At 41.4% G+C, this 72,089-nt stretch overlaps 1 protein-coding gene across 1 annotated transcript; it reads left to right on the top strand.

Annotated features, from left to right (window-relative positions):
• The first annotated feature begins 37,251 nt into the window (after positions 1-37,251).
• On the top strand, positions 37,252-39,305 carry LOC122425818 (microcephalin-like). The gene has a single exon (XM_043444459.1). It carries the CDS (start codon positions 37,253-37,255, stop codon positions 39,131-39,133), a length of 1,881 nt encoding a protein of 626 aa, XP_043300394.1. The 5' UTR covers position 37,252; the 3' UTR covers positions 39,134-39,305.
• The last annotated feature ends 32,784 nt before the right edge of the window (positions 39,306-72,089 follow it).

The following is a 72,089-nucleotide window of genomic DNA, read 5'->3' as shown; positions in this document are numbered from 1 at the left end:
GCCCATGCGGTCGCAAAGAGTTGGACAAGACTGAGCGACTAAACAACAACAAAGGTCATTCTAGGCAACGTATCCATACAAGCCACATTAGCCATTGAAGACTCGAAGTTCCTGGACCTGCCCAGTTCTCCTAAGTGTTACCTTCATGGCTCTTCAGTCAGCATCTCCCATGACCACACCCATGCTCCTCTCTGAAATAATAAACCTGGTCTCTCTGGCTGGCCAAGATCTCTCTTCTTTTGGCTCTTTCCCTCCTTCATTTCCACCACATCTGTTCTTTGGCATCTTTAGAATTTCCCGTCATTGTTTACTCAGTTCATCATTTCTCACCTGGCTTTGTTCCGTTAAGCAGTAAAAATCCTAGGTACATGACTATCCCCCTCACCCCTTTCTGTCTGATCCCCACAAGTTCCATGCCTCCTTGTCTTTGATCCATATTCAGCAAGTTCACTTTTCAGCCAGTTGCTTACTGGTGGTTATGCAAAGGTTGTATAATGATGGAGAAAATTCTCTGCAAATTAATGGACCTTGAACCTGGTTGAGCCCCAAGTTAGCAATTATTGAACGTATTCCTGTTTATTTCCTGTTGCCCATAGAGTCATTCCTCTCCTTCTTGACTTGTTCTTCTTTTGCTTAGCATAAGACTCTTTCCTCTTCCTAGAAAACTTATTTTTTATGATACAGCAGAAGTAATATTAATGAAACATCTCATTGAGTAATTTTATAATTAGTTTTTTGATTGAAAAATATGTAGTAGAATGTTAAATGGCACAAAGAATCTCATCCATCCCAGGTGAGCTCTGTTCTTTCCCCAGGCAAAACAATGTTAAATTTTGGGGGATCTTCTCAAGTATATTTTATACATATGTAAACATAATTATGCATATAGTCCTTCTTTATCTCATGTCATTTCCTCCAGACATAGGGAACTGTTTGCAGCTCTCTACTTATGCTTTTGAATTGTGATGCTGGAGAAGACTCTTGAGAGTCCCTTGGACTGCAAGGCCATCAAACCAGTCAATCCTAAAGGAAATCAACTGTAAATATTCACTAAAAGGACTGATGCTGAAGCTGAAGGTCCAGTACTTTGGCTCCAATACTTTGCGAAGAGCTGACTCGTTGGAAAAGACCCTGATGCTGGGAAAGATTGAGGGTGGGAGGAGAAGGGGACAACAGAGGATGAGATGGTTGGCTGGCATCATTGACTCAATGGACATGAGTTTGAGCAAACTCTGGGAGATGGTGAAGGACAGGGAAGTCTGGCATGCTGCAGTCCATGGGGTCACAAAGAGTCGGACACAACTCAGCAACTGAACAACAACAAGTGTACATGGGAGCTAAACCCTCCAAGACTTTTCCCTTGATGTTCTCAATGGAAGGTCCTGCCTTGTCATTTTTGCCCACCACATCCTTTCCTTGGGAAATCTGCGTTGAAAATGATAGCTTTACTGCTGTGCCCATTACTTAGCATATAGGAAGATGTAATAAATATTCAGTGTTATTAGTTTGTGATTATTCATAGAAGAGTGGTATTTTCCACCTTCAGTTCATCATCAGTAAAATTTCAGCATTTTTTTTTCTCGATTAAGCAGCTGCTCTTGGGGCTGTAGAAAGTAATAGTTAGGAATTTTCCAAAAGGTTTATATAAGGTATGGAAAAATTCCAAGAGATTATTTTGCACAATTTACATGGAAAAAGAGTATGCAAAAAAACAAATAAAGGAGGAGAATTCTGGGAAACAATGTATCAATATACCTCATCAGCCTGAAAAGAGGTTCTAATTTAGGATATATTTCTGAACTCTGAGTTGATCAGATTGAAGTCCCAGCTGTGTTTGGCTGCTGAGTTTTCTGATGGGATTTCAAAATTCTTTCATCATACCCTCTTCTGTTTCTCTGTGTAATTGGTACTTTATAAGTCCTTGACTATGAACATGGTGCTAGAAAATGAGAAATTATGTTCCTGGCTTAGTGAGTTAGCCATGGTAACACTGGTGTGGCTTTTAAAAGGCTGGGGGCAATTTGGTTGGACGTGAAGGCAACAAGTCATGCTAGACTTACATTTGGATAAGATATTTTTTTTAATTTTGAGGGGGTGGTTTTGGGAGCATAATAACTTCATACTCCTAGTCACCCTTTAGAACTATCCTGTTGACCAAAATTATCTCACAAAATCTACTCCTTAGGTCAGTTCTAATATTTTTGTGTGATCTATCAATATCTTCCTAAGATGTATTTACTAAAATAGCAATTAAGCTCTCTGGGCAGAAAGAAAAGTTCTAGGGGCATTATGACCTGGGAAAAAAGTTGTCCTCACTTGATTGCATTACCTTGTTTAAAAGACAGCTATGGCATAGGATACTTTCTTTCTTTTCTATTTTTTTTTTTTTTGGCTTTAAAAAAAAATTGGAGTATAATTGCTTTACACTGTTGTGTTAGTTTCTGCTATGAATGAATGAAGTGAATCGGAAACAGGCTCAGTTGCTCCACAGAATGTGGGATCCTCCCAGGTCAGGGATCAAATCTGTGTCCCCTGCCTCGGCAGGCAGATTCTTTCCCACTGAGCCAGCAGGGAAGTCCAAATGCTTACACCTTACATGAGATGAGTATGAATGAATGAATGATGGTTGTGTACCTTCTCATGCCAGGTGTGTATCTTGGAAATGAAGAGTCTAAAGACATTCCCTCCTTTTGGAAAGCTCAGACTGGGTATTCCTTTGAGTATTTAAATCTCTGTTTTGTGACAATAACGAAACTCCCAATTCAGTCCTTATTCCATTCACTCAATACGTATTTATCTTGAGCAAAGTTAGGTATTCTGTGTGCCACATTTCTTTAGAAAGCAGTAAATTGTTACAGAATAATTCATTTTCTTGCCTAAGATCTACTGCCTGATTCAGCTTTCAGAGACTCTCTAATGGGACATGGGTTAAAGGGTAGTGGATTATCTCATGATTTCAAGATGAAAACCTAACCTGGGAATTAGACCCAGTTGAGTTGCTTAAGAAAATATTATGAGAAAAACCTAAGCCCACATAGAGCTGAAAGGCAAAGAAATACTATACAACATACTTACATAAAAGAGGCAATTCAACTTAGATAAAATGGTTTAAAAGGAATTGATAATACTGAAGTGCCTTTTCCTCAGAATATTACTCTTGAACATGAATGGACTCCCTTGATCTTTAAAATCACTCAATAATCATCTCTTGCCTCAGGATGGACTTTTTCTTTCTTTTCTGAAAGAACGAGTGTCTAGGAATCTTTGAAAGGTTAATTTGGGGAGCTTTTATTTTTGTTTTATAGTGGGAGGAGGAGAGAAGGAGAGAGGGAGGGAGGGAGATAGGCATTGAAATTGGTTATTTTGTTAACTTAGAATTTGTGGGAAATAAAAGATCAGTTAAATAAGTGTATAATCAGAAGACTCTTGAGAGTCCCTTGGACAGCAAGGAAATCAAACCAGTCAATCCTAAAGAAAATCAACTCTGAATATTCATTGGAAGGACTGATGCTGAAGCTGAAGCTCCAATACTTTGACCATTTGATGCGAAGAACCTATTTATTGGAAGAGACCCTGATGCTGGGAAAGACTGAGGACAGGAGGAGAAGGGGGCAACAGAGGATGAGATGGTTGGATGGCATCACCGACTCGATGGACGTGAGCCTGAGCAAACTGCAGGTGATGGTGGAGGACAGGGAAGCCTGGCGTGCTGCAGTTCATGGGGTCACAGAGTCGGACACGACAGTGTCTGAACAACAACAACTCATATTATTACTTATGTGTAGATTTAAAATTTTTTATTTTATTCAAGTATAGTTGATTTACAACACATTAATTTCTGCCGTATAGCAGTGTGATTCAGTTATATGTATATATACACACACACTATTTTTCATAATCTTTTCCATTATGGTTTATCATAGGATGTTGAATATAGTCCCCTGTGCTATACAGTAGGACCTTGCTGCTTTTCCATCCTATACGGAATAGTTTGCATCTATTAACCCTGAACTCTCGCCCCAGTCCTCCTCTATCATACTCCCCTTCCCTGGGTGACCACAGTCTGTTTTCCATAGTGACATGTAGTTTTGTAAACAGCTATGTGATGGTGTGTGTGTGTGTGTGTGTGTGTATGATTAAAGACAGCTAGGGAGGGAAAGAGCAATGCACGCACAGAGAGAAGAAAGATGAAGCAATGAGTTTTTCATTCTACTCTCCTGTGTGTGGGTGTGCTCAGTTGTGTCCGACTCTTTGCAACCCCACGGACTGTAGCCTGCCAGCTCCTCTGTCCATGGAATTCTCCAAGCAAGAATACTGGAGTGGGTTGCTATGCCCTTCTCTAGGGGATCTTCCCAACCCAGGGATGGAACCCACATCTCCTGCATTGGCAGGTGGATTCTTTGCTGCTTGCATACCACCTGGAAGCCCCCTACTTTCCTAATAACCCTCTTATCTTGGGAGATGAAGGAGCTTGCCTGAAAGCTGGCCCTGCCCTTGACGTGCTCTCTGCCACCTACCCGCTCACGCCCTGCTCCTCTGCCCAAGCTGTCTCACGTGTGAAATGCGTTAGCATCATGGCTGAGCACTTGTAGGCCAGCATCAGTGCAAGTGCGGGTGTTTGAGTCTTTCAGCCACTAATTTCTAATTAGATTCTGGTTGTCACTCTGAAATAGGAGTGTCACTGTTTTGGCTTTTGTGCTGTCCAGGCTAATTAATGAAGAGACTCTTTCATAAGTAGATTAATGAAAGTCGTCTCATTACCCAAAGTTATTTCAGGCATGGCTGTATTGCACCTCATTAGACAAGCTTGAAATGAGGCAGCTTTCAATTAGAGGACAAAGCGCACCTATAGGAAAAAAAAAAATCTCACTATTTTTAGAAGAGTCTGTTTTGCTCACGTTTTCAGGAAGGACTCTTAGCTTTCATGCCTCTGCCTGTGTTCTAATCCAGGATAAAAGAGCATCTAAGTTAAATGAGTGCTGATTTCCTACTAGATTTGTAGTAGAAGGTTTTGTGCAGCCCTGGACACAGTGGAGAAGGCAATGGCACCCCACTCCAGTACTCTTCCTGGAAAATCCCATGGACGGAGGAGCCTGGTGGGCTGCAGTCCATGGGGTCTCTAGGAGTCGGACATGACTGAGAGACTTCACTTTCACTTTTCACTTTCATGCATTGGAAAAGGAAATGGCAACCCACTCCAGTGTTCTTGCCTGGAGAATCCCAGGGACGGGGGAGCCTGGTGGGCTGCCGTCTATGGGGTCGCACAGAGTTGGACACAACTGAAGGGACTTAGTAACAGCAGCAGCAGGGCACAGTGGTAATGAATCCGCCTGCCAGTGCAGGAGACACAGGAGACGGGGTTTCCATCCCTGGGTTGAGAAGATCCCATGGAAGAGGAAAGGGCAACCCACTCCAGTATTCTTGCCTGGGAAATTCCATGGACAGAAAAGCCTGGCAGGCTACAGTTCATGGGGTCACAAATAGTTGGACAGGACAGGGTGCCCACACACACACACACACATACAGATTTGTCACTAAATAAATATGTGATCTTTGTGAATTTGCTTAACATTTCTGAGTATGACTTTTTATTTGCAAAATTATAAATAATACTTTGATACCTTATTTAGCTTACCACATTGGGAAGATGTGAACAAAAGTACTTAATAATCACCATGTCTTCCTCTTCTCCACATGCATATCCCTTCCTCCTCCTTTCCATGATGTCATTCCATTCCATTCCTACTATGTATTCTTTCTCAATTTCAGTATTTTAGTCAAACAACCCATCCTTGACCTTCTCAGCTCCAGCCACCTACCCCTCCAACTTCACTTCATGCTCTTTGGAACATCCTACTCTTTTCATAATGCTATCCAAATCCATTGTTATATTCCTAACTATTAATAGTTAGACTAATGATTCTATGAGATACAGGTTTAATTATTTTAGGCTAAAATATCTCAGAGATGGTGTTGTGTACTTTCTACTGCATTATGTTATAAAGCACATGATGTTGGTTTTCTTGATTTTATTGATATTAATACTGGTCAAGAGATTTAAGTGGTGGCAGCCTGATCTTTCTGAAAGAATAATTTTAGTTTTAAAAAACATTAAAGAAAAGTAATATATAGCTTTTGTGTCTCATACTATAGAAACTACATTTTCATCCATAAAATTTTCTCTTTTACTATCCATTAACTGGCATTTAACACAATAAAGATGCTTTTATCAAATGTTACTGTTACTCTTTAACTACGAGATAATTTCCAAACTCGTTCTCTGGATCATATCAACTCAGTGAATTGAAGATATAGTAACATATTTCATATATTTCAATATTATTCATTGCATATGTTAGGTAACAATTTTCTGACAAGTGTTCAATACTCAAAAATGACACAATCATAATGAAAAACTTTATTGAAGTTGTTTAAACTGCTTTATAGTGCAGTACCTGGCAACAAGGAAGGTGAAAGAATGAGTGAAATTATTAGTAAAAGATTTTGAATAATCTCTAAATGGATGATTTTTAATAAGCAAGGAAATTATTTTTTAACTTATCATTAGAAATTTTAAATATGTTTGAGGTTTCCCCAACTTAATTGTTAAAGATACTTACAGCTAAATTTTGTTACTGTAATATTCCATGGACATTCATCCTGTCAAATCTACTTTAGGCTGCATAAAATTGTCTTTGTTACTACTGTTTCCTACTTAAGAGTGTATATCTTGGTATTTGCACATTTTTTCCCCCTACCACTCATCTCTTTAGTTCTTACTGTAGCTATGATACTGAGCACCAAACTTGGAATCATGCCCTCCGAACAGGAATTGCCCTGTTGCCTAGTTACTGTTGGATTTTGAAAAATCCTTTTAATCTCTGAGCTTCATTTATCTCATGTGTAAAACCATGTTAGTGATCTCAGCCTCACAGGACTGTTGAGAAGATTAAGTGAGACTTTCTATATGAAATTCCCTACGACATTGCCTGGCATATCATTGGTTTTCAAGAAATGATGGTTTAATAGCTTTTAATCAAATATCCCCTCACTATCCACATTAAAGTCCTTTCTTTATATTCTCATTTGTCCTTTCCTTGGTCCAACTTTTAAAAACAATTTTTGGATCATAGCCTCTTTTGAGAATCTATTTAAAGTTATAGGCTCTTTTTAAAGAAATAGATTCTTATATCATATCTGATATAAATTCAGGAATTCATGAATACCCTTAGGGGATTCACTGACCCCAGGTTAATAATCCTTCCCTTGGGCTGATCATGTTCACTCTCATAAATGCCAAGTATGATTTATGAATATATTGTTTAACCCTTTAGCTCATAAACTTCTGTCCTCCATTCACAATTCCCATTGGACATCTTCCTCTAGGTAAATATCCACTTTAAACTTTGAACTTCACATACTTCAAATGACACTAATCTTCCTTATTCTAAATCAGTTGTCTCAATGACTTTCTTCTTTTCCATAAAGTATCATTTTTTCAAGCAACCAAATTTGAATCATGGCAGTGTAAAGAGATCACCAATGCCATTGAAAGTTTTGAAGTGCCAGTAGAGCCTGGATAAGAATCTGGATGAGAGATTAAATAGGCTTCTCTGGTGGTTCAGCTATAAAGAATCCGCCTGCCAATGTAGGACGCAGGTTCAGTCCCTGGGTAGGGAAGATTCCTTGGAGAAGGGCATGGCAACCCACTCCAGTATTCTTGCCTGGAGAATTCCATGGACAGAGGAGCCTGGTGGGTTATAGTCCATGGGGTTGCAAAGGGTCGGACATGACTTAGCAACTAAACAACAACAACAAAGAGGTTAAACACCATCAATTCGTTGAAATATTTCTCATAATCTTATCCTGTCTTCCCTACCACCATAGCAAAAACATTCCATGAGAAGGGGCAAGAAGCTGTAACATGGATTGGCTGCTGCTGCTGCTGCTGCTAAGTCGCTTCAGTCATGTCCGACTCTGTGTGACCCCACAGACGGCAACCCACCAGGCTTCCTTGTCCCTGGGATTCTCCAGGCAAGAATGCTGGAGTGGGTTGCCATTGCCTTCTCCAACACGGATTGGCAAATGCCTCCAATTTAAAAGCATTTTCCTTAGAGGACTCAAGTACACACACACACACAGGCTTTGTTTTTGTTTTTTGTTTTTTAAACATTGTGCAAATAAATATATCACCTACTTTGTGATTTGGAAAAGTATCCAGAATTATCTAAGATATTTCTCAATATTGTAGCCCCCAAAATGTTGCTTTGAAAGTGAAAGTCAAGTAGCTCAGTCATGTCCAACTCTTTGCAACCCCATGGATTGTAGCCTATCAGGCTCTTCCATCCATGGGATTTTCCAGGCAAGAATACTGGAGTGGGTTGCCATTTCCTTCTCCAGGAGATCTTCCTGACCCAGGGATTGAACCCAGGTCTTCCGCATTATAGGCAGATGCTTTACCATCTGAGCTACCAGGGAACTCAATATGTTGCTTTACTTCCATGCATAACCTCTTTTGCATCTAATATACATGGTTAAATAGATATTCACATTACAGTAGTCATTCATAGTAAATAATAGAAATGTGAAGGATTCCAGCTTTATTATTATACAGTTTCAAAGATGAACCAAATGTAAGTGACCACCAAATTGTTTCACCCTAATAAACAAATAAATCTATAAGAATTCTTTATCTGGATCATCAAAGAAGGTACTGAAAATATGCACTGATTTAAAATCTATGCCCTTCACCTGCATATCCCACATAACTTACCTAAATTCTAAATAATCAGTCATCTTCTTAAACATTAAATTGCTCCCAAAATATGTTAATCACTTTATCATGTATAATATTAGCTCTTTTGGGAAATGCTGTTGTTAAATCTTCACTATGATCTTCAAAACCTAGAATAGAATTTTGAGGATCATGATGTCAAAATCCCACATAGCCCATGACAGTTATAGGTTCTGAACTCAACCCCTGTCTTAACTAAAGAAATTCTACATTCAGAATTCTTCAGAATATTTCAAATCACCACTCACGTGATCATGAGTTGAAATAATTGCTAAAGTTAAATAATGTAGACCAGATCAAATGTTCCAGCTCTTAATCTTCTAGCCTCTCATAACTGCTTTCTTCTTAGTATTTATTCATTAAAATATTCTCTAACATCTCAAAAACCAAATGGGCTATATACTCAGATTTTCACATATATAAATGACAGATATGACTAATGACTGCTAAGAAAGTAACCATACTGAAATAGGCAGAGTCTATAATCTACAAATGATCACTAATGTGGCATTTAAAAAAAGCAACTTTGGTTTCATAGCTCAAGACAATTAGCCAATAATCATCAGTTTTATCCCAACAGAAACAGAGAAGACAAGTGACTCAATCTGGATAAATAAGTTGAAAAAAATATTTCACCATTAACACTATTTCTGGAGCAATGACCATCTGTTTTAAAGAGTTATGGATTTATTTGCTATGACTTTGAGATAAAGACAGCACAACAAAAGAGAGTTGAGTGTCATTTTTTAAGCTGTGATAGTAACTATGTAGGATAGTGGTATGATTGGTAAAAATTGTAGATTATTTATTGCCATACTATTAAATGTATTGTCACCTTGAGATTTTTAGAAAAATACCCTGAAGATTTGATTAAAAGATTAGATGAAGACCCTGAGTAGATAGTTGATGATCTAATAGGAAATGGAATTCTAAATTATTTTTTAATAAACAAGAATATATCTGTGGAAATGGTTACATGGTAGATGTGAATAACCGAGCTAACTATTTTACAGATTGCTAAACATAACACAGTTTAGACTTTCAAAAATGTCAGAAAACTTAAAGGAATAAGGAAAATGATACGTGAAGAAATCAAAAGTGCTAAAAATAGAATTTCTTCCAAGAAAAGGGTTAAAAGTCTTAAAAAGAGCTTCTCACGTTGACTTGATGTTCAGAACATCTACTCTGGGGAGCAGTCTCCACATTACACACAGTGGGGTCTCTGCAAGCACCCTTCTCTAGAGTAAGGATGTATCATCACAGAAATCTATTATCACAGGAGTTACATTTTCCCTAGAGACCTTGATGGCAGGCAGCAACCCTTAGCCTAGAAGTGAATCCAGACACATACCCATGCAAAATTTTGTATACAATTAACCCCCTTCACCAGTCTGTCATCTCCCGTTGGGTCTGCAGTCAACAGGGACACCTCTGCTCTTGGGAACCTTGAATGATGCCTGTGAAAACAAGCAATTGGTGATTGCAAAAACATGAACTTAACCCATATTCACAAACCAAATTTCTTTCCAATAAAGACATCAGAAACAACTGCCTGCCTGCACAAAGGTGTCATGGATTAATGAACCAACCTAAGATTGCCGGCTGTGGTACCGCGGCCGTAGGTAGGCCCCATAAATATTCACCGATGATGATTAAATGAAGAACTGCTCTCCTGGGAAGCAGTGTTTAGACTTGAGTTTGTAAGCAGTGGACAAGTCTGGTAGGAGGAGACCAAATTATCTCTAATTGACTCATCACTTTTGACCTCACAGGCTTTTCAAATGTACACCAATCCTCAGCACATTAATCAAATTTGAAACACTCATCTGCAAGAAACATTCATCAAAAGTTGTTTCTTTAATACTGCTAAATATTACATAAATTAAGTTAGGATGTTGAGATGCCTTGGTAATAATAATTTACATTCATTTGCATTCGTTAGTTTCACATGTTATAAAAATGTGTACATCTTGCCTCCTTGTATTCTAACACTGTGTTCTTACAGTAATTCTGTAAATAGTGTAGTGGAGGTCTCTTTATTTCTTGATCATATGATCTGCTTAACGTCTTACAGGTAAGTATGAGGCATGGCTGAGACAATCAGCTAGATTTTTCTTTTTTTGGTCTTAGATCTCAAGTTTATCGTGTCCATCAAGTTAAGGATCCACAATGATTACATTAGACAACCGGAAAGCTCTCTTATTAATAGAAAATATTTATATTAGTGAAAGCAAGTTGACATATTGTTTATGTGGTTTCCCTCTAACGAGTTAAGGAATGCCTTTATTAAAATAAAAACACATAATAGTCATATAAGACAATGTGAACTTATTTTTTTGAGTTGGCTTCTTATGGATGGTATCTAATTATAATGGAAAAAAGAAATAAATGATGATTTCACAAAAATGTATCATGTGTGGTATCAGGCAAGAGTGTTTTACATTTATAAAAAAGTATCCAAGATTCTCAATCCTTGTGGAAGTCTTTATATTTATTTCAAATTGTATTTTAGGTCTCTATGAGACTTTTCCATTGTGACCATAGCTTATCAGATAATGCAACAGAAAATTCCATTGTGTAAATTGTATTTGCTTCCTACAAGCCGACTTCGTCAAGTAGAATATGAGCTAGTTCAGGAAGCATAGAATCAGAATTCAGATATTTATGGAAATTATTTTCCTCTATTTTAACTTTATGGATCTGTTCAAGCAGAACTATGACAATGATACAGGGCAAAAAAAAAAAAAAATCACTGTACCATTGTACAGTGTTTCTGAAAATGCTGTTTAGTTCAAATTTTTTGTTATATAACTTAGCAACAGTTTTTTAAATATAATTTTTTATTTTTGGCTGTGCTCAGTCTTCATTGCTGCATGGGCTTTTCTCTAGTTGTGGCGAGCAAGGGCTACTCTCTAGCTGTGGTGCAAGGGCTTCTCATTGCGGCGGCTTCTCGTTGCAGACCATGGGCTCTAGGGCGTGCGGGCTTCAGTCACTGCAGCGTGCAGGCTCAGGACTTGCGGCTCGAGGGCTCTAGACTGCAGACGCTGCAGTTGTGGCGCGTGGACTCAGTCACTCCATGGCGTGTGGGATCTTCCCAGATCAAGGACCAAACCCATGTCTCCTGCATTGGCAGGCAGATTCTTTACTACTGAGCCACCAGGGAAACCCTGTTTTGTTTTGTTTTTTTCCTTTTAAAAGAAGTACTAAATGAACTTCGTACCCAGTCTATTGAGGCCTCCATGTCTGGCATAATTTAGGTGTGGTGGGAGTTAGGGGACCAAGGCTGCTGAAACGAGTACTGAGTATAAACCATTCCTGAAGAATTATCTGAGTTTGTTTAGAAAAAAAGCAAGTTTACACGCAGTAATTAGAAAATGATAAGTTATGTTACATGTTTGGCCCCTGTTATAAATCATGAGTTAAGAGATGTGCCTTTCAAACGACAGGTCTGGAGGCAGCCCTCTAAGATGGGCGGCTTCTGATGCTGAAGACAAAGGAGGGACCATCCCGTAAAAGACACACAGTGGATCACAATGAGATTAGTGGAGTGGCTGTGAATTAGGTCAGGCTGACCACAAGGAGAGGCCAGGTCATCTCTGATGCGGTGAGAGGGTGGCTCGGTGAGATGAACTGAAAGAATGACTCGGGTCTTAAATTGGATTTAGCTTTGAAATGTGAAAACATTTGCCAAAATTTAGAATCTACATTCTATCATCATTTTAAAATTTTTTTATTGATTTTTATTGGAGTGTTGTTGCTTTACAATGTTATGTAAGCTTCAGATGTACGACAGCAAAGTGAGTCAGTTATATCTATTCTTTTCTTAGATTCTATTTCCATATAGGTCATTACAGAGTATTGACTGGAGTTTTCTGTGCTATACAATAGGTCCTTATTAGTTATATATTTTGTATATGAAATGAAGTGAAGTGAAAGTCACTAAGTCATGTCCGACTCTTTCTGACTCCATTAACTGTAGCCTGCCAGGTTTCTCTGTCCATGGAATTCTCCAGGTCAGAATACTGGAGTGGGTAGCCGTTCCCTTTTCTAGGGGATCTTCCCAACCCAGGGATCAAACCCAGGTCTCTTGTACTGCAGGCAGATTCCTTACCATCTGAGCCACCAGGGAAGCACAAGAATATTGGAGTAGGTAGCCTATCCCTTCTCCAGTGAGTCTTCCCAACCCAGGAATCAAACCAGGGTCTCCTGCATTGCAAATGGAAGACCATTTTATATATAATAGCATGTATATGTCAATCCCAATCTTCCAATTAACTCTCCCCCCGCCCCCATTTCTTCCTTGGTAATTACAAGATTTCTACATCTGTGACTCTATTTCTATTTTATAAATAGATTCATTTGTACCATTTTTTAAAAAATTCCAGACATGACTGGTATATATATGTGTGTGTGTGTGTCTCTGTGACTTACTTCACTCAGTATGACAATCTGTAGGTACATCCATGTTGCTGTGTATTCTCTTTCTAAAAATCCTTTGCCCGAGGCAACCTGTGACTCAGTCCAGCGAAGGTTATGTTTTACTACTTTACGCACAGTAGGTGTTGAGCACCTACTAAGTGGGGGCACTCCCGTAGTCCTTGTGGGTGGGTGGGACACAATGAAGAATGTCTGGTTCCTGTTCATCAGGAGGTCTTGTCCTCATGGCAGAGAGGTGCATACACTTTAGTTATAGTAAGACTTGGTAAGTGCCATAGGTTAAGAGAACCCTGGGCACAAAGTGCTGAGGAGAAATGTGTCAAGGGAAGCGTGGTTTTGTCAGCTGAGAAGATAAGGAAGGGTTCAGTGGGAGGAGGGAGGGACTGGCATATGAGGAGGCGCAGAGGGATGAGGAAGCGCACCATGTTGGGGGAGAAAGCCCGCCATTTTGAGGGAAGGATACATTTCATAGTTATGGATGGTGAAGCTTCTTGGGTGCAACAGCAGAATGTTTACAGAGTTAGCAGGGGAAAGATTATGAAGAGCCTGGTATGTCACACTGAGTTAGGGATTCATCCCATAGGCAAAGGAGACTGAGGAAAGTTGATTCAGAAGCAAATGTTCCCATTCTGAGACTGGGGAAATACAAAGAACTCTGCTAGAGAGTAGAATGTTGGTTGGCAAGGGAAAATCTGGAGGAAAGTACTTTGGACAGGATGTATTTGAACCATTCAGCCAAGATGTGAGAGCTTTGTCAAAGATATCGCAATAGAGCTGTTAAAAAATCAGCAATTAATTAAAATGGCTGATTAAAAAGACATGAGCAGTGGAGGAGAGGAGGCGGAATACAGAGAGATATGATCACTAACTAGGCTTAGAAACTCAAAAACACCTGCAGACGTTATGTTAGAATTTTGTCACTGGCAAAATTTTGTTATGGCAGCTAGCAATAACTTCTCCTTTGAATTATTCAAAGAGCCAAAACTTCTAATTTAAAACTAGCAGTAAAAGAATTATACCCACCACTAACTATCATATAGACCATTATCATGACTAGGATATAAAGTTAATTGAAGTCAGACTCTCTTGGTATTTTAAAATAGATGAAACCTGTTAGAATGATGTAAATGTTGTTGAGGTCACATATGGAAGTTGATATCTTTGGAAGTTTCATTATTCAGAAATGGTTTATAATTTCTAACACCTTTTAAATTATTACCCTAGCATTTACAAATGTAAAAGGTTAATTATTTCTCATTGCCTCTGACAGTATTCAGCACATTTTGGGGAAGAAACTATATGTCTCACCATCAACCCAAGAGCAGTTTTAAATTCTTATGATGACTTTGCAAATGGTTCTTTTTTGTGTGGTTTGGGGATGATTATTTAGAATATTCATCCAACAAACACCCTGAAATATGAATCTCATTTATATGTATACTTCATAAAATTAGAATTTATTTTTTCTTGATAGAGGTCCAATGTTATGGTTTCATAGATTAGCTGTGATTTTATTAAAAGCAGTAGGCAAAATTATAATCATTTGAGGACCATTACTCATCTAAAAGGGGCTAACACTGTCCTACTGCTAGTATAATTATATGCTAATAGAAGATTATTAGCCACAGAAAACCCATGGTACATTACCACCACTGAAATCACAAGCAATGAAAGATATATAAGAGAGATACAAATGTAGTGTTGGAAATGTAGTGGATGGCTTTTCTTTGGTAGTGATTTTTCAAAATGATAAGTATATAAAATAATCAGTATCCTGTGGTGTCAATTTAGGAGAATCGTTATATTATCCATACAATTTTGTGTATAATCACAAAAGAATTGGAATCTGGTTCAAAGTTATTCAGTCAAGTTGACATTTAACTTTCAAGACTTTTTCTTGTTGTAAATCAATAGATGTATTAAAATTCTTTAGCTAAACAGAAGCAATAGAAGCAACTATATACATAGTTATTGTTTCTCAGCAGCTAAGTCATGTCCAACTTTTTGCAACACCATGAACTGCAACATGCCAGGCTTCCCTATCCTTTACTATCTCCTGGAGTTTGCTCAAATTCATGTCTTGAGTTGGTGATGCTATCTAACCATCTCATCCTCTACTGTCCCCTTCTCCTTTTGCCTTCAATCTTTCCCAGCATCAGGGTCTTTTCCAGTGAGTCAGCTCTTCGCATCAGGTGGTCAACATATTGGAGCTTTTTATTTGTAGGTACTTTATATATGCTGAGTCACTGAAATCTTAACTCTTGTTACAACATACCCATCATACAGATGGATAAATGGAGACTTGGAGAGATTAAGCACAATTCATATCATATGTCTACTAAGCTTTGATTCCAAAACTTTGCTTCTGTGACTGCTATACAAGACTGCCTCTCAAACTATGAGTCCTAGGGCTACTTCTTTAAAATATGAAATGAACTTTTCTATTTGCATATTCAGATATCTGAGATTTTGGAATCATTTTCAAGGATAGGCATCTGAGAAAACTGATAAGGATAAGTGAGAAGGGAAAAGGAAGACAGCATCTTGACTGTTTGCTTCTTTCTACTCCTCCAAAGTGAGTGCTACCCTCAGAGGGGGAGGAAGGATGCTCATATGAACCATATTGACATTTGAGTGACTAGATGGGGTCCCACACTGGAGCCGGGTAACTAAAGTGGAACTAAGGGAAGTTGGCATCCAGAATCGATGCAACAAAAGTTAGTTCAACTAAAAAAATATTTTCTGCCCAACAAATGCCCAACCCAATAGTCCCTGTCTATCCAACTTACTTATTTTCAATTCCTTCCTTAATCCTCACCTTCTCCATGAAGTTCTTTTATCAGCCAGACTGATTTCAGTTGTAAATACAGAGATGTTGACTCAAGTTGCTTTTAAACTGTAATATTATCTCATCTACATGGAAATCTAGAGTTAGGGCTACTCCAATGTTGTCTTCAAGGGTATAGGTCCTTCCTCTTCACTGAGGTTTTCTAAACTGTCATTGAGACATCCCTGGTGGCTCAGTGGTAAAGAACCTGACTGTCAATGCAGGAGACATGGGTTTGATCCTTGGGTTGGGAAGGTCCCCTGAAGTAGGAAATGGAAACCCACTCTAGTATTCTTGCCTTGAAAATGCCATGGACAGAGGAGCCTGGTGGGCTACAGTCCAAAAGAGTCGGACACAACTGAGCGACTAGACGACAACAAGCAGTCTTTAACCTACATGTGGTTCCTCTTTGGTCCCTGCTGCTGCTGCTAAGTCACTTCAGTCGTGTCCGACCCTGTGCGACCCCATAGACGGCAGCCCACCAGGCTCCCCTGTCCCTGGGATTCTCAAGGCAAGAACACTGGAGTGGGTTGCCATTTCCTTCTCCATTGTGTGAAAGTGAAGTCGCTCAGTTGTGTCTGACTCGTAGCGACCTGATGGACTGCAGCCCACCAGGCTCCTCCGTCCATGGGATTTTCCAGGCAAGAGTACTGGAGTGGGGTGCCATTGCCTTCTCCATCTTTGGTCACTAGATTTGGCTAATTATGACTATGTGATTCCTTGTTTGTGTGTATTAGGAGAGGGAAGGGAACTTCTCCCCAACAATGGAATATAATTCCTTCCCTTCAGTTTGATTGGATAAAATTAATTGGATCAGTTTGTGCTGCTTATATCCTCCTGTTCAAATAACTATTACTGGAGTTTACTCAGAATCCCTTTCTGCATCTGGACATTAAACACAGGAAAAAAAATCAGGGTTCTATTAAAAATGAGGCAGGAAGGAAGTGATGTTTTATAGATGACATGTAGTATTTATATCAATCATCCATCTTTGACTTATGTACTAGTTTGGCTCTGGAAGAATTGCTTGCATACAATAATAATTGCATATATCCACTTAAGCATTTTTGAGTTTTTCCTATTTTATACAATGATGTGTCAACATTATTATTTTTTTTTTCTAAATGTATTATGAAATCTTTGTGTATACATTAGAAAGTGTTAGTCGCTCAGTCATGTCCAACTCTTGGCAACCCCATGGACTATATAGCCTGCCAGGCTCCTCTGTCCATGGGATTCTCCAGGTAAGAATACTGGGGTGGGTAGCCGGTTCCCTTCTCCAGGGGATCTTCCTGACCCAGGGATTGAACCTGCATCTCCTGCATTGCAAGCAGATTCTTTACCAGTGAGCCACCAGGGAAGCCCATATACTAAAAGGTATATGATAAATATAGAAAATGTGAAGACAAATATAGTTCATATTTCTCAGTGCAAATGCACACACAGAAGTAGTAAAACATTACTTACGCCTTTGAAGGCAGCTGTGTGTCCCTTCGCTATTTGAATATCCCTGCCTCCCTTCAGAGGTAATCACTGTCTTGAATTTTTATCATTCCTTTGATTGTATTTATAATTTTTCTCTATATTTAACTCATTATAAACAATGTAGAGATTAAAAAAAACTTTACATATATATACTGTATGCATCATTTTGCATTGATTTTTCCTTCTTAATATTCTGCTGGTTATATTCGTCAATGTTGATACTTGTAGCCCCTTTCATTCCTATTCACTGATATATAGTATTTCATTGTATGATGATACCATACTTTTTTGTGTGTGTGTGTCATCCTTCTGATAAGGGACATCTGTTTTATTCTGATTTCGTTCTGTTTTACGCAAAGCTTCCGTAACTCTTGTATGCACCTTTTTTCTGGTACACTTGTACAAGACCTATTCTAGAATGTATAGATCCAAAAGTTGAATTGCTGCAAACTGTGGAATATACATCATCATCTTCACTGATCATTACTAAATTATCTTCCAAGTGGATGTACCAGTCAACAATAGTGTATGTGTCCCCTTTGTTATATATTCATGTAACAGTGATACTCTGAAACTTTCTCTGGTTTTACTCATGTGCATTTAAAATGGTATTTCATACTGACTTTTTTGTAATTATACTTAAGAATAAGCACTTTGTTGTTTTGGGGGCATTTATGGATCTATAAAATGCCTATTTATTCCTTTTGTCCATTCTATCATTGTCTTAAAACTAGGCATTATGAATAACTACCCTTTTTCTGGTTAATGTGAGGCAAATACTTCTCCCAGTTTTTTTTCATCTTGTTCTTGAGCCTTTTAAATCCTGAATTTTAATACCTGAAAGTTTTAAAATGATTATTCAGCTGAATTAGATTGTTTCTTCACAGTTTGTGCTTTTCATATTTTGATTAAGAAATCCTTTACTAAACCCAGTGTATATAAAATTCTCTTAGGTTTTTTACTATGTGCTTTACACCCCGCTTTTCACAGAATGCAATCCACCCAAAATTTGTTTCCATGTATAATTTAGTATACAAATTTCCTTTTCTTTTTTCCACTATTGCCCATTAGCATTTAAAATTTTCCTCCTTTTCCCGTGATCCACCATGATAGCACTAATGTGGAATAGGTTTTAATTTATGCCTGGATAATTTTAGACTCTTCTCTGTACAGTGTGGTCCTTTGTCTATTTCTGTGCTTACACCACACTGTTATAAAAAAAAGCCTCAATCTGTTGTAGGGCAAGCATCTCCCTTCATTCTTTCTCAGGAGTGCTTTCATACTTTTTAAAATTTCATGACCCTTTATGTTTTCATGTACTTCTTAGAGATAGCTTGTTAAATTGCATGAAATATACCATTGGGGTTTTGTTTTCACTTGCTTTGAATTTACAGGTTATTTTAGAAAGCCTATGTTATCATAATAGTGAATCTTCTTGTCCATGAAAATAGTGTATCTCACTGTTTCTCTGGGGATTTTGGGGGTGTGCTTCATTAACATTTTAATAATTTTCTCAATAGTTTTCCTCTAGGTGTGGCTTTCTTTATATCTTATCTGGCTTGGGTTCTGTTGGGATTCTTAATGTCATGTGATAGCTTGGTTTCTTCAGTCAGTTTTGAAAGATTCTGGGCAATTACCTCTTCAAGCATTGCTTCTATTCTGTTTATTGTCTGTATTACTTCTGAAACTCCATATGCATGTATATTAGAATGTTTTCCTATGTCTTATCTGTATTTTATACCCTTTTGTGTCCTTCCTAGGACAGGTCCTGGTCCCCAGATTTCTTCTCTTTGAGGCTGTCCCTGGACTGGGGTCCTTTCTATCTTGTTGCTTCACCTGTTTGAGCTGTTGCCCTTGTTGTCCCTGTGGTTGTGACTGATGGCTCAGCCATGTACCCTCAACCCAGTGAGTGGGAGGAGGAGGGAAGCATGAAGAAATAGAACACCTTCTCACATCCCAGTGGCCTGAACATCCTTGCATGGCCAGACCTGGCTGCAACAGAGATGGAGAGATGTGCTTTTCATCCTGGGTGGTCATATGTCTGGCAAAATTAAAACTCTGATAGAAGAAGGGACAATGAATATTGGAGGAAAGTTAGTAATCTCTGCCACAGCTAGTTCCCAGCTTTCCCTCCTTGTGTCTAAATTAACAAGGAGGAAGTAAATGTGTACATGAAAGTAGTTTTTGAAATGTCCTAGATGTGCTCTAGACAAACACTACATTTATTTTAAATCAAAGTCTTATTTTGTATTGAAATATAGTTGATTTATAGTATTTTACTGGTTTCAGGTGTGCAACATAGTGATTCAATATTTTTATAGATTATATTTCATTTAAAATTATAAAATATTGGCTATATCCCCTGGGTCATACAATATATCCTTGTAACTTATTTATTTTATACATGGTAATTTGTACCTCTTAATCTCCTTCCCCTATCATGTCCCTCCCCACCATCGATAACTACTAGTTTGTTTTCTGTATCTATGTCTGTTTTTCTTTTGTTATATTCATTCATTTGTTTCATCTTTTAGATTCCATGTGTAAGTAATAACAAATCTAGAAATATATGGTTAATGCGAATATCTTATACTGCTTGTTAAAATAAAGGCCCTCAAGATTAGATTCCAGATATGAGGGAGGGAGATAGAGTCCTTTTTGTGCAAGTGATGAGAATGCCTTTCTTCCCAGATGGAGTGTTCAGCTACCCTGGTTTTGGCTGATAGGGGAGGCTCGGAGCTGCTCTAGGAAGGACAATGGATTAGTCCCAAGCTTTATTTCTAATCTAGAGACTAAGGTTCTCCGATTCCAGGCTGTGCAGACAGCAGTACTTGAAACTGTAGAGAAGCCACTCTGGTCTTTGCATCAATTAACTGTAACCACAGTGATGATGTTTTATGAGCCACTTAACAACTTGATGGATCAAAACAACAAACACTTATTCACCTCACAGTTCTGTGGTTCACAAGTGTTGGCTGGGATCAGCTGGGCTCTCTCAGGCCTCAGCAGTCCCCTGTGGGTCCAGTAGGTTCTTGGCTAAATTTGCTCCCAGACTTGGGCCTTGGCTGGGAGAACTGGGTGACTGGGTCTGCTCCCAAGGGCCCTCACCCTCCAACAGATTCTCCAGGCCACGTCAAGGGACTGAGCAAGAGGAGAGGTGCATGCAAGGGACTGAAACTGACACTCTGTACTTTCTGGAACATTCTATCAGCAGGAGAGAGTCATTAAGACCAGTCGAGGCTTAACGTGTAGGAATACAGACTCCACTTCTCAGCTGGAGGAGCCATAAGGTCATGTTAGAAAGATCTGGATGCTGAGAGGAGTGGGATATTGTTACCTATCTACCACTCTTATTTAGTTTAATATTTTGTAATTCTGGTTAACGTGTAATACCTTGGAAAGGTTAAAACTCATTTTCCCTTAGAATGAATCATTTTTCTAGTCCTTTCTGGAAAGTATGAGAACTCTTGGTGAGAAGGGATATTTACTGCTTCCTTTGCATTAGTTGAAATGTCAGAATAATTAATGGGGAAACTATTGTTACCTAAGAAATAATTTACAGCCTTCCATTTTTTATTCTAGATCCCCTCTGGTGAGAAATATGCAGTCTAGGTTGCCAGAGAAACCAATTGCTGCTAGCCTTATCGGTGATGTACGCATATTCCTTTAAGCTAAGATAAAAGCATTGCCCTGTTGTGGTTAAAGCTTAGGCTCTGAAATCAAAGTATCTGGATCTCAGTCCTCTCTCTGCTCCTTGTGGAAATTTACGCAGTTAGAAGATTTATAATACTGGATAAATGTTTAACCTCTAATCCCAGTTTCCTTATCAGTAAAATGAGGATAGTAACTGTCCCAATCTCTCAGGGTTGTTTAGAACCTAAATAAAATCACGTCCCTGGCATGTACTGCTGCTGCTGCTGCTACTGCATCGCTTCAGTCGTGTCCGACTCTGTGCGACCCCACAGACGGCAGCCCACCAGGCTCCCCCGTTCCTGGGAGTCTCCAGGCAAGAACACTGGAGTGGGTTGCCATTTCCTTCTCCAATGCATGAAAGTGAGAAGTGAAAGTGAAGTCGCTCAGTCGTGTCTGACTCTTCGTGACCCCATGGACTGCAGCCTACCAGGCTCCTCCGTCCATGGGATTTTCCAGGCATGAGTACTGTATTGGGGTGCCATTGCCTTCTCCGTGGCATATACTAGTAGTGTTCAATGATAATAGCTCTTTATTCTAATCACTGAGTGCCTCCCACGTGGTGCTAGTGGTTAAGAATCCTCTTATGCCAATGCAGGAGACACAAGAGACACTGGTTCTATCCCTGGGTTGGGAAGATCCCCTGAAGAAGGAAATGGTAACCCACTCCAGTATTCTTACCTGGAAAATTCCATGGACAGAGGAACCTGGCAGGCTACAGTCCACGGGGTTGCAAAGAGTCAGACACCACTGAGCGCACACATACACATTCTTATCACTAACCTCATGCAACTCATGTAGACTAGTTTGACTTCTCTGTAAATCCATATACATGTGAAATTTAAAAAACAACTTTCATCAGAGCAAGGCGGATTGGATGCACACATGTATTGCCACTCCCCCTTTACAGTAAAGGGGTAGCAACAGGAAAAGAGAGGCATTATTTTGGAAACTAAGAAGCAGATGGAGAAGTGAAGGAAATAGTTTCATGACATTGGTGTTGGCAATGATTTCTTGGATATGACACCAAAAGCTCAGGCAACAAAAGCAAAAATAAACAAGTGGGACTACATCAAATTAAAAAGCTTCTGCATAGCAACAAACAATGAACTGAGTGAAAAGGCAGCCTACAAAATGGGAGAAAATGCTTGCAAACTACATAGCTGGTAAGGAGTTAATACCTAAGATATCTGAGGACCTCCTACAGCTCAATAGAAAAAATAAATAACCTGATTAAAAAATGTGCAAAGGTGTTGAGCACACATTTTTTCAAAGAGAAAACACAAATGGCCAAGAGATATATAGAAAGATTCTCAACATAACTAATTATGATGGAAATGCAAAGAAATATGAAATATCAACTTATATTTGTGAGTTATTATTAAAGCAAAAGATAAGTGTTGGATAGATTGTGGAGAAACTGAAGCCCTTGCATTCTGTTGGTGGAAAGCAAAATTGTGCAGTTTCTATGAAAAACATGACGGTTCCTCAAAAAAAAAAAAAAAAAAAGAATACAACTTCATATGATCCAACAATTGTGTTACTATTTACCCAAAAGAACTGAAAGCAGGATCTTGAAAATATATCAGCAATCCCATATTTCCTGCAGCATTATTTACAATAACCAAGATGTAGGAATAACCAAAATGCCCATTAATGGATGAATGGCTAAAGAAGATGTTCGTATAAACATTCTGCAGTATGTTATAGCATGAATGAACCTGGAGGACATCATGAGAAGTTATATAAGCCAGTCACAGAAAGACAAATCCGGCATAATTCTACTGACATGATGTTATGATTAATTTATGTTAGCTTGACTGGGCTAAGGGATGCCCACATAGTTGGTAAAATACTATTTGAGTGTGTCAATGAGGGCTGTTTTGGGAAGAGATTGTTGTTCAGTTGCTCAGTTGTGTCTGACTCTTTGCGACCCCATGAACTGCAGCACGCCAGGCTTCCCTGTCCTTTACCATCTCCTGGAGCTTACTCAGAGTCATGCCTATTGAGTCAGTGATGCCATTTAACCATCTCATCCTGTTGTCCCCGTCTCCTCCTGCCTTCAATCTTTCCCAGCATCAGGGTCTTTCCAGTGAGTCAGCTCTTCACATCAGGTGGTCAAAGTATTGGAGCCTCAGCTTCAGCATCAGTCCTTCCAATGAATATTCAGGACTTATTTCCTTTAGGATGGACTGGTTTGATGTCCTTGCAATCCAAGGGACTCTCAAGAGTCTTCTCCAACACCACAGTTCAAAAGCACCAATTCTTTAGTGCTCAGCTCTCTTTATGGTCCAACTCTCACATCCATACATGACTGCTGAAAAAAGCACAGCTTTGACTAGACAGGCCTTTGAGGGCAAAGTAATGTCTCTGCTTTTTAATACGATGTCTAGGTTTGTCATAGCTTTTCTTCCAAGGAGCAAGCATCTTTTAATTTCATGGCTGAAATTAGCATTTGATTTATTAAGCTGAGTAAAGAGATCCACCTTCACCATAGTGGATGGGCATATCATCCAGTCCTTTGAGGGCCTGAATAGAACAAAAAGGCAAAGGAAGTGTGAACTCACTTTCTTCCTGAGCTGGGACATCCATCTTTTCATGCTTTTGGACATCAGCACTCCTGTGCTGAGGCCTTTGATATTGGACTGATTTATACTACTGGCTTTCCTGGTTTTACATATTGCAAATAGTGGTACTTCTCAAACTTCATAACTGTGTGAGTCAATGTCTATAGCAAACCTATTTCTTTCTATCAGTCTATCAATCTATCCCTCCACCTATCCATCCATCTCTCTCTCTCTCTCTCTATCTATATCTCATTTCTTTATATGTTTCCTGTTGGTTCTGTGTCTCTAAAGAATAAGGACCCAGACTAATAGTTATGAGGTATCTAAAATAGCAGAGAGAGAGAACGCTGAGCACCGAAAGAACCGATGCTTTCAAATTGTGATGCTGAAGATGACTCTTGAGAGTCCCTTGGACAGCAAGGTGATCAAACCAGTCAATCCTAAAGGAAATCAATCCTGAATATTCTTTGGAAGGGTTGATGCTGAAGCCAATGCTCCAATACTTTGGCCACCTGATGTGAAGAGCCGACTCATTGGAAAAGACTCTGATGCTGGGAAAGATTGAGGGCAGGAGAAGAAGGGGACAACAGAGGATGAGATGGTTGGATGGCATCACCAACTCAAAGGACATAAGTTTGAGCAAACTCTGGGAGATACTGGCCAGAGAAGCCTGGCCTACTGCAGTCCATGAGGTCACAAAGAGTTGGACACAATTTAGCAATTGAATAACAACCAGTATTCTTGCCTGGGAAATTCTATGGACAGAGGAGCCAGGCTACAGTCCATGGGGTCCCAAAAGAGTTGGATACGACGTAGCAACAGAACAACAAAAACAGACCTTCTCCTCCACATTCTATATTCTAAGCAGCAGCTGAGCCCCTCAACATTTGTTAGAGATGAACTGTCTGGAGTACATGCGAATTTCCATTTCTTTGCCTTGATGAATGATTCTGTGAGGATCATCTATGCACATAGTTCTTCACTGTTTTATTAGTTTTTCCCCTAAGTATCCGATCTTCACAGTGGACTTGCTGGCACGGTGATGGTGGTCATCATCAAATCCCTTGAAACACACGGCCATACTGCATCCCAAGGTGTCTGTGCTTTTGCTGAGACCAGTAGTGTATGAGAAAACATGTGTGCTTGATCTTTGCTAGCATTGCTTATTATTTTTAAAAAATATTGGACAACATGACAGGTGAAAATTCTAAAAGATATAATTGTGTTAAAATTGAGGTTTCCTGTGAGGCTGAATATTTTACCAAACTTTTGTTTATTTCCTTTCTGTGGATTTCTAGGGCTCTGTTTATCATTACTCTCTGCTTCGGTAGGTTTATTAGTAATAAGCAGCAGGCATAGTAGGAAGCTGTCAGGAATTTCACTTTCAGTGAACTATGGTTTAAAGGAATAAACAAGAAGGCCATCACGTATCTAATTCATCTGTAAGACTGTGTATCTTGTACCCTCCATGAACCTATCACATGGTTACTCCCAAGCTAGACAGTGGCCAGGCTTGTGCACTGTGGATGCCCAAACCTTGGCTTTCTGCACCTAAGATTCTTTCCAACGGACCCCAAGCTAGAACTGATTGCCAGATCATGTGTGTCTACTGGAGGGTTTGGTTACACTGTACTTAGTCGCTCAATTGTGTCCAACTCTTTGCGACCCCATGGACTGTAGCCCGCCAGGCCCCTCTGTCCATGGGGATTCTCCAGGCAAGAATACTGGAGTGGGGGGTTGGTTAGCTCCAGTTTATATGAGATACAAGAAGCTACCTACTTATTTCCTCTCTAAAATGGAAATCTGCTGAGTATCCTACCTGACTCTTTATGACTGTAGACTCCACCTAGCAATGTTTTCAGCCTGTCCTGAGTTCCTTTATTCTTAGGACAAGGCTAGGTTATTTTGAAAAACTCTAAATCGTGTTTTTAATGTCTTTTCTTTTAATGCTGATGGATAACCATGTGAACAAGAAGCACAGAAAATTATTGCAAGCAACACTCACATGGTATAAAGTGTTCATTATGATATTCAGAATAGTGCATTTGGATACCTTTTACTACAGTATTTTTCCTCATTCTTCATTTATGCCATGAGTGGTAAAATTGAGCCTAATAAAGGTTAAGAAGTCTGAGGAACAATCATAAGAGCATTTTCATGTAAAAGATTATTGTCATAGTTTAATATTTGTGTCTTCTTTTGAAAAATTACTCTGATCTGAATTCATTTCTTTACTTTTTATATTTGTATTCACATTCTATTCACTTTTTATATATGTCTCATGTGAAACATGTTGTCATTAATAAAATAACACATATTATAATGTTCTACTATAAAATAATAGTCTTTAAAAGTAATTGTTGTTCAGTTGCTAAGTCGTGTCTGACTCTTTGTGACCCCATGGACTGCAACATGCCAGGCTTCCCTGTCCTTCACTAAAGTAATAATAAAGTAAAAAGAACAATAGTTTTATCGTAATTGCAAAATTACAATATATATATTTAGATCCCATCAAGCATAGGAATACAAATTGGTCGAAAATCTGTTCTAGTCTTATTGTCTTTAAAAACAAGTATCTTCAAAAAGTTTTAAAACAAAAGTTAACTTTTTTTGGATGAATACTCCTTTGATAACCTAGATCTTTCCCTTCTAAATTAAGAATCATTTTTTTACAAATATAACAGGAACTCAAGAATATTACATATTCCGTGTGGGTGATTTCATCTTACTTTTGCTTTTTTGCATTGAAATTATTAATGAAATGTTAAGCTAATGCTTTTGCATTCAAGTTCTTGAGAAGTTTATTTTTAAATGAGCAGGTGGGAGGAACAGAGTCTGTGCGTAGCTACCCAGCTCTGCAGCAAGACAACAGCGTGAAACCACAGCTATACAACTATCAAGGGTATTCTTTTTAAAATCTATAGTCAGTGGAATTATTATGTAACTCAAACTGTGCAGAAAAGTCCCAAATTTTATGAAGAGTCCCACATAAAACACTTGCATAATAAAATTTTTTTTCTTATGTCCCTTAAATTCATGTGATTTTCATCACCTATGGCATAATCATGGGAACATAACTGGACTTCAAAGCAGAATCTCATTGCAAACCCAACAGTGTTAGAATTTATCTAAGTGATTTTATTATATCTTGTCAAGAGGTATGAACAGGAGAAGGGAGAAAAACTGCTAACAATGGGATAGTTATTCCTTAAGCATTTCATATCTAGAACATTGGCAACAGTGTAAAGCTAGGTGAAGATTTTTAAAGTTCATTCTTAGATTAAAAATTGTGTGACTGATCCATTGGGACCGTCCATGAAAATGCTGTAAACACCAGGTTTAGCAGGTTTTTTCTCCCTACACAAAACACATTAAGGGATATAACTTATCACAACACTGCCAACTTTTATATTTCCACAAAGGATGAGCCCACATTTTGCTCAAAACAAAAGAAGAAAACCTTTGGGACTGAGATTCATTAAAGCAAAGAATCTTAAGCAGAAAATAGCTGTTTAATAATTTTTCATGGACTAACCTGTTTTCATGGGAGTCAGTATCACTTTGAGTAGGATTTGCTTCAGGACAAAGACGTTGTGTTGTTTTGCTTTGGGAATTCTGAACAGGGCTCTTCCACTTGGAGATTATAGCCAATACATTCGTATTCAATTGGTTTTGTTCAGTTGAAGATGTTGGCACCTTTGAAATGCTGACCATCTCTGTCACTATGGAGACTGCAGCGCCTCATCCACAGTGGGTAGCTATTGGCAAAGAAGAATGCTTTTTGATAGGCAGCAAAATGGACCTCATTAGTGTTGGTCTCAGTCTGCACAAAAGATTTATATGGAGTGTCACCTTCTATTCAAATGCAGTTTATGAATAATTATGCATATAAGGTGAAGGGTCCCTTATCTATTTTTGTTGTGTTCGATTTTTTGGCTATATGTCTGCATACAAAGGGCTCCATTGGTGGCTTAGTGGTAAAGAACCCTCCTGCCAATACAGGACACGTAAGAGACATGGGTTCAATCCCTGGGTCGGGGAGATCCCCTGGAGAAGGAAATAGTAACCGACTCCAGTATTCTTTTTTTTTTTTTTTCGACTCCAGTATTCTTGCCTGGAGAATCTCATGGACAGACAAGACTGGTAAGCTACCGTCCATAGGGTTGTAAAGTGTCGGACACGATTTAGTGACTAAATGACAACAAACTGCATACAAAATTCATCTTAACCAATGATCTTTCACACAAAGAATAATGGCACAGAGAAGGGGTGGTATTGCCTCATAGTCATCTATACCTTAGTCAGTACATTGACAATCACTTTGAGCAGACTGTCCTTGACAAACTTAAATGAGGTAACTGCCTACAGTCTATCTGTCTGGTATATATTTTCAATAAATCTATTTGGTTCCTTAAGAAAGATGTATATTTTCTATTTCTTCCTGGTTTAGTCTTGGAAGGTTGTACTTTTCTAACATCAGAAGGAGAAAAACAAATATTGTATATTAACACATATTTATGGACTCTAGTAAAAGGGTACAGATGAACCTATTTGCAGGGCAGGAATAGAGAAACCAGGGCTTCCCTTGTGGCTCAAATGGTAAAGAATCTTCCTGCAATGCAGGAGACCTGGGTTCAATCCCTGGTAAGATCCCCTGGAGAAGGAAATGGCAACCCACTCCAGTATTCTTGCCTGGAGAATTCTGTGGACCAAGTTGCCTGGTGGACTACAGTCCATGGGGTTGCAAAGAGTTGGACGTGGTTGAGCAACTAACACATACACACACAGGAGAGACACAGACATAGAGAATAGATATGTAGACACAGGTAGAGGAAGGGGAGGTGGGACAAATTGGGAGAGTATATTGACATATATACACTACCATGTGTAAAATAGATAGCTAGTGGGACGCTGTTGTATAGCCCTGGAAGCTCAGCTTGGTGTTCTGTGATCACCTAGAGGGGTGAGATGGGGGTGGGGATGGGAGGTAGGCTCAAGAGGGAGGGGATATATGTACACATATAGCTTATTCACTTTGTTTTTGCAGCAGAAACTAACCCAACATGTAAAGCAATTATATTCCAATGATAAAATAATTTTATACGGGTCCCCTGGTAGCTCAGCTGGTAAAGAATGCACCTGCAATGCAGGAGACCCTGGTTCGATTCCTGAGTTGGGAAGATCCCCTGGAGAAGGGACTGGCTACCCTGTATAGTATTCTGGCCTGGAGAATTCCATGGGCAGAGGAGCCTAGCAGGCTGCAGTCCATGGGGTCGCTGAGAGTCAGACACCACTGAGCAACTTTCACTTCATAGAGATATAGCATAAAAAAGAAAGATGATGCATATCACCTATAAATTCAAAGAACTAGGTATATACACACCTCTTTCTTAAAAAATAAATACATGACTTGTCCCTCAGTTCTTGTTTTTGATATACATATGATGCATAATACAAAAGAATTGGTGGCATTTAGGCTAGAATGGGGAATATGCAAACACACATGTGATTTCTACCCTCCCTCCATCTTTGATGCTGCATCCCAGTTGTTTTCTTGGTCCCTTTTACATCCTGATGGGTTTTTCCCAGGATACTTTCTCTGAGGGATCTCTTTTGTTTTTTTCTTCTGATGGTAAAGCTAATGTCATAATGCTGTCTGAGTTCCATCTATGAGAAAGCAGAAGTTTTATCTTTGTTAACCATTTGGCATGTGGTTTGCTGATGAGTGACCCAACTCAGGAGCATATATAATTAGAACCCTCCATTTGGGGGAGGGAGGCTATAGCCAAGCATGGAAAATGCACACCCCACTCAATGTCGTTGATTCTATGCATTTCATGGTTACTGTTCTTGTACATGGATCCCCATTATTCTATCAGGAACCCAATCACAAGAAACTTCCAAAACCCCTAAGTAGTCAGAGGCAAACCACAGACAAAAATGGAAAACAAGAAGAGCTTTGTGAAGATTGGGTTCATCGTTGTTCCTTCTTCCCTCTGCCTCCGGTAATCATATATGTGCCAGGTTCGTGGAAGACTGCAGTAACGATGCTCAAGCTCCCAGTTCCTCATTTTTCCATGTTTGTTACAACAGAGGTGGGAAAGGGAAAAAGGAGGCAGAAACTCCATGGGGCAAACTCTTACCTCCTTTTCAAGGCATAGCTCATGACAATCATGTACCCACCTGGAAGTCATTATTTTAATTTCTCTAGACCCTTCTTCCCCAAAATGCAGTCTTTCTTATGGTCCTTATCAAGCGGTCTCGCATTATGGCAACCTGTAGTGCCACTTAGAAAGCTGTTGTCTCTCAGCCTCAAATCCATCCTTCAGTTCCTGGCTTTGGGCTGCCGGCTGGGCTGTTGCTCTACAAGCCACATGCTTTCTTTGCCAGCTGCTCCCTGTTAGGCTGTCTAAATAGGGAACAATAGAGGGAGACAGGAAAGCTAGAGGAGGAAGAAGAGCCTGCTCTGTGCTGTTAGCTTCCTGTTTTCCCGAGCTGTGAGCTGGAGGCTGCAGAAAATTCTGTCCAGTGGCAGCATGGATTCCAGTTTGTAGTTATCTCCATATCTCCAGAACCAGATGTATGATGTCCTCATCAGAGACACCAGCCAAGAGGCACTGTCGTCTCCGAGATCCAACTTCTGGTTTCACAGGCCGCCTCCTCCAAGCTCCTAAATTTTAATACTTCTACCCTCTTCACCTTTTGCCGCAATCCTCACCCTACTTCCTGCAACTGCTCACTCTGGGATCCTCTGGTGTCCTCTTTTTGCCTTTTCTGTTCTTACGTACCTACTGACTAGTTCTTCATAGAACATTTATTTCCATTAAAAGGAAACAGAAATCACATCAATTGTTTTAGGACACTGAGTGAATTACCCACGTTCATATTTTCTCCCGGCTTATCTGTGAGCTCATTAGCCATGCCAGATAGTAGTGTAAATATACACTACCATGCATAAAATAGACAGCTAGTGGGAAGCTGCGGTATTGCCTAGGGAGCTCAGCTTGGCACTCTGTGGTGACCTACAGGGGTGGGATGGAGGAGTGGGAGGGAGGCGGAAAAGGAGGGGATGTATGTATACATATGGCTGACTCACTTTGTCATACAGTTGAAGCCAACACAACATTGTAAAGCAATTATAGTCCAATAAAAAATATATGTTTGATTAAAAAGTCAGTAATAATACTGTTATCATTTACTGAGCAATTATCATGTATCTTGCTCTATACTATATCTTTGCATGTGATCTCATTTAGTATCCACAACTTTATAAAACACCTTTTAGTAACTTTATGTCACAGATGAACAAACCAAGGCTCAGAGAGTTCAGGATGAAGGGAGTTCAGTACCTGCGTGGTGCCTCAAGCAGGTTTTGAACCTGACTCCAAAGTCTAACCTCTTAAGCACTCTTTTAATTTGTCTACATCATGTTTGTACCCTAATTCTTTCCTCCCTGTTCCTATTAAATAACTTATTAAAGTAGCTGGGCTTATGTTCATTCAAGAAAATAAAAGCTTTCACCTCCTTTTACTGAATTAAATGTGTGATCTAGAGGATGTTTATGTTAAACCAGTCAGGAGAATGTGATGCAAGATCTGCCACTAACCCATTCATCTCCTTGGCCTTGAGGTGAGGTATAAGCTATAGAGTCTTTAAGGTCTCTGTAGATGTGTTATTTTATTTTTCTGTTAACCTAAGGGTGAAAAGAGGAGGAATTCTGTCATTTTTGTCAACACAGGCAAAAAATTGGAAAGAATGTCATTTCAAATTATGTATTAGACAAGAACCCGTGAAACATTTCCATGGCCAAAATGAAACATCTGCATTCCACAAGTTTTCTGTTTTCAGCACCAGTGCTGCCCAGGTTTTAACGTGCACCCAGATCACCCAAGGATCTTGCGAGACTGAAGATTCTGATTCAGAAGTTCTGGGTCATGGGCTAAAAGTCCGCCTTCCCACAGAGCTCCAGACCAGGATCACTCCAGCAGTAAAAATCACAGCACCATCTGTTGGGCATTTACTAGGTGCTAAGCATATTCTCTCTAATCTTCACAAGAATCTCATGAAGTTATTATTATTATTATTCCAAGTCTTCAGATAAGGAAACTTGAGACTGGGAACAAGTTCAGTAACTTACTGGTAGCCTTAAGGTAGAAAGTGGAAGGACTGAAATTCAAAGCCTTGTCTTCTGACTCCACATCCTTTTGGTGGGTATTCATTAACAGTGTGTTACAACCAGCCATGGAGAAGGGAATGGCAACCCACTCCAGTATTCTTGCCTGGAGAGTGCCACAGACAGAGGAGCCTGTTGAGCTATAGTCCATGGGGTTGCAAAGAATCGGACACAACTGAACAACCAACAAACACAACCAGCAAAGTCGTTAAAAGTAGGACATGAGGTGTGATCAGCAAGATCAGTACCTTAAGGTGTCAGAGTGGTGACTTTTATTAAATGCTTTGATACTTGGAAGTTAATCTGTTTTGGAGCGATTTGTGGAACATATTATTTAAATTTTGAACTCTTGCTTATACCTCGTCTACAAATATCACAGCCATTTCAGAAGAGTTATGTAGTTCAGGTATTATAATTGAGCAGTTCATTAGAACAGAAACTGTGATGGAGATAAGGGGGTTATGTATTTCTCTGTCAAACTTAAGCAAAAAGAAATGCAGTGGGGAATTGAATATGAGCATTAGCTTGCAGTGCTAACTAAAGCGTAAATCCACATTAGCACCAGTGACTTTAAACGGCTTCATCATTCATGGGTGCACAGATTGAAGCCAGATTAAGGGCAAAAAAATTGTTTTACCAGCAGCCCCCAAAGATTTCACCTATAGATGTAGATAATGAGCATTACCATGGATACAGGATAATTATATCACCTGAATAGACTCTAAGGGAATTGGAAAAACAAAAGACAAAGAAATAAGCTGAATGATTCATTTTTTGGAAAAATCTCTGCAGACAATTTAACAGTAAAGTGGGGTGACTAAGGAACACATACTTTTCATGCCCATATGTCACAGTAATATCTAATTAGGCACAAGGTGCCGGTGGTAGTTATAGAATGATCGCTGAAAGAAGGCAGGCTGAATAGAGAGTAGCTGGCAACTTGGTGGTCCTCTTGCTATGTTGAGTGTGCTGAATGTTGCAATGCACTGATTGGTTGTTTTCTTTTTCCTTTTTTTTCCATTTATTTTTATTAGTTGGAGGCTAATTACTTTACAATATTGTAGTGGTTTTTGCCATACATTGACATGAATCAGCCATGGAAAATTAGATTGTAATTGACTTAATTTTTTCCCCCAATAACTTCCTGGTTATAAATGAGGATGCTGAGACCAGTGCAGCAGGTTAAGCCCTTAAAGATGGAAGAAAAGAGGAAAAATAACCTGACTTGGTAACTCTGACTCAGGGTGACTGATCCTCTGTATTCTCTTAGCTCAAGTGTAAGAACCCACATTCCCAGAAGTGTAGAGTGGTGTAAACAGTGGGGTCAATGGATACTCATAGCTTGAACATAAGCTCTACTCATCAACACACCTAACTTCAAATCTCTCCAAAAAATCAGGAAGATCCTCTGGAGATGGAAATGGCAAATCCCTCTACAATGTTGCCTGAAATTCCACCAGGAAATCATGTTAGCTTAATGAAAAAAAACCTTGTCCTTGAAAAACAAGGTTATCAGAAGAAGCTGTAGTATTCTCACTATTGTTCTGGATGGAATTAAATTGTAGTCTCTAACCTGGCTGAAAGAAATGAAACTCTTGTAAGAGTGAAGGGAGTGTGGAGGTAGAATTCTGATATGGTCCCCAAGATTCCCTGATCCCATGGTGTACACACCCCGCTTAGTCCCCAGGACTATGAATACAGTAGATTTTACTCGTGGGATTAGGTTCCACTCCACAACACAGTGGATCTTAAGGAGATCATTCAGGAAGGTATGACCTAATCTCAGAGGTCCCTTAAATCTGGGTTTAGAGGTCAGAGGTAGAAGAAATCACAGATGGAACGCCCAAGAAGGATTTGATGGATCCTCATTGGCCTGAAGGTGGAGGGGCCATCTGTCAAGAATGCAGTTCATCTCCAGGAGCTGAGAATGGCTCCTGAATGATAGGCACCCAGGGAGTGGTGACCTTAGTCCTATAACCACAAGGATCTGAATTCTCCCAATGATAAGAGTACGCTTGGAAGTGGAGTCTTGCCAAGAACCTTCAGACGAGCATTCAGCCAGGCTGACACCTTGATTTTGGCCTCATGATCCCTGAGCAGGGAACCCAGCCATGTTGTGCTGGACTTCTTTATTTTTTAAAATATTTCTAACATGATTTACTGAATCATTTTCCACATTAATACATTCTTGTAATGACTTTAGCTTCCTTTTTTTTTTCCATGACGGTTATACATGTGGCAGCATTTATTTTCAGTTTATTATATATATGTAGTAAGGTATGTTGGATAGAGAAATGCTACAACATTTACAAAGTTTAATATATTCAGTTCTTTGTATTTTTTAGGCGATAGTTACTGTTACAGTTACCATTTTTAAAATTGGTTTATGTCTAATTGGAGGGTAACTGCTTTACAATATTGTGTTGGTTTCTGCCATACATCAACATGAATCAACCTTACGTATACATATGTCCCCTTGTGCTGGACTTCTGACCAACAGAACTGTGAACCAAAAAATCTGGTATTGTTCTAAGGCACTCAGTGTGTGGTAAATTGTTACACAGCATATACAAGAGTATGAAAGAGGGAGGGGCCGTAGGGACCTTTGAGCTACAGACTGGGAGAGGACAGGTGGTTGAGCTGGTGAGCAGGGGAGGCTGGAGAAGAGATGTGCAGGTCTGGTGGTGGAGGCAAGGGTCCCCAGGTAGGCAGTAAGTCCAGGAAGGTAGGTGCATACTTCAGTCGTGTCCAACTCTTTGCAATCCCATGAATTGTAGCCCGCCAGGCTCCTCTGTCCATGGGATTCTCCAGGCAAGAATACTGGAGTGGGTCGCCATGTCCTCCTCCAGGAAATCTGGACCCAGGGATTGAACCTGGGTCCTAATGTCTCCTGCATTGTCAGGCAAGTTCTTTACCATTAGCTCTACCTGGGAAGCTCAGGAAGGTGGGTGGAGGGCTCAAAACTTACAAGTTCCTTTGGATCTCTCCCTTTTTGGAATTAGAGTCATAAATTGGGTTTTAGTTTGGATCTACCATTATTCATTCAATGAGCTTAGAGTATCACTGTATCTGTCTAGTCCTCAGGTTTTTAATTTGTAAAATAAACAGATGAACTAATAAGGAACTCTTAAGTCCTTTTTTAGCAGGAACATGCTTTAGTCAGAGACTACCATCATTGCCCTAAAGCTGACCTTCTTGCCTCTAATCTCTTTCAATTTATCCTACAGAGCTGATGACATCACCCTCTTATTGAAAAGCTTAAAGGTTTAAACTCTTTAGGATACCATCCAAAATCCTTTGTGAAGTGACATCCAGTGGAATCTTTGTATCACAGACCACTACTCAACCTCTAAGCACTCCAGGTTCTACACCATCTAAACATTTCCCTTGTCTCAAATGTGATTCCAGGCTTCCTTCTTTCCTGCTTCACTCATAGTTCTTCTGGGATGAAATATTTCTTTGTCTGAGTGTGGTAATCAAGCTCAGCTAATTCATTAAGATGGGATTAGGTTATATTTTGTGCTACTATTTTAGAGATTCCCCAGTTATCTTAATTCACAGGAATTTTGTTTGGATTAATGTCAACTTTCAATTGTGGGTTTCCCAGGTGGCACAGTGGTAAAGAATTCTCCTGCCAATGCAGGAGACATGGGTTCAGTCCCTGGGTGGGGAAGATCCCCTGGAATAGGAAATGGCAACCTGCTCCAGTATTCTTGCTTGGACAATTCCATGGACAGAGGAGCCTGGCGGGCTACATTCTATGGGGCTTCAAAAGAGTCAGCCATGACTGAGCAACTGAGCAAGCATGCAGTTTCAGCTGTATGCAAAATCTTCTTATACATTTTATCAGATTTTAAAATTAAAGTTTTGCTAATATTAGGGAATTCCCTGGCAGGGTCCAGTGGTTAGGACTCTGTGCTTTCATTGCCAAGGGCATAGGTGCAATTCCTAGTTGGGGAACTAAGATCCCCCCACAGCATGGCCAAAAATAATAAAAGATGCAGTTTAAATGATACCTTTTCCAAGAAGCAGTTTCTCATCTCTCAAACTGGAAATAATTGCCGCCTTCTCTGAACCATAGATGTAATGATGTAATAGATGTATGTAACCATAGATATAATGATGTAATAGATGTATGTAACAATAGATGTAATGATTCTCCAAATCATCTGACTTGGTTCATAACCTTTTTGTGTAGCATTCACCTTCTATATGTATTTAATAGTGAGTACATGTATGTGTTTATATATAATGCATGGTGGTTTAGTCACTAAATCGTGCCTGATTCTTGCGACCCCATGGACTATAGCCTGCCAGGTTCCTTTGTCCATGGGATTCTCCAGGCGAGAATACTGGAGTGGGTTGCCGTTTTCTTCTCCAGGGGATCTTCCCGACCCAGGAATTGAACCTGGATCTCCTGCATTGCAGGCAGATTCTTTAACAACTGAGCTACAAGGCACGCCCACTATATATATTGCATAGGTATATATTTATATCTGATCATCTTTATTGTTTATAAATTACTCAAGGACTGGAAACTTGTTTACCTGATTATCTTTTCAGAAAGTGAGGAGGAACTAAAGAGACTCTTGATGAAAGTGAAAGAGGAGAGTGAAAAAGCTGGCTTAAAACTCAACATTGAAAAATCTAAGATCATGGCATCCAGTCCCATCACTCCATGGCAAATAGATGGAGAAACAATGGAAACAGAGACAGACTTTATTTTCTTGGGCTCCAAAATCACTGCAGATGGTGACTGCAGCCATGAAATTAAAAGACGCTTGCTCCTTGGAAGTAAAGCTATGACCAACCTAGACAGCCTGTGCTATGTTGCCTCTGGTCTGATATTCTGCCTGTTATAGTGAACTTGAAGGGCCTTTTGTGAAAGAACTTTTCCCCAAATGGCTTGGGTTTCTCTTCTCTAAAAAAAAATAAATAAAATCACATATATGTATACATGTATACATATATATTAATATGGACTTCGCGGGTGGCTCAGACCAGGGAAGAATCTGCCGGCAATGCAGGAGACCTAGTTTTGATCCCTGGGTCTGGAAGATCCCCTGGAGAAGGGAATGGCTCCACACTCCAGTATTCTTGCCTGGAGAATTCCATAGACAGAGGAGCCTGGTGGACTACAATCCTTGGGGTCACGAAGAATCACACATGACTGAGCGACTAACACTTTCACATATTAATATATATGTATTATTTGGAATTAACTTTCTAGCTTTTTTAAAAGATATTTTAGATGACAGAAATGTTAGCCTTGGGCCGTCATGGTGGCCCCCGGGAACCTCCAGGGCCTGGTCCTAAAAGATGTTGTGGCCTATGTTGAAGTGTGGTCAGCCAATGGGACAGAAAATTACTCCAAGACCTTTAGGAGTCAACTTGTGGATATGGGGGCAAAGGTTTCAAAAACTTTTAACAAACAAGTAACTCATGTTGTGTTCAAAGACGGGTACCAGAGCACCTGGGAAAAAGCACAGAAGAGAGGCGTGAAGCTCGTCTCGGTGCTCTGGGTTGAAAAATGCAGGGTAGCTGGAGCTCACACTGATGAGTTGCTGTTCCCTGCAGCCAACACCAACCAACACCTACCAAGCCTGCTTAAAAAAAAACGCAAGTGTATGCAGCCCAAAGATTTTATTCCCAAGACACCAGAAAATGATAAAAGACTGCAAAAGAAATTTGAGAAAATGGCTAAAGAGCTGCAGCAGCAGAAAACCACTCTGGGTATCAATGTTCCTGTCCTCTTATTTGAATCTAATGGCTCGTTGGTGTACAGTCCAACAGGTAAAGTCTACAGGGGCCACCACAGTGCAATGAAGAAGAGGCTGCAGGAGATGAAGGAGAAACGGGAAAACCTTTCCCCCACCTCCTCCCAGATGATTGAACAGTCTGATGATAATACTGTGAACTCTCTGCATGAAGCATCTTTGAACCTTTCACATGATACTTTGTGTTCAGACAACTCTTCTGCCGGTGGTCTGCCCATGTCTGCTGACAATTCTTGTGGAGGCTCTGCAAGTGGGACCCGGGAGAGGAAGTGGGGCGAGTTCATTACTGAGAGGGAAAGTGATCTGTGCGCTGCGTCGCCGGTGTTGCAGACAGGCCATGGCGGCCCCTCAGCAGCTCCCCATCCCCTGGGTCTCTGGACTCCTCCCAGATCCACCAGCAGTCCTCCCAAGGCAGAGACCCCCCAGCAGAGCAGGGCTGCGGGCAGGGTTGTCACCCCTGTCTCAAAGCCATCGCGGCCAGCGGCCCAGGGGCTGTCTGACGGGAAGAAGTGTTTGTCTCCTGTGTCCTCTGCTACAAAAGGCCGCCCCGAGGGCCGTGCACAAGCCATGGGCTCCTCCGTCAAGAGAAGGAAGACCCCGGAGAACTGGCCAGCCTCAGAGGAGGGGCGGAAGAGGAGGCGGTCCCTCAGGCAGCGCCCTGCAGCCTGCCTGCGGCTGTGGGAGGCGGAGAGCAGCCTGTGCTCTGTGCGGAGGCCCGCTGTCAAGAGTCTGGCCCTCGAGGGGTCCTCATACGATGATTACTTTTCTCCTGACAATCTCAAGGAGAGGGTCTCGGAGGGGCTTCTTGGGGAGCAGCTGCCCTCCAGCCCCTCTCCGCTCCGAGGCCAGAGGAGCCTTTCCAAGACCGAGAGGACCAGCCGCCTGGACAGGGCTGACCTCTCCCTCATCGGCAGAGGCCCCAGACCCGCCGTCGGTACCTGCTCCACGGCAAAGCCCGGCCCCTGCCTGGAGAGGCCTGCGCTCTCCGGGGCAGACGCGGGGCTGGGCGGCGGGACCTCGGGGGGCATGCCTGCTGCTGACGGGACCCCCGGGCCCTGTGCCCAGGCCGAGGCCCAGGGCGGGGGCGATGCCCGCCCCGCTGGGGGTGACGTTCCGCACGCCCCCAGTGGACTCGTCCCCCGGACAGGACCACGGGGAGACCCCAGCCCTCTGAAAGGAAGCAGGGAGGAGAGGAGAGAATGCACTGACACCCAGAGCGTGCAGAAAGAAGGCACGCCTCCCGAGACGGAGGAGTCTGCTGAGGCGCGCAGTGAGGGTGAACTGAACGCTGTAGGTGACTGTGCTGAGGAAGGATCCACGGAGAGGGAAGCGCCAGCCCAAGGAAGTAGAGAAAGACCCACCGATGTTTTAGGAGGTCCATAGTCGGCCCACCTGGAATTTCCCCTCTTTGGGAAGCCAGCAAAGGTAAATGCACTTTGCCTGCAGCCGTCTTAGACGGTCGAGAGATGCTGAAACTGCGGAGCAGCAAAGCCCAGTCTGTACATCAAGCTGTGCCTCTCCAAATCCTGATGTTGAAATAAAAGTCTTTTTTCAAAAAAAAAAAAAAGAAAGAAATGTTAGCCTTATTACTATTATTCAAAGACAGACTATTTATTCTACATTTATCCATCCTTCTCTCCCACCTTAATTAGCAGGGCCCAGAATCCCAGAACCATTCTATCAAACAGATCATTGTAATGGACATTTTAGTTGTCTCTCTGTCTCCACCACTGCACAGTCTTATTTTTAATTTTTAAAAGATTTTGGCCGTGTCCTCTGGCATGTGGGATCTTAGTTCCCTGATCAGGGACCAAACTTGTACCCCTTGTATTGGGAGTGTGGAGTCTTAGCCACTGGACCAGTGAAAAGTAGAAAGGTAGAAAAGTCCCTCTACCACTGCACACTTGCATGCAGACTTTCTCATTCTGCTCACAGGGTGAGGCTTCTTCCCACTTGACCATTTCTTTTTGCTTTTTCTATTTTTTTTCTAGTTCTGTTTATAGCTTTCCTGACAGTTAACACTGGTGTAATTTTTTTTTTTTTACAGTGTAACTTGTTTAGTGAGAGACTTTATTTTTTGGGGCTCCCAAATCACTGCAGATGGTGACTGCAGCCATGAAATTAAAAGACGCTTGCTACTTGGAAGAAAAGCTATGACAAACCTAGACAGCATATTGAAAAGCGGAGACATTACTTTTCTGACAAAGGTCCGTCTAGTCAAAGCTATGGTTTTTCTGGTAGTCATGTATAATAGAGCTGGATTCTAAAGAAAGCTGAGCACTGAAGAATTGATGCTTTTGAACTGTGGTGTTGGAGAAGACTCTTGCGAGTCTCTTGGACTGCAAGGAGATCCAACCAGTCCATCCTAAAGGAAATGAGTCCTGAATATTCTTTGGAAGGACTGATGCTGAAGCTGAAACTCCAATAATTTGGGCACCTGATGTGAAGAACTGACTCCTTGGAAAAGACCCTGATGCTGGGCAAGACTGAAGGCAGGAGGAGAAGGGGATGACAGAGGATGAAATGGTTGGATGGCATCAACGATTAAATGGACATGAGCTTGAGCAAGCTCTGGGAGTTGGTGATGGACAGGGAAGCCTGGTGTACTGCAGTACATGGGATCGCAAAGAGTTGGACATGACTGAGTGACTGAACTGAACTGAACTGAACTTGTTCACAATTATAAGTCTACCTTGTTGCCAGGGGCAAGCTGGAGTCATTCAGTAAGTGCTTGTTGGACATTCTGTAAGAATGACAAGACATTGAGAAAACATTTCAGAGAGAAATAAAAATGCCCAATTTTCAGGAGATCCAGTCCATGCGTCCATAACTTCTCTGTGTGATACACCAATAAACAGCTTGAAAGCTGGCAACACAGCTGGCTGGAGTGGGTGCCAAGGAAACAGATGGTGATGATGCAGGAAGAATGCTCTCCATCGCTTGGCATTAGACTCTTTTGATATGTACCAAAAATGGAGATAGAATTGACAGGCACCAGGGTGACTAAAGCAGGCTGTATTGCCACCACTTGTCAGCTGGAATATTTTAAACACACATCGGTGATGAACTCTTTGGACTTACTTGACTTTCTCCCACATTCTCAAAGGACTTTTCTAGAAAAGTACTCCCCTAGTGATGGATGGAAAAACTGAGGTCTCAAAGTCAGTATTACTGAGGATGACTTCACTGGTAGCTCAGAGAGTAAAGAATCTGCCTGCAATGTGGGAGACCTGGGTTCAATCCCTCAGTTGGGAAGATCCCCTGGAGAAGGGAACTGGCTACCCACTCCAGCATTCTTGCCTGAAGAATTCCATGGACAGAGGATCCTGGTGGGCTACAGTCCGTGGGGTCACAAAGAGTCAGACATGACTGAGTGACTGACAGATACACATATACATATATATAGCTTAAATATGGAATCATTTCTAAGATCAGGCCTCCAGAAGTTGAGGTTTCGGTGTCCTTCCTTTTTAAAACTTTCTTGAAGACAGTCACATCAGCAGGTTGTTGCAATAATGTGGTATATTCCCTCTGTACTTGGTATCAATTCTGTTTTTTCCTTTTAAGAGAGAAACTATACAGAAGGGTAAAGAGTAGACCTAACAGATGAGAGAGAGGCTTGTTGTTTAGGGTTTAAAAGTCTGCCAAACTATTTCAATGCATCTGAGCCAATCAGCTATCTCCTCAACTGGCTGAGTTGCAGAGGAAGCAGGTGATATACAAGAAGGAGAGTCCATAGTGAAATACCTGCTCGCAGCACCTGAGTTTTCTGCACCTCAGTACACCTCCTATGTGGGATGTCGTGTGTGTATAAAATTGATCTTTGAGCCTTATGACTGGAGAACTGAGGGCAAAACGCACTTTCATTTTGATTGCTTTTGTATCTTACGGTTCATAATCTGTCATCACTCTCTAATGATAATGAAAATAGCAGGGCTAAATTATTCCCAGTCATTCTGGAACAGTTTTAAGGAAGGAAGGAAGATTAGTGGGTGTGCTTATTTTTAATTTTTTATGTAATTTTTAAAAGCTACTTTCCATTTACAGTTATTGCAAAGTATTGGCTATGCTCTCCATATTGTACAGTACATCCTTGAGCCCATCTTACACCTAATAGTTTGTACCTCATACTCCCCACCCCTACATTGCCCCGCCCCTCACTGGTGACCACGAGTTTGTTCTCTAGATCTGTGAGTCTGCTGCTGCTGCTGCTTTTTTTTTTTTTTTTTTAATATTCACTAGTTTGTTGTATTTTTTAGATTTCACATATAAGTGGTATAATAGAGGATTTGTCTTTCTCTGACTTATTTCACTTAGCATAATGCCCTCCAAGTCCATCCATGTTGCTACAGATGGCAAAATTTCATTATTTTTTATGGCCAAATAGTATTCCATTGTGTACATATATACCACAGCTTCTTTATCCATTCACCCATTGATGGACACATAGGTTGTTTTCATGGCTGGCAATTGTAAATAATGCTACTGTGGACTTGGGGTGCATGTATCTTTTCAAGTTATTGTTTTTGACTTTTGTCAGATATATATATATATATACACCCAGGAGTGGAATTGCTGGGTCGCATGAGTTTGAGTAAACTCCGGGAGTTTGTGATGGACAGGGAGGCCTGGCATGCTGCAATTCATGGGGTCACAAAGAGCCGGACATGACTGAGCGACTGAACTGAACTGAACTGAGGGTAGTTCTGTTTTCAGTTTTTTGAGAAACCTCCACTCTGGTTTCCACGGAGGCTGAACCAGTTTACATTCCTATCCATGGTATTCAAGGGTTCCCTCTTCTCTACTCCCTTTCCGACATTTACTGTAGAATGGGTGTGCTTGTTTTCGCTGTTATCTCTTTTCACTGTTGTCATCTTCTCTTCTGTGTGATGCTGAGGTCAGGCCTCTGCAAACTCTGTTTCCCAGACTTGCTTGCTGGTTGACTCAAATCTTGGCCAACAGAGGGGAAACTGGAAGGTGGCAGGAATGGAGAATGGGTTTCCCTCCTGGTTTTCCTGGTGCCTTTTGGCATCACTCCAACAGTACCAGTTGACTCTGGCGGCCATTTGGTTTTGACACCACCAGAAACAGCTTCACTCGTTCCCCTGAGAGGTGCTGGTGCAACTTCTGACAGTCTCGTCTATGGTAAGCACGGAGCCTCTTCTCTGGGCTCCCGGGTTCGTGAAACCTCACTTGCTGCTTGTTATCCCAGCCCTCTTTAACATCATGGAACCAGTTGTTCAGTCGCTGAGTCATGTCTGACTCTCTGATCCCATGGACTGTACCACGCCAGGCTTCCCTGTCCTTCACCATCTCCCGAATTTTTCTCAAACTCATGTCCATTGACTCGATGATGCCATCCAAGCCATCCAATCATTTCATCCTCTGTCACCCCCTTTTCCTCCTGCCTTCAACCTTTCCCAGCATCAGGGTCTTTTCCAATGAGTTGGCTCTTCATATCAGGTGGCCAAAGTATTGGAACTTCAGCATCAGTCTTTCCAATGAGTATTCAGTGTTGATTTCCTTTGGGATAGACTGGTTTCTCCTCTTTGAAGTCCAAGGACCTCTCAGGAGTCTTCTCCAACAGCACAATTCAAAAGCATCAATTCTACAGTGCTCAGCCTTCTTCATAGTCCTTCCCTCACATCCGTACATGACTCCTGGAAAACTATAGCTTTGACTATATGATGATTTGTCGGCAAAATGATGTCTCTGCTTTTTGTCTAGATTTATCACATCTTCCCTTCCAAGGAGCAAACGTTTTTTAATTTCATGGGTGCAGTCACCGTCCACAGTGATTTTGGAGCCCGAGAAGATAAAGTCTGTCACTGCTTCCATTTTTTCCCCTTCTATTTGCCATGGACCCAACACTGTTAGTGAAAGAGCTACATGCCTTCAGGAATCCTGACTGTGAGAGTGGCCAAAGGACAGGTGATTTAGAGTGGGGTTTCACAGGGACGTCTGTCAGGCTGATTTTGGCTCACCATAAGCGGGGCTGGACTTTCCAACTGTTGGACTTGTCCCTTAATGGGTGGAAAGAGCTCTCTGTGGCTGGAAGCATCAGCAGGAACTAGATGACTTCTGTCAGAGGTGCTGTAGCAAAAACAATTAGAGATGCTTTGCCTGTGAGACTGGCAAAGCCTTAAAATGTTGGGAATTGCCACAGTGCAGAGATTCACACACACCCACTGCTGAGGTTTGCATGGTGGAGCCTTCTTGAAGGGGAATCTGGCAAACTATGTTCAGTCCCAATCTTATTTTATAAAAGGGGACAGGAAATAAACATGATATGAATATATTGTATGTCAGGGATATTAGTGACAAGAACTTATAAGAAAGTCAAGTGTGGATGGACCTAGAGACTGTCATACGAAGTGAAGTCAGAAAGAGAAAAATATTGTATGTTAACATATGTATATTGAATCTAGAAAAATGGTTTAGATGATCTTATTTGCAAAGCATCGTCGACTCAATGGACGTGAGTTTGAGCAAACTCCGTGAAACAGGCAAGACTTTGCAGGCAAGTCTATGAGGCTGCAAAGAGTCGGACACAACTGAGTAACTGAACAACATCAAATTTGCAAATTTGAAATAGAGACAGACGTAGAGAACAAAGGTGGGGTTACCAAGGGGGAAAGTGGGGAGTGGGATGAATTAGGAGATTTGGGATTGGTGTATGTACGTTATTGATAGTATGTATAAAGTAGATAACTAATGAGAACCTACTGTTTAACACAGGGATCTTTATTCAGTGCTCTGTCGTGACCTAAAAGAAAGGAAGTGAAAGTGAAGTCACTCAGTCATGTCCAACTCTTTGCAACCCCATGGGCCTACCAGGCTTCTCCATCCATGGGATTTTCCAGGGAAGAGAACTGAAGTGGGTTGCCGTTGCCTTCTCCAGGGGATCTTCCCAACCCAGGGATCGACCCCAGGTCTCCCGCATTGCGGGCAGTCGCTTTACCTTCCGAGCCACCAGGGAATACACAGGAAATCTGAAAAAGGGAGGATATATGTGTGCATATAGCTGGTTCACTTTGCTGTAGAGCAGAAACTAACAAATTGTAAAGCAACTATACTCCCACGAAATTAATTTTTGAAACGTGTGGAGATGGCCCTGCAGCGTGGAGGTTACCGTTTTAGGGGGGGTGGGCGAGCACGGCCGTTCTGGAGCAGCTGCTTTTGAGTGGAGGTGAATAGCCGGCCAGGCGGGATTCTGGGGGAAGAATATTCCAAGGAGAGAAGAGGGCAGGAGTTCTGGGGAGGAAAGGGTGGACCTTCCTCAAGGAAGTTCAGGAAGTGACGGAGAACAGGAGGAGGTGACGTCACAGAGGCGTCAGCGGCCAGGTGGTGTGGGGAATCATTGACAAGGATGAGAAAATTCTACTTTTTCTGAGTGATGTCAGCAGACACTGGACCATTATTATTTTTTTTTTTAGCAAAGAAGAGCCATGATCTCACATAGGTTTCCTATTAAAGTTTTAAAGATATATTCAGTCTTTGACCTAAAAACTTCACTTTCAAGCATTTGCTTTAAAAAAATTATCAGAAAAAAAAAATGCCTAAGGATGTATGTAGCTACATGACTGTTGACTTAAGAGCTGCTCACCTTTTAGAGCCCTTCGTGGATACCAGACATTATTCCAAGCACTTGACATATATGAATTCATTTTGCCAGCATAGCTTTTCCATGAGAGAGATATGGTCTCTCTTTTATAGGTGGGGAAACTGAGGCACAGAGCAATGAAGTGTCTTGCCCAAGACACTGAATAGCAGAGACTGGGTTTTAATCCAGGAAGCCTGGCTCCAGAGTCCACACTTTGAATCATTTGGCTGTAAATGAAAATGGTTCCCTAGTGGCTCAGTGGTAAAGAACCCACCTGCCAATGCAGGTAGACCTAAGAGACGCAGGTTTGATCCCTGGGTTGGGAAGACCCCTGGAGAAGGAAATGGAAACCCACTTCAGTATTCTTGCCTGGGAAACTCCATGGACAGAGGAGCCTGGTGGGATACAGTCCACAGGTTTGCAGAAGAGTTGGATATGACTGAGCATGCACGCTTCTTATAAATGAAAATAGGTTCACATTATAACACCCAGTGAAAAAGGCAGATTCTCCAACTGTGTGTAATACTTTTGTTATATATATATGGACATCTTTAGAATTACGTACACGTGTAACAAAATGAGGATTCTGAGTATTTCTTCTTTTATTCCCCAAGATTCCCTTTTCCACTTGGGAACATACCCTGGGCCTCCCACCCCCGACTTTACCCTGCATCTCTAAGCGGGGCGGTGGGGAGGCGCTGCAAAGAGAACACCCCACTGGCACTCCTGATCCACCAGCCCAGTGGTGGGTCTGTGACTCTGACCCTGCCCTTGTCCTCCAGGACTTTTTATCACTCTGCCTTCCCAGCCTGAGCTGATTTACCCAGGGAGGAGCATCTGGCTGTACCTGGCTGATCAAACTATCTCTCCCCAAAACTGAAAGCCAGCCCGCAGCCCGGCAGTCACTGGAATTGAGTCACATTCACAGGGGCCCCTGGAGATTCCGAATTCTCTGACTGCCAGGTCTTCTGTGTGGATTCCCGCTTCCCTGAAGCCTGGCAACTCGGCATTTCCTTTGATTCTCTGAGTGATGCCAGCACCCATCTACTAGGTCCGGGGTTTTGTTTATATCAGCAAGGATTGTGGCTGCTGCTACAAACAGAAGACCTTTATCTGATATTGTCTAGAGGGAAGCATGGCAAAATGCTAACAGCAGGTGAGGGAATTTTGCATGACTTTGCCTTTACAAATGACAAATACTCAAATGTGAGGTTAAAAATGCTTCAGTTGACTTTACTGCCTATTTATTCAAAGTGTGACATAAAGTTTCCTGAGGTTCACTCATAGCTGATAGCACCTAGAGCACCCATGGCCCAGGCCTAAGTACAGAGACTAGGGTAGATGGCATGAAAAGATATTGACAATGATGACATACAAGTCACAGAGACGTCTGACAGTGAGAGGAAAACTTGGGAAGTTTCAGACCAGAAGGTAGAACAGACAGTGGAGGCTGGAGGTGGGTGTAGGAAGGGGACTCATGACAAACCATATTTCAAAATCCCGGTGTTCTCATTTGCTGCTATGACTGCTGTAATAAGCTCTCAGGGAACTTTGTGATTTTCTCACCTAAACCACGTTATTAAAACCTATTAGCTTTCATGATTTCTGTTGTTGGTAACACAGTATACATTACCCATGTTGGAACAACATTTTTCTCCAGGACGTCCAGATTCTAAAGGGTTTGCATATCAACAAAACAGACAGACCTCTAATGTAAATGGGTTGCGAATAAAAGAAATGCTAGCTTATGGAAATCAATGAGCATAAAAATGTATTTCAGTCATTCCTAAGCAATGGCCTATCACAGTTAACTGCTTATTTAGTTAGGCCTTCAGCAAAATCCTAAAATCTATTCATCGCCTTCATTCCTGCTAAGTTTCCCCAGCCTTCATGAATCAGTTCCTCAGCGTCTGAATGTTCACTCCATGTCAGGTGTGGCCCCAGGCAGAGGGAACGCAGACTGTGAATCACTTGATTTCCACCCCAGAGGCAGCCCAATGGGGCAGGAAGGACATGGCAGGAAAACTTCAATGCATGCCCTAAATTTTTAAAAAATAGTTATTTATCTGTTTTTGACTGTGCAGGGTCTTTGTTGCTGCACAGGCTTTTCTCTAGTTGCAGCGAGCAGGGGTGACTCTCTAGTTGCAATGTGTGGGCTTCTTGCTGTGGTGGCTTCTCTTGTTGCAAAGCACAGGCTCTAGGGTGAGTGGGTTTCAGTAGTTGTGGCTCCTGGGCTCTAGAGCACAGGTTCAATAGTTGTGGTGCTCTGGTTTAGTTGCCCTGTGGTATGTGGGATCTTCCCGGATCAGGGATGGAACCCATGTCTTCTGCATTGGCAGGCAGATTCTTCATCCCTGAGTTACCAGGGAAGCCCATGCCTTAAAATTTGAACACCCAAACATAGGACACTGTAACAGTCATAATTATATCTATTGATTTTAAAAATTTTTATTGAAATATAGTTGATTTACAATGTTGTGTTAGTTTTAGGTGTACTATCTGATTCACTTTGTTGTACACCTGAAACTAACACAACATTGTAAATATATAATTGTATATAGATATATATATACTTTTTTCCATTCTCTTCCATTACAGGTTATTACAAGATACTGAGTATAGTTCCCTGTGCTATACAATAGGTCCTTGTTGGTTATCTATTTTGCATACAGTAGAGTGTATATCTCAATCTCAAACCCCTGATTTATCCCTCTTCCTGTTTTGTATGACACTGGGACTCTGTACCTAACACTCCACACATTCACAATGATCTTTTGTAGTGATGCTGCTATTGCCTTCCTCATTTTACTGATGAGGAACTTGGGCTCAGAGAGTTAAGTAACTTGCCCAAGATTATAACGTTCAGACATGGTGGACTCAGCCTTATACACGTGCACAGTGGAACTCTAGAACTGTGGCTTTAACCACTGCTTGTAATTCTTCCCAATGTACAGCTTGTTAAGAGGACATGAAGTCTGTCTGAAGGTGTGGGTAGTCAGAATCTTCTATGGACTGAGTATTTGTATCCCCCACAAATTCCTGTGTTGAAGTTCTAACCCCTAGTGGGGTGGTGTTTGGAGATGAGACCTTTGGGAGACAGTTAGATTGAGGTGACATCATGAAGGTGTGGCCATCATGATGGAGTCATGTCCTTTTAGGAGAACCATCAGGCAGCTTACTGTGTCTACATGGTGGTTTAGTTGCTAAGTTGTGTCCAACTCTTTGGAGACCCCGTGGACTGCAGCCTGCCAGACTCCTCTGTCCATGGGATTCTCCAGGCAAGAATACTGGGGTGGGCTGCCATTTCCTTCTCCGGGGATCTTTCCCAGCCAGGAAGGACACAATAAGAAGGTGGCCCACTGGCAAGCTTCTCACCAGAACCTGACCATTCTGGCTTCTTGGTTGAGGACTTCTAGCACCTGGAACCTTGTTCAATCGCCCAGTCTCAGTATTTTGTTATGGCAGCCTGAGCAGAGTAAAGTAGAATCACTTCCTGGGCAGAGATGCTAGAGCACAGATGTTCCCTCCTGGGCCTGGAGCCCTGGAGTTCTCCAGAACTGCCCACTCTCAAGGATGCACAGGCTTTTTTTGGGGGGTGTCCTTGCCATCATTATGGATAGGGGAGGCCAGGAAGCAGGACTAGGCAGAGGAAGAAAGCTAGGCTAAGATGTGGTTGCACCAAAGCTGTCAGTTGATCCTCTGCAGAGATGCTGATGAGGGGAGGGAGGGAGGGGTTCTTTACACCCTGGAATAGGCCAGTCCTTGGCGACTGCCCATGGGAAGGGCCATGACCTTGATGGAGGTAGCTCCTGTGGGCCAGTCCAGAAGCTGGAGGAATAAAGCTTGTATCTTAGAGGGGGGTCTGGGTGGGATTTTCCCATGATTTCAGATCCAAATATAACCTCAATTGGTTATCTGTGTGTGCTTTCATGAGTGATAGGAACACTCGAGTTTTAGAGTAAAATCCAAAGTAATCTCACTGAGTGTTTAAACCCTCACAGACACTAGTGCTGATTTTAGTTTCATATTTTTACCATTGCTGCTTCAACTTCAACTTTCAGGAGGAAAAAGAAGATTGGATTCTCTGCACAGTCTTACATTGGCAGCCTACCACTATCATAGTAAGAACAATCTGTTACTTCCAAAATTCTGGTAAGCCTGATCCCTATAAACTCAAGGCAGAATTTTGGGACTTTATCTAATACGTGGTGAATAAGTGGTGCCAATATTCATTCATTTTCCACTACTGTACAAGCTACATCACTGCCTTTTTGCTTTGTGATGCTGTGATATGTCTTCCTGACATTTTGCATGGGAGAAGCCTCCTGTGACCAACTTTTCTGACATCATTGGAATTCATGCTGTTGATACTCGGAGAGAGGTTTTACAATCTCCTCCTCTGTTTTTTTTTTTTTTGGACCAGAGTCATTCAGAAAACATCCATCCCTAGCATTGAGAAATGTGACATGCTTATTTTAGGTGCGGGATTAGAATTTAAATTCTGGAGCCTACTCTCAAAAGAAATGCACTTAAAAAAAAACCACTAAAGAAGAAAATGAAAATCAAAGTTCAATAAGCTGTTTGATCACCCCATAGCAAGGCTGAAGTTTGAAGCAGTGGCAATACAGAGACAGACATCAGAATACCCAGGGAGGTCCTTCCAAAGGGATGCACCCATGTGGGGTCAGCATGGGGTCAGAGGAGGCACAGTCTATGCACATTATTTGACTGAGCAGTCAGGAAGTGGCCTAGAACTCGCCTAAACTGAGTAACAGGGCTTCCCTGGTGCCTCAGTGGTAAAGAATCCGCCTGCAATGCAGGAGATGTAAGAGACGTGGGTTCCATCCTGGGGTTGAGAAGATCCCTTGAAGGAAGAAATGGCAACCCACTCTAGTATGCTTGCCTGGGAAATCCCATGGACAGAGGAGCCTGGCAGGCTACAGTCCATGGGGTTGCACGAGTCGGACAGGACTTAGCGACTAAAGCACTACTACATTGCATATCAATATACGTCTCCTGTTAAGACTTTATTGGGTCTTCTCTTGCTAGGGGCATTAGAGTTCAAGTTCACATGTGAGTGTCTTGGTCATCATGGTTCAGAATCTGAAAATGGGAACATTCAGGCTTGTTTCTGATACAGCTGGCCAGATTCACTCTATCAAAACATACAGAGTCTGGAATAGAAAGAAGCACCTCAATCTAATGAATTTAAAATGAGAAACAGTACTGCCAGGTACATTAGAAAGTATGCTTGACTCTTCCCTGCATGCTTCTCATTACAGGAGAATAGACCACTATAAACTAACATTGTTCTCAGTAGTGGGCTGATGTTAGAATCCAGTGTCATGGCCATCACCTTCTTAGGTTTAAACTTAACAAAGAGACTTGAAATCAAGATCATGTCAGCCATCAGTGTTGCTGGTGTCAAAGCACAAAGACTGGGTCTTGCTATTTGATTCATCTTGTTTAGTCTCCATTCAAAACACCCTTCTTTTTTCTAAATATTTTGCAAAATAGAAAGCACTTAATATAGCTATTGCCTCTTTTTGCTTTCTGAACTGTTGTTCTAAAACTGTGCCAAAAACCAAACAACACAAAAAGAGTCATCAAGAAATGCATTCAATCTATAGCATAATGGGTTATGTTTAACTATTGCTTTTTTGTCAGGAGAGTAATAAGTGATGTGACCTTGGTACATTAGCTGTAGGAAGAAGTTTATTTGTTTGACATCTCTGTATCATTTAAAATGAAATGATGGCAAAAGAGTCCAAAATGGGCATTTGTGAATTTCTAAACCATAAAAGAAATGATAACATAGCATCCTTATACAATAATTCTACAGTGATAATCATGGTAATTAGTAAAAAGTGATCTTAAAACAGGATAAGTAATGCTGTGTGTGTGTGTGTGTGTGTGTGTGTGTGTGTGTGTTAGTTGCTCAGTCGTGTCCAATTCTTTGTGACTCCGTGGACTGTGGCCCACAAGGCTCCCCTGTCCATGGCATTCACCAGGCAAGAAAACTGGAGCAGGTTTGCCATGCCCTCCTCCAGGAGATCTTCCTGATCCAGTGGTCAGACCTAGGTCTCTTGCATGGCAGGCAAATTCTTCACCACCTGAGCTACCAGGGAAGCCCTATAGGTAATGCTAGCATATAGTTATAGGAATGCTCATGGGGTGATTTTACGTGTTGTTTGACACACAATACTTGGCCATGTGCTAGGCTCAGATGCGGTGCTCACTAAATGCCCTAATGGACTAAGGGAATAAATTAGGAGACTATTGCTCAAGGCCACACATCCGTCCTGCTGGGATTTTCAGTCCAGGATGGGAATGCCTTGGCTCACATCGTCCTCTTGGGGTCTGAGGATTTTCTTGGATTTTCATCTTTTCCTGCATCCAGGACTGTGTCAGGGGCTCAGAGTATCTGGGAAGGTAGACACAGTGAACTGCCCTTGGGATGAGGCATCTGACTAACATGCTGATCTGCCACATAGCTTCCGCCCAAGTGATGCTAGAAATATCTCAAGAACAGAAGGGCAAGTTCTGCCTGTTGCCAAGTTTATTTTGTATTTTCTGCATGTTAAAAAGGAAAACCCACGCAACCAAGAGCGCTCATTCTTTTGACAGGAAGTGATTAGGAAGGAAGGAGTTTGTGTCTGGGAATAAAGTTTCTTTAAGTCCTAAGGAGGGCCAAGATGGCTGCACATTTTAGCGTCATCCTCAGGCCTGGCACAAGAGGCACCTGCTTTGAACTCTAGCTTTAGTGGACCCTGCTCTGGCTCATCATCAGGTACAACCGTTCTCATGGGGCAAGGAGTCCACAGGGTCAAGGCTTGCTTCTACCAATAGTCTTCACTCCCTCCCTTCTATACCACACTGTGGGTACCAGAAACCTTGTGTTTCCTGCTTGAATGGTCCCAAGCTCACTTCCCAGGTCTGAATAATATCTCCCTGGGATCCATCCTCTTCAGGAATTTTGCTCTGTTCTAGTGAGGTAGGAGATAGTGGGCCTCTGGGCTGGACACCTGGTATTTGTCAAGTGGAATAAAATTCAAGCTTTGTTCTCACCCAGACACTCCAAGGACAAAGCTAGTGGTAAAAGCAGAGCTCTGCTAGAGCAAAGAGATAAGGTGTCCACTCCTGAGGTCAAGGGAGACTTCTCTGTCTGCATGTGCTCAGGAAGGCTCCTTGGGGGTCAAAAAGGAGCCCCACCCCAGAGTAAGTATGGACATGCACCCATAGTCCTCTGGGGTGGGATCCATCTTAGAAAAATTTACGCACGCATCTTGGGGAGAGTCCGTGGACCAGTCAGGTGTGAAGAAACAAGATAATTGGCAAGCAGAACTGTCCTATACAGGTGATTTAGATCACTTCTCTACTGTGCTCCTCCTCATTCAGGACAGCCACACTCCTCTCCAGGAGTATGTCTCTGCTGAGTTTCTGACTAACTGTTCTCCTCACTCAGGATGCCCATACCCTTTCTCTCTGGGTGTGGGGTGTGTAGTTCTGTCTTACTTCTGTCGTAAATAAACTTTTTCTGTGTACTCTCCCATACATTGTGCTGTGTCTATAGTAATAAACTCTGTACCCGTTTTTGCCTCCTGGACTCCTCTTGCTTTCAAAAAGGGGAGAGAACCAGTGCCACTTTGCTTCTATCTTCTAGCCGTGGTGGTCTAGTGACTAGGATTCTTGGTTTTCATTCAGGTTCAGTCAGTCAGTTCAGTTGCTCAGTCTCATTCAGGTTACCCAGGTTCAATTCCTCGGCAAGGAACTTAAGATCTCTCTTCAGGACTGCTCACTGATCTCCCTCTATGGTCAATAGTAAGGACAGCAATCTCAGACAGGGAATGTGTCCTGTGAGCCTCTGGCAATTCTACCCACCCATCCAGGCCCATTTCAAACACTGCATAAGTCTTCCCCGAGGTACACTTGATTGTTCTCTCTCCCTCTCTAAATATCTGCAAGTATTTGCTTATCATTTCCCTCTTGTTATTGAGTCCAAGCTCATATTGGTCACTGCACAACAGGTCAATAAATCAAGAGTTGAGGTTTGGGGCAAGCGATACCAATGTTTCTGGATGTAAGTCCATATGCTGGACACACAGTGAAGGCAAACATTACCAAAACATCAGAGTTTGGAGCAGAGAAATGTTATTGCAGAGCCATGCAAAGAGACAGGTGGCTTAGGCCCAAGAAAAACTCCCAACTCCCTGAAGGCTTTCAGCAAAGCATTATTCAAGGTAAGATGAGGGAAGAGCTGGTTAGTTGTTGCAAACTTCTTGGTGATGTATTCTTTGTTCTAGCAGCTGTCCATGTAGGTCAGGTCACAATGTTCCTGTAAACCTCCACAGAACAAATGTTATTCTCTGTTCTGCACCTTGTTATCTTCTTATGAATGGAAAAGTATTATACCTTTAAAGGTGAGAGCCTTGAGAATGGGCTATCCTAGATATTTCAGGCCATAGGCAACATTCTTTTACAAAAGGTGCAGACCCCAGGCTAGGTGAGGTCAGGCTGGGGTCACAGGAATGGGCAGAGTCAGCATGACTGAGCACAGACAAAAAAGCACAAAGGTTAAAGGAAAAAGGAAAAGATCTAACATGGAGTCAGATTTGTTCTTTCCTATTATAGCAATGTTATTCAGAAAGCCAGGCTTCCCTGATAGCTCAGTTGGTAAAGAATCCACCTGCAATGCAGGAGACCCCGGTTTGATTCCTGGGTCGGGACGATCCCCTGGAGAAGGGATAGGCTACCCAACTCCAGTATTCTTGGACTTCCCTTGTGGTTCAGGTGGTAAAGAATCCACCCGCAACACGGGAGTCCTGGGTTTGATCATTGGGTTGGGAAGATCCCCTGGAGAAGGGAAAGGCTACCCACTCCAGTATTCTGGCCTGGAGAATTCCAGGGACTGTATAGTCCATGGGGTCACAAAGAGTTGGACATGACTGAGCAACTTTCACTTCATTCATTCACTCATTCAGAAAGCCAGCAGGCCAAGAAGATGAGACTAGTGTCCCAGAGAACCATATTACCAGAGTTAAAATCCAGGCTTCTTTTCTACTCAAAGGGGAGGAGTTGTGGCTGCTTATTACAGACTTCCTGGTGCAGGAATCCTTTGTTCTTGCCAGGTTCCAGTAGGTCCACAGGCCATGATGTTCCTTTAAACCTCAGCAAAGCATTATTCTCTGCTCTGCAGTTCTTATCTCTGTATAAATGAGAAAGTGTTGTACCATTAAAGATCAGAAACTTGAAGAATGGGATACTTTATATATTTCAGGCTATAGGTAACATTCTTGCTGCGGCTGCTGCTGCTGCTAAGTCACTTCAGTCGTGTCTGACTCTGTGCAACCCCACAGACGGCAGCCCACCAGGCTCCCCCGTCCCTGGGATTCTCCAGGCAAGAACACTGGAGTGGGTTGCCATTTCCTTCTCCAATGCATGAAAGTGAAAAGTGAAAGTGAAGTTGCTCAGGTGTGTCCTACTCTTGGCGACCCCATGGACTGCAGCCTACCAGGCTCCTCTGTCCATGGGATTTTCCAGGCAAGAGTACTGGAGTGGGGTGCCATTGCCTTCTCCGAGGTAACATTCATAACTTTTAGAAAAGCAATAGAGTACAAAGGTTAAAGTAAAAGAAACATATCCAATATGGAGTCAGATTTGTTCTTCTCTAATATACTTTCCACATCCTGCCTTGGGTTTTAGCAAACTTTGTTACTTTTATTTGATCACTTCTTAGGTCATAAGGGTTTTGTTGTCACAATTCATGTCTAATTATTTTTAATTTCCTCAAAAGAACCTTGACCAAGAACATCGTTGGCTCAAAACGAAAACAAAAACAAAAACTCCTCTATTTGTTGAAAAAGAGAAGTAACAGATGAAGAAATAATGAGTTTTGCTCTGGGCTCTTTGTCAAAAGGACAGGTATTTGCACTAATCTGGGCTGAAATGAGAAATCATTTCAGTTTCATCACTTTTATATCTATGTTCCAAGGGCTGCTTAGCCTATTTTAGAAGGAATAAAAGAAGAGAAAACCACGAAGAGCATTGTTATTTCAGTGAAAATAGACTTGTGGCTTTCTCACGTCCACAGAACCACCAGGAGTGTTTATAAGGCAGCGACAGTTTCTTAATAAATCTCAGGAAAGGAGAATTGCTGGGAAAGTATATTTTCACTGTTGTAAACTTAAAGCAGAGAACTGGGCTTGCTTTTCCCTAAGCACTCAAAGAGTTTCTGACCTATTTTGAAAACAGTAAGGTGTGAATGCAAAAATTTTATAGATTGGGAAGCTAAATCACCAGGAGACAAAATACATAATTACGGAGCTATTTCCAAATCCAGGAATCAAATTCAGGCTCCCCATCTTCCCATGCAATTCACAGACTACAGTGAATAACATGAAACAAATATTGCCTTAAAATTTTTATTAGTTACAGCTCAAAAGAGCCTAATACCTAATGTAGCCAAAATTTAATGTTTTATATCTATGCTTACACCATAATATAGTCTTTTGTCTAGTGGGAAGCCTTTTAAATCAAAAGATTTTAATTATTACTCCCCATGAAAGAGTGTATCAGTCTCAGAGGTAAGTTTCTGCTGGTACTTGCTAAAACTTTGGTCACATGATGTGAAGAGCCAGCTCACTGGAAAAGACCCTGGTGCTGGGAAAAATGGAGGTAAAGAGGAAGAGGGGACAACAAGAGGAGGAGATGTTTGGATGGCATCACCAACTCAATGGACATGAATTTGAGCAAACTCTGGGAGATAGTGAAGGACAGGGAAGCCTGGTGTGCTGCAGTTCATGGGGTCATAATGAGTTGGACACGACTTAGCAACTGAACAGCAACAACTTCGTGTTAGTCTGAAAGCTGGATGTGTGGGTTTTTGGATGGAGGATCAAGCATGAATATTGAACTGGCAATTAAATGGATTTAAAAAAAAATTCTTACTCACTTAGAGGTTCATTGTTTGGATTCATTTGTCTTTAAAGTGGCATCTATTTCTGAAATATAATTTAAATTAACAGGAAAATATATTTTAAAATATATTCTAAAGTCAAATAGAAATGACTTTTCCCCTTTGAGAGCACAGATTTATTATTTCTGCTGATATTGGGGTTGGGTAGGAGATTTTTCAGGTACTGTATGATCTAGGATGGCCTAAGTCACATGTCCAGGGATTCAGAGATGGCGGGGAGGGAAAGGAGGACCAGAGTCTGGCCATGTGGTCTTTCATGCCAGCACACGAGATCCCACCCATGACAAGGTCATGATGAGAAGACCTGACAAGCAAGGCAGATCAGGACCTCAGGGATTTTGAAAAGCTGCCCCAGCGCTCACCTTAAAGATGATCTCTGTCTTTCTGATGCTTGCTGTATTAGACTACTCCCTAATTTCTGTGACACAGGTAGAAGGCCTTCCCCGTTCTCTTTCCAAACAGAATCAACTTAGAACTTTAATCAATATGTCCCCCGGACAGTGGTACCCTATAAGATTATCCAGGATGAAAGGAGTGTTTCAATTTAAACTCCTTTGCTGGCATTTTAGTTTGTTTGGCAAATGCGTTTATGCCCTCAGTACTAATATGCATGACTGCTCATAATACCCTAATCATAAAACAGCATTTATCACATAAAGGCCCTAATAGGCACAGAGCCCTTCGGGGGGTGAGGAAACCCTATTAGAGAACATAAAAATATTATTCTAAAAGTGGTTATAGTTAAAGATTTAGAAAAATAAGTGTTTAGAATTGTTCATTTTAACCAGGAATGCTAAACAGGGGCTGCCTCACCGGAGCTGCAGAGTCTTTGTGTGGTAAACCTTTTAGATAAATTTAACCGATAACTTTTGCAAAAGGACTGACCTTTGTGTTCATTAAAGAATAGATTATGGAAAACAGCTTTGCATTCACCTAGGTCATAAAATGTCAATAGGCCCCATGGCCAGAAGATAATGTACAAGACTCTCACAAAGAAGTATACAGAAAACACCCTGGTTTCGTGAAGGATAAGCTGATGTAATATTAAACTATCTTCCCCTTAAAAATGTACTAACTTAGAATATAAAAGCTACGGTAAAAAATAAAGATTTACCAGACTCTGCTGCACACCCCCAGTCTGGTCTCTCTCTCTGTCTCTCTTTCTTTCTTTCTCTCTTTCACTCTCCCTCTCTCGCTGACACCATTCATCCTGAGGGTACCCCCTGGGTCCTGCCGAGGCTGGACCCTGGCACTTTCATCCTCCAGGAATCTGTCTTGGGCTTCTTTCCATGTGGAATAAGGGATTCCAGTGACAAGAAAGGGAAAGCTCCAACATGCAGGTAATTTTTAGTTCTCTGCTATTGAGAGATATGGATCCTTAGAGGCAAGTGACATTTGGGGTATTGGGAGAGTTTGGGAGAAAGAATAGGGGGCCTGGACAAGAAGAATAATAAAGAGAAGGTGCAGGAGGAGAGAAATCAGAAGGATACATGGGAGGAGACACACCCAGGTCTTGGAAGGCAACTGGAAGATATTACTCAGCCATTAAAAAGAATTCATTTGAAAAAAAAAAAAAAAGAATTCATTTGAACCAGTCCTAATGAGATGGATGAAGCTGGAGCCCATTATACAGAGTGAAGTAAGCCAGAAAGATAAAGAACATTACAGCATACTAACACATATATATGGAATTTAGAAAGGTGATAACGATAACCCTATATGCAAAACAGAAAAAGAGACACAGAAATACAGAACAGACTTTTGAACTCTGTGGGAGAAGGTGAGGGTGGGATATTTCAAAAGAACAGCATGTATACTATCTATGGTGAAACAGATCACCAGCCCAGGTGGGATGCATGAGACAAGTGCTCGGGCCTGGTGCACTGGGAAGACCCAGAGGAATCGGGTGGAGAGGGAGGTGGGAGGGGGGATCGGGATTGGGAATACATGTAAATCCATGGCTGATTCATATCAATGTATGACAACCCACTGGAAAAAAATAATATATAATTAAAAAAAAAAGAAAAAATAATAATAATAATAAAAAAAAAAAAGAAGGCAGGAGGGATATTCACTCGGAAAATGAGTTTAGCTTATTCTTTGAGTTTGTCAGCAGGCTCATTCACTTTGGCCAAACAAATCTTTTAGTAAAATAGGATTTCAGTGAGAATTACCTTTGGAGTCCCCTGCATGATATCAAGCTCACTCACTCGCTGCATGAGAGGCCAGTGAATCTGAGAGATGAGGTGTTGAGGCAAGGGATACGACTATTCAGAAAGACAGCTGACTGAGAAGATGGCAGACTAACATCTCAAAATAACAATCTTGTCAATCTGGATGCCAGGTTCATTTATGGATCAGAGATGGGGGGAGGTGAGGAAACAAAGTAAAAAGACCATTTAATTTTTGCAAATATCTCCTAGAATGGCAAGCCTCAGGGAGTGTATTAGTTTCATCTTTCTTATAGTCATTCACAGGTGGGCAGGGTCAGATTATCTCTCTGTGAGCTAAACAAAGATAATTTAGTTTAAGGTTTTGGGTTTAGGGGGCAGAATTCTCTGAGACAAGTCATTATGTATGATTATAATAATAAAAGTGGCAAAAAAAACACACCAAGGGTAAAAGTAAAAGAAAGAGATCTAGCATAGAAGAGTCATAACAGACTCTTCCCTGTTACATGCATACCTCTCAAAGTACCATTTGGCTTTCACATACCATTTGGCTTGTGAAATCTTACGGCATTTCTTTTCTGTGACGCCTCTTAAATCAACAATTTTGTTCAAATCAAATCTTCCCAAGCTGATCATTGGAGACCCCCAATCAAAAGGAAAGCCCTGGTGTGCTCTCATCATGTAACAGAGAACAACAAACCTCACTCCATGTTGGATCTATTCCTTTGGCTCTAACCTCTGTGCTCTGTTGCCTGAATTTAATCATGCTAGTTCTGCACCTTTGGTAAAATAATATATTCCTCAAGATATTTTCCCATTCTCAAGTCTCTGACCTTTAAATGTATAACACTTTCCCATTCATATAGAGGTAAAAAGTTGCAGAACAGTGAATAACATTTGTCTTGTTGGAGGTTTATAGGACATTATGACCAGACCTACATGGACAGCTGCAAAAACAAGGGATCCTGGCACCAAGAAGTTTGTGACAACCACCCACACCACCTCCTCTTTTAGAATAAAAGAAGCCTGACTTCTAAATCAGGTTAAGATGGTTCTTTGAGACATTACTCTACCATCTTGTCAATCTACTGTCTTTCTGAATAAAGTTTTGTCCAAATAACTCATCTCTCAATTTAGTGGCCTATTGTCCAGCAGCAGTGTGAACTTGGACTCAGTAACAATTGGAGGTTTTTGGTTGGGAAAGCTGTGTGTGTGCTCATTTGCTCAGTTGTGTCTGACCCTTTGCAATCCCATAGACCGCAGTTTGCCAGACTCCTCTGTCCATGGAATTCTCCAGGCAAGAATACAAGAATGGGTTTCCATTTCCTTCTTCCTTCCTGACCCAGGAATCCAGCCCACAGCTCCCGTGTCTCCTTCATTGGCAGGCAGATTCTTTACCACTAGCACCACCTGGGAAGCCCATGTGAGCTGAGGGTGTGCTAACTAGAAATGGGCCTCTTCTGAGATTGGTTTGAAGTGTGTAGTTGCCTCTTTCTGGTTGGTTCTGAGTTGGAAGCAGGGACATAAAATAGGGAAGCTGTCAGTCTTTGATAAAGTCCTGATTGTCTGGGCTTGTTGCTACAGGTTGTGGGTCTGAGTTCTGTTGTCACGTGTGGTACAGTCACTGTCCATTTGTGTATTCAGTCTCTTACAGTTATGTACAGAACTCTGAATATTGTTTTACTTTTCTCCTTATGCTGTTGAGGTACATTTTCAGGGTCATGATTAAAATGATGAATGCAATGATAAACTTATTTGCTTCACATAGATAACAAAGTATGTAAAACATTTCAGCTAAAAGTTTGCTCATTTAAAAAATTTAATACAACAAAACCTCACCCTGGTCAGAATGCCCATTATTAAAAAGTCTACAAATATTAATGCTGGAGAGGATATGGAGAAAAAAGAACCCCTCTACATTGTTGATGGGACTATTAGATTGGTGAAGCCACTATAGAGAACAGTATGGAGGTTCCTCAAAAAACTAAAAATAGAGTTGTCATATGATCCAATGATCCTACTTCTGGACATATATCCAGAAAAGACAGAATTCTAACTCAAAAAAGATATCAAAAAGATACATGCCCCCCAATGTTCATAGCAGTACTATTTACAATAGCCAAGACATGGAAGCATTCTAAATGTCTGAAGAAAATCAGAGAAAGCCAAATATCATATGATGTCACTTATATGTAGAATCTTTAAAAAATTATATAAATGAGCTTGTTTGCAAAACAGACTCAGACATTGAAAATGAATTTATGGTTACAATGGGAAAAATTACTGCAGATGGTGATTGCAGCCATGAAATTAAAAGATGCTTACTCTTTGGAAGGAAAGTTATGACCAACCTAGATAGCATATTAAAAAGAAGAGCCAAAAAAAAAAGAAAAAAAGCAGAGACATTACTTCAACAAAGGTCCATCTAGTCAAGGCTATGGTTTTTCCAGTGGTTATGTATGGATGTGAGAGTTGGACTGTGAAGAAAGCTGAGTGCCAAAAAATTGATGCTTTTGAACTGTGGTGTTGGAGAAGACTCTTGAGAGCCCCTTAGACTGCAAGGAGATCCAACCAGTCCATCCTAAATGAGATCAGTCCTGGGTGTTCATTGGAAGGACTGATGCTGAAGCTGAAGCTCCAATACTTTGGCCACCTCACACGAAGAGTTGACTCATTGGAAAAGACTCAGATGCTGGGAGGGATTGGGGGCAGGAGGAGAAGGGGACGACAGAGGATGAGGTGGCTGGATGGCATCACCGACTCGATGGACATGAGTTTGAGTAAACTCCGGGAGCTGGTGATAGGGAGGCCTGGCGTGCTGCGATTCATGGGGTCGCAGAGTCGGACACGACTGAGCGACTGAACTGAACTGAACTGAACTGAACCGAAAGGGGAAAAGGGGAGAGATAAATTAGAAGTATGGGGTTAACAGATACACACTATATAAAACAGATAAACAACAAGGTCATATTATATTGCAAAGTAAAGTCACTCAGTCGTGTCCGACTCTTTGCGACCCCATAGCCTGTGGCCTACCAGGCTCCTCTGTCCATGGGATTTTCCAGGCAAGAGTACTGGAGTGGGTTGCCATTTCCTTCTCCAGGGGATCTTACTGGCCCAGGGATTGAACCTGGGTCTCCAGCATTGCAGACGGACGCTTTACCATCTGAGCCACCAGGGAAGCCTTATATTGCAATGGGAACTAATTATTCAATATCTTGTAATAACGTATAATGGAAAGAAATCTGAAAAAGAATGTATATATGCATATACACATAACTGAATTACTTTGCTGTACATTTAAACTAACACAGCATTGTACATCAATTCTACTGTACATCTGAAATTAACACAGCATTGTACATCAATTCTATCTCAATCATTTTTTTTTAATTAAGGGAAAAAAATAATGCAATAAAAGAAACCCAAGGGACTTCACTGGCAGTCCAGTGATTAGGACTCAGTGCTTCTACTGCATGGGGCCGGGGTTCAATCCCTGGTCAGGGAACTAAGATCCTGTGTGCCACATGGCACTTCCAAAAAGAAAAAAAAAAAAAAGGAAAGAAACCAAAACAAATATTTAGCCAGAAAATAATGATCTCAAAGAAGTTCTTAAAGGAAAACCCATTTTTATCTCCCTATTATATCCTAGGACATCTTCTTTTCAATGTCACGGCCATTTCTCCTTGAGGCTCTTTTAAAATGAGTAAGTGGTTTTTACCAGGTGTGAACTACCTCTTCACAGAGAGGAGGGTGACCTATTTTAGACGTCTGCACCCCTGACAAATGTTGTACTATGTGACTAAGAAGCGAGGAAACCTAGAAGGCTCAAGCTGGAAGAAACCTTTGGAACAGTCACTGCTTTCCTGTGGCCAGTAAATGGAATTTTTAAACTGCGTGAGATCTTAGCATCATCAATATTGTGGCTGACAGCGTGTGGCCTCTTCAGCTCATCCCCAGAAAAGCCTGCCTACTGGAGTGAGAACGAAAAGAGAAAGTCGCTGCACCACTTTAGTTGTTACCTTAGCGATCTCTGCCCTCCTTCCCCCACCTAGTGCCAAAGTCTTTCTTACACACCTCCTCTAACACCTCCATTTTCATTTAAATTTCTTGAGGATAATGCAAATCAAGCTTTTTTTTCCTCCCCTGAGTTTGACATAGAAAAAGATCCTGCACCTTATCTGGTTCAGAGCCTACAATGACTTGACTACTAGATTTAGATTTAGGTTTCAAAGCCTTTGAATTATTCAGAACCCTTTGCATCATAAAAAAAAAAAAAAAAGGCTTCTCCCGTGAAAGTGCATTTTGAGCCCTAAGCAAGCACAAGGAATGATTAGTTTTGGAATCACTTGAATTTTATATTTGACTTGGAAAGATGCTTCTTACCAAAGAAATATGGGAGTTTGAAACCCAGGGAGAGCAATGTGGTCTTCATATCATTTTCACAGATGATTATACACCTTCAAAAATCCCTAACCACGTGTAACTGGAAACATACTTGCCTCTTTACCAAAGAGAGGCCCCTCAGTTATTGTGCTCAGCTGCAGGTTTTAGGACCTCTGTGTCTTAGGCTGAAGGCATGTAGCTTCTAATGTGGTTGCATGTGTACAATAAAAAGCTTATCACTGTAGGCAATTCAATATAATGGTAGACAGAGAAAGAAGAGCAGGAAGATCCCCTGGAGGAGACCATGGCAACCCACTCCAATAATCTCGCCTGGAGAATCCCATGGACAGAGGAGCCTGGCAGGCTATAGTCCATGGGTTCACAAAAAGTCTGACATGACTGAGCAGCACACAGATGCAGTAGAAAAAGTTAGAAACTCCCACTTAATTTTTGCATGATGTAGTGTGATAACCAGTATTGGCTTTAAAACGCTGCAGTGAAGAAAATGGGAGATCAGAGATAGGAAAAGATCGTCAAAATGTTGGTTATTGTTGAGTAATTATTCATTATATGATTTCTTCTAGTTTTGTATGTGTTTAAAATTTTCACAATGAAAATTAAAACAAATCCTCTCACACTGGTAAGGGAGAGTGTGGAAACAATACACTAACAACACATCGGACAAAGTTAGAAAGGACTTCTGGCCCTGAAGAAGGATGGAGACGTCATCTTTTGACTAGGGAGTCAAACGCCTGGCTCTTCTCGGTGTTGAAGTTGGGAGAATCTGTCTTGTCTATTACCCTCTATGATCACCTGAGATGAATGAGCTAGAAGATGACCTTTTTGGGAGCAGTATTTTGAAGTGACTCACTTTGTGTTGACATGAGTTCAGAGTCTAGACATTGCTTTAGGGTGACAGGGAGCAAAACATGTGACACCAGAAGTTGTCACTTTGGCTTATGGATTATTCTGAGCAAAGTCAAAGTCCTATAGACTCAAGAAGAGGTTTTCACCTCCTTCTTACCTGCCTTTAAAATAATTTAGATGAAGGGCCTGTACCAGCAGAGAGCATACACCAAAGTAACTTTTTATAACAGAGAAATTTCTCTGCACTGCCTGGCAAACATGTATCTACCAAACACTGGTTCTTATCTTTCTGGGTTTTATCTTCCTTCCATTTGAGACACCAGACCTGTAGCCCTTTCTCCTTTGCTCAGTTGAAGCTCATGGTGTATAAGCTTCAATTACCTAGCCACCAGGAGACTTTTGTGTGTTTCTGGGAATTCAGTGTGTATGAAATTAAATTTGTTTTTCTCCTATTAATCTTTTTTAAAATTAATTTTTATTGGACTGTAGTTGCTTTACAAAGTTGTATTACTTTTGCTGTACATCAAAGTGAATCAGTCACAAGTGTACACATCTTCCCTCTTTGTCACCACAGAGCACTGACTAGGGTTCCCTGAACTGTACAGTTGTTGTTGTTGTTAAGTCGCTAAGTTGTGTCTGACTCTTTGCAACCCCATGGACTGCAGCACACCAGGCTTGCCTGTCCTTCACCGTCTCCAAGAGTTTTCCCAAACTCATGTCCATTGAATCATTGATGCCATCCAACCATCTCATCTTCTATCCAACCATCAACCTTCTTCTCCTACCCTCAATCTTTCCCAGCATCAGGGTCTTTTCCAATGAGTCAGATCTCATCAGGTGGCCAGTTTTGTTGGAGCTTCGGCACTAGTCCTTCCAATGCATATTTAGAGGTGATTTCCTTTATGATTGACTGGTTTGATCTCCTTGCAGTCCAAGGGACTCCCAAGAGTCTTCTCCAGCACCACAGTTCAAAAGCATTAATTCTTTGGCACTCAGCCTTCTTTATGGTCCAACTTTCACATCCCTACATGACTTCTGGAAAAAATCATAGGTTCTCATTAGGTATCTACTTTATACGTAGTATCAATAATGTATATGTGTCAATCCCGATATACCATTTCATCTCACCCTACCCTTTCCCCCCTTGCTGGCCATACCTTTGTTCTCTGTGCCTGTCTTATGTCTATTTAATTATTAGATCCACCAAAGAACCTAGAAGAGAGGGAAGGAAAACTTTTTTTCCTCTACAAGAGATTTAGAAAACGCATAGGATTGGTGACCAGGCTTGGGATCTCTTGGGCAGTATGCTTCCTTTAAAAAATGAAGTATGTTTTAATCTGCTTCTGCTGTTGCACTCCACAAGCTGGTAATAAGGTACAATATCTTGTTAGGTGGCTCTTTGTCTCTGAGTCTGCAGTCCAGTCCAGGAAGAGTTCACTGGCTTCTCTTTCAAACTCTGCCTCAGGAAGTTCATCCAAAAGAATGGCCTGAAGTGAGAAGGCACATTTAAACTGCTTCTTGTCATATTTCCCCATTTGTCCCCAGATGTCTCACATGTCCTCTCCTCAATGTGAAGGGAGAAGTTTTCTGTGATAATCCAGTATTGCTATGAAAGTGATGTCATCTGAACCTACAGCAGGTGTAGGAGGTGACATGGCTGATTTAGATTCTTATGCACGCTCCCAGTCTTGTGGTCTGATAACAAACAGCTAGGACCACAGCAGTCTGTGATCCACACTCTAGGGAACTCTGCTGTAGTGTGTCCCTTCACTTGCTGTGGTATGCTCCTCCTCCTCCTCATTGGCAGGCAGGTTCTTTACCAATAGCACCACCCGGGGAAGCCTTGCTCCTCATTCTGATTTTGGCTAATTGTTTCCACTTAGTGTCTTTTAACTTCTTTCTTTAGTATTTCCCATAACCTAGAAGTTGAGTGCGAGGCAGCATTCTCCAATAGAAATGTAACGAGAGCCTCAAGGGAGAACCACAGTTGTGATTTTAAATTTCCTAGTTGCTGCAGCAAGGTACAAAGTTAATTTTAATAATATATTTTAGTTAACTGAATAGACCCCAAGTAGAATCACTTAAACATGCAATCGGTATAATAATTACTGATGAGCCATTTTACTTTTTATTTTTATGCTCTACTTGAACTCCAGTGTGTATTTTTTTAAGCGGGGTATAGTTGTTTACAATTTTGTCATAGTTTCTGCTGTACAGGGAAGTGAATCAGCTGTCTGTATGCACATATCCTCTCCCTCTTGGACCTCCCTCCTCACACCTATGCCCCCCACCCCACCTCTAGGTCACCACCGAGCACCTAGCTGGGCCCCCTATTCTATGCAGCAGCTTCCTACTAGCTATCTGTTCTACACGTGGTGGTGTGTATATGTCAATGCTACTCCCCCTGTTCACTCCCCCTTGCCCTCACGCCCATGTCCACATGTCTCTTCTCACGTCTGCATCTCTGTTCCTGCCCTGCAAATAGGTTCCTCTGTACCATTTTTCTGAATTCCGTGTATTTTATGCTCATGCATCTCACTCTGGATGGGTCACACCTGAGAGCTCAGTGGGTATGTGTAGCTGAAAGCTGCCTTTCTGGGCAGTGCAGGACTAAGGTCCCATTGCCTTCAGCATGAACATTTTCAGAAACAGTTATCCAGAGCTGGTTCTGGACATCTCACATCACATCAGATGGTGCAGAACATCAGCTTCGTCACTGTCTAAGTTAATAGAAAATAACATTTTCTTTACTTGTGAAAGAACTGCTTCCTTTCTAACTAACCTTTTAGATAAGACAGAAATACACGGTTAGGAAAATAATTGTTTCCAACAGTCCAGTGGGGAAAGAGCAGAAATCCAAGAGGACTGTCTTAGATGATACAGATTGCTCTCCATGCATTAGTAAGTTTGAGGAACTTTAAAGTATGATGACACAAGATAGAGTTCAAACATTCATGTCCCGTGATTGTCTCATTATAGGTGTCTGTTGTATATACTTGATGTAGAATAATGGGCTTCTTTGCAACAGGCAATCATGTCCAGCTAACAGTGTTACCAAAGTACAAAGTTCCAGTCAGAACAGATGCTAATTCTGTTCGACTTATATTGTAAAGACTGTAGCAGGTTCCTCGTGATCTGTATAAGAGAAAACACAAAACTTGTAATCTAATAGCTTGAAAGAAAATGGGTAAATTGCATATTACCTGTTTAAAATAAAAAAAAAAACCCAATTATTTTTGGCTTGCTGAGTCTTCGCTGCTGTGGGGGCTATTCTCCAGTCATGGTGCTTGGGCCTCTTATTGCGGTAGCTTTTCCGGTTGAGGAGCATGGGCTCTAGGGAACTCAGGCTTCCATAGTTGCAACACATTGGCTCAGTAGTTGCGTCTCGTGGGCTCCAGAGCACAGGCTCAGTAGTTGTGGCTCAAGGGCTTAGTTGCTTTGTGGCATGTGGGATCTTTCTATATCAGGGATTGAACCTGTGTCTCCTGCATTGGTAGGCAGATTCTTTACCCCTGAGCCCTGCATATTGCCTTTTAAAATACATTTGATTCTGTTTTTTTTTCAATGTATACATTCATCATTTAATGGTATAATAAACTGTTTCATAGCAGTTTTATTGGTGAATTCTGTATTAGACATTTATCATGGGCCAGACCAGAGGTAACTGAGTTCCTGCATAGTACTGCTTCCCAGTACATCTGATAAGGGACTGAATGGAATGGAGCCCTTCCCATTTCTTGAGCCTGTTCTGACCTGGGTTGGCTTATTGGGCTCCATCAGGGCTGCCTTTCTTCTGGGTGTCCATGCCCCTGGGTGTGATGTACAGAACATCTTCAGGGCCTCTGACTGGCTATTCCTCTGCAAAAGTAGGAAGGAAGGTGAAGAAGAAGCACTGGGAAAAGGAGGTGTTAGGGCTTCCCTGATAGCTCAGTTGGTAAAGAATCCGCCTGCAATGCAGAAGACTTTGGTTCAATTCCTGGGTGAAGAAGATCCCCTGGAGAAGGGATAGGCTACCACTCCAGTATTCTGGCCTGGAGAATTCCGTGAACTGTATAGTCCATGCAGTCACAAAGAGTAGGACACGACTGAACAACTTTCACTTCAACACAACTTCAGTGCTCAGGTAGGCACCAGCTTGCTACATCATTTCTCCTGAACCTCTAGGGATCAGGCCATATTTGGGGGCTCTGAAAAAAGATATCCATACATTCTCTTAACAAAATCAATGCATTTATTGGACTCACATAGGTCCCCTCTCTCAAACAGTCCAGCCATCAAAATGCATCAGTTCTGGGCTTCCCTGATTGCACAGATAGTAAACATCTGTGCCTGCAGTGTGGGAGACCCAGGTTTGATCCCTGGGTCAGGAGATCCCCTGGAGGAGGAAATGCCACCCCACTCTAGTCTTCTTTCCTGGGAAATCCCGTGGATGGAGTAGCCTGGTGGGCCACGGTCCATGGAGTCGCAAGGAGTCAGACACGACTGAGCACACAGCACACACTCTTTTCAGCTAGTTGAGTTCTCTGGGGGCAGCTGAGAATTTTACCCAGAGCCTCAGAACCCAAAGGCAAGGAGCTGTCTGTCTTTGTTGAGTTCCCTATTTATAAAGTGGGAATTGAAACAGCCTTGTTAAAAACATTTCACATTCCTCAGCTACAATCACATACCTGATCATAAAATATGATCCAGTGTTTTTGAGAGTAGCTTCAGTCCAAGGGCGTAAATCACCACGGATGGGATGAGGGCGTGAAGGCTGGGCTTGGATGAGTGTGTGACTTGGGTTTACGTCTTTTGCCATAAAGCCTTACAAGGCTGTCTCTGCAGATCGTTTTTCTTCTTCCCAGTATAGAGCAGCTGCTGCTAAGGCAATTGAAAATCAGTTGGAACCAAAAAGAAAAACGTAGATGGGGTTTTCATTGTCCTATATCATAAACGAGCTTATGACCATATGAACATTGCTCTGAGCAATTGGGGAGGCCATTTATCTGTCCTTTAAATTAGCAGAATGCTTTTCCTAGAGGGGCTAAAATGCCTTGTATGTACAACCTGGCTTTATGTTACAGAACAGAGGGAGCAGAGTTGCCCTCGGATGGGAACAGAACAAGCATGTCCCTCTTTTTTTTCTGCTGAAGTTAGTGATGTGAAGCATCACTAACACACAGAGGCAGTGGGTTGCAGTGAAGGAGCGAAGACTTGGTCCAAAAGGCCCAGCTGACCCTCCACCCAGTCTGTGTAGCTGGGTGACAGGGTGTGCATAACCCTCAATGAATGATAGTTCCATCCTCTGTAAAACTGAGGGTAAAGAGAGCTTTTTTTGTATTATTAATATTTTGTAATAAAAATGTGAGGAGGAGTCAATGAAACAAGGTACTACTTCATCTCTCTCTACTCCATACCCTTTCAATGCACCTGCTCATCAATGCCTGGTTTGAGGTCAGTCCAAAAATCTGATCTCTCACTGCCTCCACCTCACTGAGGAGATCCCCTAGAGAAAACTTGAAAGCTCATATTTTGGTGCCTCTCTCAGTTCATGCGTTCATGTGCTTCAACCAAAGCTGGGACCTTTGATCTGCCTGGCAAACCTTCTGTTTTTCTAACCCACTGTCTCCTTTATCTGTTCATGCTACTTTTTAATCTAATTTTTTTCAAGCCCACTCTGCTATGACTGAATCTCAACTCTCAGCAAATGGTGTTGACTCTTTATTGAGGGCTCTATATTGAGGGCTTCCCCGGTGGCTCAGATGGTAAAGAATCCACCCGCAATGTGGGAGACCTGGGTTTGATCCCTGGGTTGGGACGATCCCTTGGAGGAGGGTATGGCAACCCACCAGTGTTCTTGCCTGGAGAATCCCCATGGACTGAGGAACCTGGTGGGCTATAGTCCATGGGGTAGCAAAGAGTCAGACATGACTGAAGCAACTTAGCACAAATATTGAGGAAGGAGGGAAAAGGGGAAGGGAACAGTACAATGTGGATTTTTAATAGCCGTTTGCTTAAGCTTGAGCTTCCCTTGGGGCTCAGCCTGCAATGTGGGAGACCTGGGTTCAATCCCTGGATTGGGAAGATCTCCTGGAGAAGAAGGTTACCCATTCCAGTATTCTGGCCTGGAGAATTCCATGGCCTACAGTCCACAGGGTCACAAAGAGTTGGATATGACTGAGTTACTTTCCCTAAGCTTAAACTTATCAGCATTTCCATACATCCTTCCACCTTTGTTTTCACTGTGAGATAATGACTCCCCACAACCCCTTCAAGCTTAATCCTCCTTTTTTTGTTCTGAATCCCATCCACTTTCACATCCTTAGTACTTGGACGTGGTACTTTAATGGTCCTTTAGTGGTCCATTAATAACCCACTCTCTACATTCTATATTATCATTTCCCTTTTTATGGCATCTTTGTTGTGACATTTCCCTTTGGTGTGATATTTCCCTCATAACAAAGCAACCCTCCCTAGATCAGTGTTCTAGTGGACGTGACTGGCAGGCCATGTTCTTCCCTTCCCTTACCATCAAGCTTACCAGAAGAATCCTGTTTCTTGCTTTACTTAAATTAACTCTTCAACCCACTGTCATCTGATGGCTGATCTACAGTCTTTATGGAAGCAATTTAAGATCATCTAAGATCTAAATTCAGTGGTCACTTCCAAGTATTTACTTTGTTAAACTTCTTTGAAACATATGTCTTCATAAGCAGTCCCTCCTATTTAAAGCACTGTCTCCCTCAGTGTTCAAGATTTTATATCCTCTTTGATGTCCCCCCCACCCCTGTTTAAAGTTTTTAAATTATTCTGTATTACTTTATTGATCTATTCAAGGCACTTCATAATCTTGCCTCTGCTTCATTTTCTGGGTTAAAAAGTTTTTATTCCCTTATCCTAAAATTCTGTGATTCAGACAAACTGAATGATGGAAGACCCTGTAAATGCATCAGACTGACTGGCACATACTTTAGTATTTGCAGCTTTCTTCCAGGAGCATCTTTCCCTTTTCCCTCTTAAGTTCATCTCACTAACTTTTACTCACTCACCAGATGTCAATTTCTATCGGAACTCTTCTAAGAAGTCTTCACTGACCCCTTCTCTCTCATCCCCACTGACTAGCTGTCCCCCGCGTGGCCTCTTAATAGTGTCTGTTATAAATCTGGTGTTCGATAATGGCTCAGTGGGTAAAGAATCTGCCTGCAATGCAGAAGACACAGGAGATGTAGGTTCCATTCCTACAGGAAGATCAGGAGAAGGGAATGGCTACCCCCTTCCAGTATTCTTGCCTAGAGAATCCTATGGAGAAGAGGAGCCTGGGAGGCTACACTCCATTATGTTGCAAACAGACATGACTGAAGCGACTGAGCACAATGGCTCTTATTATTATTATTGCTGATATTGTTATTATTACTATTATCATCATACCTAGGCCTGCAACTTAAGGCTTTTGAATTTCAAGTCCAGTATTATTTTCATAACAGACTATATCATTGCTATGCTTACCTGTCCTCTTCTCATGAAAAGCCTTAGTTGATATGAATGATAATTATCAGCCTTATGAGGTCCCCGATTATGTAGATTTTTTAAATCCTCCAGGTCCTGAGCACCGATTTTAGTTCTGCAGGGAGAGCATGAAGACACTGCCTTTGCAATATGAACACTGACCAGAATGAGTTAATATCCACCTTAATGGTTGCTCCTTAGAGACTGAAGATGTGTGTTCTGCTGGTCCTAACAGTAGCATTGGTGTCATAATCTAGGGAGACCCCATGAGTGGAGGAAACTCCTCTTTATTGACTGCAAGGAATGCTATTTGAAGGGAAAGAGAGAAACAAAACCTAAGTTAGAGACCACCCAAATAGAGCCTGCAAACTATTGGCATTGCCCTGGCTTCTTCTAAGACTTAATATCCATAAAAAATAAAGGATTCAACAAATTTGTGCTGTGAGTTGTCTCCCATATTCAGGTGTCCTTGATTTCTATGGAATTATTTTTTCTGTTTTTAAGGTCAAATGCTTGTGGATTCTAATTTTTACCTAAAAAGTGTATCCTTTGCTTGTGAGAAGAATGGAAAACTCTTCCTTTGATTAATGCTACATAATATTCTTTTCAAGTTGGCAGAACTGTAAATATTCAAATGAGAGAAGTCATTGTGCCTTAGCACCATGTACACCCTTTGTTCTGAATAATGAGCACAAATATAAAAGCCTAATTATCACTGCTATTTTACACTCTGTAAGAGTGTTGACAGTGTGTAAGACACCTTATAGACTGTAGGAAAAATACAGTCTCTGACCTGAATAGAGATGTATAGTCCACAAAAAGAATTGATTTTTAATTGATCACCGGTACATC

The sequence above is a fragment of the Cervus canadensis genome, chromosome 23 (assembly GCF_019320065.1).
Source record: "Cervus canadensis isolate Bull #8, Minnesota chromosome 23, ASM1932006v1, whole genome shotgun sequence".
Classification (NCBI taxonomy): Eukaryota; Metazoa; Chordata; class Mammalia; order Artiodactyla; family Cervidae; genus Cervus; species Cervus canadensis.
The sequence above is the reverse complement of the archived record's forward strand: the minus strand, read 5'-3'. Positions and strand labels throughout refer to the sequence as shown.

Excerpts from the sequence above, each read along its gene's own strand:
- LOC122425818 (XM_043444459.1), top strand. The coding sequence starts at position 37,253 with ATGGTGGCCCCCGGGAACCTCCAGGGCCTGGTCCTAAAAGATGTTGTG.